Source organism: Lycium ferocissimum, chromosome 6 (genome assembly GCF_029784015.1).
Source record: "Lycium ferocissimum isolate CSIRO_LF1 chromosome 6, AGI_CSIRO_Lferr_CH_V1, whole genome shotgun sequence".
NCBI classification, from domain to species: Eukaryota; Viridiplantae; Streptophyta; class Magnoliopsida; order Solanales; family Solanaceae; genus Lycium; species Lycium ferocissimum.
Genome location: NC_081347.1, coordinates 15,103,210 through 15,175,298, shown reverse-complemented (window position 1 = coordinate 15,175,298; position 72,089 = coordinate 15,103,210). Strand labels below are relative to the sequence as shown.

The following is a 72,089-nucleotide window of genomic DNA, read 5'->3' as shown; positions in this document are numbered from 1 at the left end:
CTTATGAGAGCTTTAGGGTAATCGGGTCTTATTTATACAAGTTCTAGGTGTTTAGGAAGCTTTTCGGCATTTCACACAATTTCTAGTTCAATTCTACCGAATGAATAGTAACGGATTTCAATCTTGGTTTTCTAGGAAAGGAATTATCCCGAGGCCCGTGTTCAAGCCTACTACGTCTAAGACATGCCAAAGAAGGAAAGTGAAGTCTTACATACCTCTTTCCGCTCCTTCCGCTACTCCAAATTCATGTTCCAAATCCATCAAAATCTACAAATTGGTCACATTTACCAAATGTTAACCGAGCATCCAAAAGTGAATTCTTGAAATAACACTTGTCTACCAAAATTTCGGCAACATTTCCCCCGTAAATGCGCCATCCCCGAGATTCTAACTCGGCCCAATTCAACAACAACAACCCGAGAATGGAACTCGGCCACATTATCAACAATAATTACAACAACTTTTCTAACAATCTTACAACATTCAAAATGACCCAATGCCATCCGAAACCCTCAACTTCAACAAAAGTATTGACCACACATTCCTCTTATTCTAGATTCATAAACCATATCAACAACCATGCATTATTAACATTATTCATACAATTACATAAACCATGCTAGTGTTGCACTAACTTCTTCCATAATCCACCAACAATTACAACTTCATTGCTAACCATTAAATCCACGTTTTGCATCATGAAATCTATCATAACAACAATTGAAATGTCACATAGAACCAATTCACCACATCTACTCAACACAACATATATTCGGCCAAACCTCTACATGCACGGCTACAACACTACACACATATTTCCATGAATTTTTATCTTTTTCTATACATTACAACAACAAGCAACATACTACATAAAACTAATTCAATCTTTCCCACACCACAACAAACACACACGGCCACCACCTCCATATTCATGTTCCTCATGAATTTCACTCCTTTTTGTATACTACAACATGCAAAAATATCCATAACATATAAAGAGAATGAATTCTTACCTCCTTCTTTGATTCTCCAACTTGCTTGAATTTCCAACTTATGAAGTTGTGTTTTCCTTGCTCTACAAATCACTCCACCTTACCAAGAACCCTTTATTGAATTGCTTGGCTAGAAAGAACAAGTTGAAAACTCTCTTCTTCTTCTTTTTTTTTTCGGTTTTTCTTCTTTTTTTTTCAAGGTGGCCGAACATGGCCCTTGTTCTTTCTTCTTTCTCTCTTCTCTTCAAATTTCATGAACTTGTGGGAATATATATAAGGTCTTATAATTCTTCCCCTCCACTTATCTATATTTATAAATAAGTCCCTCCAAATAAAATATAAACACATGACTCCCTTCTTTCTTCTTTTCTAGAAATTTCTTCCATTTTCTTGAATTTTCTTTAAATTCCCAAAGATGACTTAATTCCTTTCTTTTTTTTTCTAGAATTTTCTTAAAATACAAATATGGCCCCTTTCATGAACTTTCATGAAACTCATGTGAAATTCCCATTTTACCCTCGACTTTTCTCAATATTACCAGTTTGTCCCTAACCTTCCACCTTATTTTCACGGCCCATTTTGCGAATTTCTCTTCTTGCCCTTAGCCTTTCTCAATATTTCCACAATACCAATATCCATAAATAACATTCCCAACGACTCCGACACTAAATTTATTTTAGAACATGGTCTTGTCCTTAATTTCTTACCATTATCCCACAACGTCCGAACGTACGAAATACGGGCTATAACAAACTTATTCTTATACCTTCCCCTTAAGATAACCTCAAAACTAGTCATATTGCAGCATCCTTTGTTTTCCATTGTAGTCAAATTAATCTTTGTGGTACTTTATCTTTCAACTGGTTTAACACCGAAATTTCTCGCTTGATTCCTCTTTCCTTTAATTGGACTTCTTGCAGTTGGGCTAGTTAATAGAAATTTTTTGTACTTATGTCAAAATATCTCAAATATCTTCCTTGATGATTCCTTTCCTTCAATCAGTCTTAAGGTTTCTAATCCTTAGTCCGACTAATAAATTGGGGTGAATTTGGAGGTTTGCTGAAGATTAACCAAGGTTCCTTGTCATGCAGCGAATGCAAATCGTTTCACTCTTTACTTTGTCTGTAGCCTTTATTCATCCCTTTCCAATAAGAACCATTATTTTGCTTGTCCCACGAGGTTCCATCGTCACTTTGACTTGTCTCGATCAAATGCGATATCCTTTGATTATTCCCTTTGGGGTTTTCCTTTTTCCCTTCACCTTCGACCGACTCTCACTTAATAAGTCTTTTCCATAGTATGACGCACTTACCTGTCATTTCAGTTTGTCAATCAAGTGGATCTCTTAATTTCTTAAATATCCATCTCTTCAATTTATATCCTTGAACTCCTTTCTTGTGGTCTTATCTCCGACTACTTCCATGACTTCCCCTTTTGTTGACTTATCCCAACCTGTTTCGTAGCTCTTTATTCCTCTGCTAGTGGACAACTTTCTTATTTGGTTGCGGTACTTTTCCTTACTTGCTTCTCTGGTGCTATTTTAGATTATCCCTCTTAGTACTAATTGATTTTGTATATACCATATCATGTCCTTTCAGTTTCTTGGCCGAACTCTGTAATTCCTTACAATCTCATCATAGTTCCATCTGTGATAACGCCCAGATGATTTGAATTAGCTTTTTCCTTACTATCGTCTTATTATTCTCGATGCTTACTTTACCTCAGATTTCTCATTTAATGTATATCGAGTAGCCGAGAAATTTATATTCAAATTGGACTCAATCAACCAGACTTCTTTCCATAATCCATCCACAACAACAACAGCAACACAATACCTTATATACTTGTATATGACACTTCCTCATCATTATTATTGTCTCTCATAGCAAGATTACCTTCACATCATACTAACAATCACAACTTATGCCAATTTATGATTCCTTATGCCAATTTATGATTCAAATATCTTCAACTTCGTATTTGGAACTCTTCCTCCAATTTCCTTTCGTTGAATCTTAACATAATTAACTCATAAACGTGGAATTAGAATAAAATCTTATTTAGTCACAACCTTCTATAATTATTCCCCCTAGTTAAATATCTCCTCTTTTACTAGAATTTCCTTTTTAGTGATCCAGGTTGTCCCTTATACTCATCCCTGGTCATCATGCCGCCATTTTTCTTCTTTTATTACCTTGTGGTAGACTTATATTTTCTCCGGCGAGAGCGGACCATAGCTTGGAAACACAGTGTGCTTTATTGACAAGACGTATTCTTTTTTGTTTGTTAATTCTTCTTCATCTTATCATGCTTCTTGTTCCATCTTTGTTTCATATATATATATATATATATATATATATATATATATATATATATATATATATATATATATATATATATATATGTATGTATATGTATATACATACTTTCATTTAGTCCATTCCCACTTTCCGCTAGTAAATCTATACTTCTCAAACTTTGGCTCCTCTTTATGAGCTTAGGAGTATTGTAATTCATCTTGAAACTGAATTTGGCTTCCCCCCTTTAGGGACGTTCTCAAATATTAATAACATTCGAGTTTTAACCGGCTTTGGTAGCCATCTGGCTAACATTAGCGGTCCTTTAACTCCTTTATCCCATACAATATCGAAAATTTCCTTCATTGTCTGGTTTAATTCATTTCCGTTTTACTAGCTGAACATTTGTACTAAGTCAAGGATTTACACATATTGAAGACACCTCAGACTACTTCTTCATTTCATGATTATTAATCCTTTAGTCTAATGAATTAATGGTGACATCAAAGTTTGTCGGGGTCTTTACACGATGCTCCTTCAGCAGTAATCTTCATTCCCGACTACTTTTTTTTTTGTCTAAGATCCGTAAGATTCTGGTTTCTTTTAATTCCTGATTCACATCTATGCTATACTATTCGTTCTCACGATTCATCCTTTCATTAGCTAAACTCATATTGTCTCATCGCCCTTAATAGTTTGCGTCACAGTTTTGCATCATAGTTCTTCAAATTTTCTTACCAATTCTTGTGCTTATCATGAAATGTTCGCAAAGTGTACTCTTTTTGTCTTCTACTTTCATCCAACCCTTACGATATTACAACTTACCCGTATTCATACACATCCCTCGTACATTCTTCCAATTTCCTTTATGTTACACCTCAAAAATTTTCGGATGTGTTGCCTTGCGGATAGGCTATTGTGAGCTTAGGGTGATTATGAAATCCTCACGAGATTAAGGAAAGCATTAGACAGCTTAAGGTGCATACTATGAGATTTCAAAGTCATACGAATATGTGAAGTTTAGTTGTTGAAGGGAGTGAAATGTAAGTCGTGTTCGGAAAGGTTTCCGCTATAATTGAGCTAATGTTTATTTAGAAATATCTTGAGGGGCTACTATAGGGCCTATTGTATAGTTAATGAAGTGTTATATAAGTGTAGAGAAGGTTCCACGAGGATTGGAAGTCAAACGAGTCGACGAGAATGAAAATCGAAATTTTTCAGTTGTACGGCCATTTATACGGATCGTATAAATTATACGGCCCGAATAATAGTCCGTAGGTTTGTTCCAGAGAAGGGTGTATCCTGGTGGTATTATACGGCCTGATTATGCGGACCATATAAATTATACGGACCGTATAAATTATACGGCCCGTATAAATTATACGGCCCGTATAAATCGGGTCGGGCCAGAATTTTATTTTATAAGGATGGACGACCCTCACCTTATTTCATTTCCCACAATTCATCCAAGCTCTCTAAAGCTCCAAAACCCTTCTCCAAACATATTTTACTCAAACGCAAGATATTACAAAGATCAAATAGCAAGAATCAAAGTGTTCATGTGTTAGAAGGCTTCCTAGGGTTGGTAGATTTCAAGAAAACTTGGGCATTGTGGCTAGGGTTTTTGCACAAGTTGATAGCTGCTCCAATGCTTGTTTCTATGGGATAAAAAGGTTAGTTTACATGCTTATTTCATGTTAATGAGAATGTTTGGTTGTAGCAAAACTTGGGTAGAAGAAGAAAGTAGAAAATGAAGTCTAAATGTAGCTTTTATGATGTTTATGAGTAGTGAACTAAATGAAGTCATGATTCTTAGTATGATATGGATATAATCGTGTTATGGAAGGTAATAATGGAGATGAAGAAGCATTACATGAAAATGTGCTAAAATAGGTATGAAGTTGCTAGTATGAGTTGAACATGAGGGTGAATATTGAAGGCTTAATGTAATGTGACTGCTTGATTATGATATTGTGAGTGTATTACGGATGTTTGGGAGTTGTTTTGTGATATGGTGGAAGTTGACGAAATAGGGGAAATGCTGCCCAATTTTTCATTAGATCATGAATTATTCTAGGTTGAATTTAAGAGTATCATTAAGGTTTAACCATGGTATGAATCCTTCTAAATGTAGATTATTCAAGCTTCAACGGTGAACATTAAATAGTTATAAGACAAAGAGGTATGTAAGGCTAACCCATCTTTCATTAAGGCATGGTTCCCTTGCTATATGTATCCTTTCATGAGTTCCATAATGTCTTCCAAATGATTCTATCTCTAAGATTACAAAGGCTTATAACCCTCGATACGTTCACGATTCTATTGCATCCCCTATATGATAGTTGATCCTCCAAGGATAGACGTAATGAAAATGATGATGGCAATGATGTTGATGATACTTATGGGCTCTTATGTATACGTGTCTATGTATGTATGGCTATTATGCAACACCGAGCTTATATGGTCGGGTATGATACCTATTGCGCGCGCACCACTGCAGTTGGGTGCGAATAACACTGAGCCTTGGTAGGGCTAGGTATGTATGCCACCAAGCCTTGTCCTGGCCGGGTATGTGAAACCACCGAACCTTCAGGGTCGGGTATGCTAAGGGTATGAATATGAATATGCATATGAATATGGATACGAATATGGGTATGAATATGGATACAGATATGGATATATGTATATGTATACATGTATGTACACGAGCACGCACTAGAAATAGAAGGTCCCTATGAAAGACAAGTAAGTAATTATGATGATGGCTCTACTATCTCCCGATTCTCCCATCTCATGCTATTTCTTATCTTTGTCTCTTATGCTCCTATTATGATGATGATTATGCTTTACATACTCAGTACATTATTCGTACTGACGTCCTTTTGTTTGTGGACGTTGCGTCATGCCCGCAAGTGGACAGGGAGACAGGCTTGATCCATAGACTTCTTATTTAGGGACTACATAGAGGAGTTCCATTTCATTCGGAGCTACAGTTTTTGGTATTATTCTTTTGTGTACATACCTATGGGCAAGGTGGGGTCTTGTCCTGCCTGTATGATATGACATACTCTTCTTAGAGGCTCGTAGACAGTTGTGTATGGTTAGATGTCTTGTAGCCTTGTCGGCTTATATTTTGTATATTATTTTGATAGCCTCGTCGGCTAGTGTACATGGATATGGGAATTGTGTCGATGATGATATAAATGTATTGCTGCCCAATGAGATTAGCATGAATGATGGATAGAAATTATGACTAAGCTATGTGGCTCACCTAGATGTAAATGTGAATGTACGATAAGAGGTGCCCGGGTGGGTTAGCACCAGGTGCCCATCATGACCCTCCGGCTGGGTCGTGACACTTTATGACCAAATTTCTGTACTTCTTACTAAGACTCTTATCTCTGATTATCAGTGTTTTGCCGCTTACTAGATTTATTAGCTTATTATTATTCCTCTTGTCCTTGATGGTTACATAACTTCTTCTGGCCAATCCATTAGTCCACTTTTCTTACTTTTCCTCCTAGAACCTTGCTTAACTTTCCTCGCTCATAAAGCGCTCTTCTCCACCTTACCATTTTACCGCATTGGCCCCGAAATTCGTAAAATACTCTATTAGAAGTACAAATCCTTTCCATTTCTAAGATCGTCTCTTAGGGTGGGTGTGGTTTGTCTATTTTCTAAGCAAACGTATCAATATGACTTCATATTTATCCTCTCGGATGTACCTTAAGAGTCGAAAATTCTCTTGGCATTTTTCGTAAAATTTGATTTCCTCGTCTCGGATTACATCCATACCCATCGTCATTATACTTCAACCCTGTTTGTCCAGATCTATTTCCAGGATCTTCACATTTGTCTTTTATCACATTTTGCCATTCTCTCTCCTCTCTGCTTACTTACTTTAGAAACTTACCCGAACGGCTTTTCATCTTTACCAACACCTTAATCCTTTTCCTAAGAATTCCACTTAACCCTTACTAGCAATATACTTCCCTTACTCATGCTTCTTCTCTCCTCACGATATCATAATCTTATTACTCTTATATATACATATTCCTCTTTCCCCGGTATCATTATATCATAATTACTTTACTTTAATATCCTGAGAAAGACAATACTGACCTATCTTGTAGCACTTGCTACCTTAACTTCAATACCCAACTTGATCCGCACCTTTCGTGTCTCATAAGATAATCATAAGACTCATATATTTCGGGTTGTCAAATGACCTTCACCACATTAGCTAAAAATATTTAGATACCTTTCCTTAAAGGAATCTCATCCATCCTTTTTATTACAGTCTGGTCTTCGTCACTTATCCTTGAACATCTATTTGAAGTTCTAAAAGAAACTCAAATAAAACTCTGTAATACATTTTTCCCTCAATTGGAAAAGTCCTTAATTCCGTGATTGGGTAAATACTATCATAACCTCTGAAATTTCCCGTCGTCTAGAAAATTGCCGCAGTCATAAATCAACACACGCAACTGCTTTTTCATCCCTACTTCCGAGGTTGCTAGCGATAACAAAATGTCTTAGTCACAATTATCCATAATTACTTTGGTGATCCACTTCTTCAAAATTTTCATTTACCAACAATCAGGTAATATCCCATAATAATCACACATAACATAAAAAGTGTTAATAAAAGGAACCATGTACCTGTAGTGGGCCCGTCCTGATCTCAGTCTGGGGAACTGTGTAGTGAAACATCTCCTTCGTCATCCTCCTGCCATCTACTAATCTACTCCTCCTCATCTTCTTTGTCATAGTCCATAGGATACGAATGCTCAGGCCCTTCCAGATTGACCGAAGGCCAAGACAGAGGACTAGGGCATACTGTAACGCTCACGCTAGTAGCTACTCTAACAAAATGCTCCATCACAGGAGAAACTGGAGGAACCAAATTTGGTAGAACCTCAGGAGCCTCTGGCTCCGCTGAGGTCTCGTACGAACCATCAGACGGGTCCGTCTCATAACTGTCCTCGGATGGATCCTCCTCTACAGGGGTCATAGACTCTGGGGAAGTCGTCTCAATGTCCTCAGAAGGATCAGTCTCCATAGAATAACTAAGGCTCCTCCTATTCTGCCTGGGGGGTGATGCTGGTCCGGAATCTAACCTGGGGGCCTTCCTTGCACCCCCATCATCTAAAATCGTCCTCTTCATCTAAATCAATCTGCACAAAAGAGATTCATAAATGATCTTTCCTAGACTTTGGCTCTATCGCACGATCTAAGATGAGAAGGAAGGTCAATCATTCCTAAATGCCCCGCAGCCTCTTGTTTATAAGTGTGGCGCGCTTTACACCCATAAACAAGACTCTACTGGACACGGTCTGTAGACAACCCTAGGACGGAACTGCTCTGATACCAATTTGTCACACCCCAACAAGAGGCATGACGGGCTCCGACCCATAGGCCGGGAACCACCTGACTTAACAGTTACCTTGAACAACATATAACATAACCCAAAGAATACCTGCACGCAGAAAGGGCCCAACATAAAAATATCCGGTAATCCAACATATATGTGCATACGCGAACCAACAAGGTCGCTACAACATCACGAGTATCATAGAGCCGACAAGGTTACATAACTTGCTAACTACGTACAAATGTCTACAGACCTCTATGGAAATATAAACTGCAGGAAGGACGGGACAAGGCCTCATCATACTCATATGTACAAATCAAAATATCATACCAAGAGACTGCGTCTCTGGATCAAAGCCTACTTACTAGCTGCCTGGTGAAAGAAAATCCGGCTTTGTCGAACTCGCTCCGACTACTTGAACTTGCGGGCATGAACGCAGTGTCTCAAATAAAAGGATGTCAGTACGAATAATGTACTGAGTATGTAAGGCAAGAATAGCAATATAACAAAATAGGAAACTTAATATGAAATTAATGAGAGATAACCTATATGTCTGAATGCCTCTGGAGGCGGATATCATGTGTGGGTATCATAGAAAATTGAGTTGTGTTTTTCTTAAAGGAATAAACCAACCCTCTACCCAAAAAGAGTCCTCCATGATACCATCATGGTATATAAATCTACACGATGGTATCATGGAGGATTGAGAAATGTCATTGAAGGAATGAAGCAGTCTCCATGATACCATCTGTGTAGAGTTATATATAATGATGGTATCATGAAGGACTCTATTTGAATGGCTGAAACAGTCATTCATGATACACTATCTGTATATGGTATATACCATGATGGTATCATGCAAGACTACTGGCACATGTCAAGGACTCAAGAAGTCCTCCATGGTACCATCTCAGCGTATTTTTATGCCATGATGGTACCATGGAGGATTGATGACTGTTGCATTCAAGGACTTCAACAATCCTTCATGATACAATCTGAGTATATGGTATATATCATAATGGTATCATGTAGGGTTGCTGAAGAGTATCTCATTGAAGAAAATATTTTGCGATGATATAAATATACTGTGATGGTAACATGTAGTGGTATATATCAGGATGATATCATAGAGGCCTAAGTGTTTTTCTTCAAGGAATAAACTATCAATCATCTATGATACCTATTAGTATATGATATGTCATGTAGGCATCATAGAGGATTAAGTAGTATTTTTTGAAGGAATGAATCAACCTTCTACGATACCTTCTCAGTATATGATATATACTTTCTAGACAAAATCTGTCACTCTTTAGGCAGGTGTGGACATAAATACAGCAGTCCTCCATGATACCATCTCATTATATTATTATACCATGATGGTATCATGGAGGAATGTTGAAGAGTGTTTCGTTGAAGGACTGCAACAGTCCTGCATGATACCATCTCAGTATATTTTTATGCCAGTATATTTTTATACCATTGTAGTATCATGTAGGACTGGAGACTGTTTTATTCAAGGACTTCAGCTGTCCTTCATGATACCATCATGGTAATATATTCTCACTGTATGCTAGAATAATTATTTTTTTGAGATATAGAAAAAAATAGAATAAATTAAAAAGATAATATATCAGTTATCCTTTTTATTGATATTAAAAAAAATGAAAGAAAAGGAGCCAAAAAGTGTGTAGAATTAGATTATGAAAAAGAACAGAAAATAAAGAAAAAATTCACCAAAAATTAAAAAAGAAGAATAAATAAAAATAGTAATAAACGTGAATGAAATTAGATTATGAAAATAATAATTAAAAAAAAAGAAATAAAAATTGAAAAAGGAACACGAAATTAAAAAAAAAAAAAAAAGTGAAAAGAAAGGAACTAGAATTAAATATGGAATCATATTATGGTGAAAAGAAAAATAAAAAATAGTATGATTTGGGAAAAAAAATGAACAAGAAATTTAAAAAAATAGAAAAAAAAAAAGTGAAAAGAAAGGGGCTAGAATTAAATATGGAATCATATTATGATGAAAAGAAAATAAAAAAAATAGTGTGACTTGGTACAAAAAATAAATGAAAAAAAAAAGGACAAAAAGAATTAAAAAAATGAGAAATTAAAAGAAAAGAAGAAACGAAAGAAAAGGAATAAAGAATAAAAAAAAGAAAAGAAGAAAAAGATACAATTACCTACAAAAGCTACCATGAATAGAAAGGGTAAATAGTTTTGGGGTATGAAAGTAAAAGGGGCGTGAAAGGTTAATTATTTTGTGTGTAGGGGGCATAGGTGTTCTTCCCTATATTAAAAGCACAAAGGGCCTTAGAAATATTATTTTAACATTTTGCCCTCTATTAAAAGACTCCCCAATAGACAACATTGTCATTTACTATTTCCTCAAATTATTTCTCTAATATTTAACAATTGAAAATTCATTAAAATATGGTTATTAAACCTTACCTTATTTGAAATATGTACCTAAAATTAGGCTTTCCTTATTTATCTATTTAAGGAGCGAAACTTGCCTATTAATTAGGTACATTATTTAAGGCTTTAGAACGAACTTTGCCTATTAATTAGGTACTAGTGAATTTATCCGCGCTTCGCGCGGAGTAAAAGAATCTCACTAAATATAGGATTTATTCTTTTTCGAATACTCAAATATTAAAATAAAGTTATATTTTAACAAAACTAATTTTATTTTTAATTATTCCTCCTATCAAAAGTAATCTAAGCAGAAGAAATTATAACTTCAACCAAAAGGTCCTTTTACAAAACTTAAGTTATCAAATGCTAAACCAAAATCACATAAAATCATCTTTGGTATATTTATCATAAGCAATAAGTGAAAAAAAAATATAGAAAAAAATAGCCTCCATGGCAGCAACTAAAATAAAAAATAAATAATTCACAACACATTTTGTAGACGTGGAGTGGTGGAAGTATGTGTAGTTCACAATACCCATCAAGTTTTTCATTTTTATAACTTCTAGTTACAAAAAAAAAAAAAAAAAAAAAAAAAAAAATATATGTTCTTTTATTTATGCGATATGTATTCTTACCAAATCAGATGCTTTACCTTTGAAGTTTGAATAGAAACATTGTCTATTATAGCCAATAATGTAGTAATTTTACAGATCATCATAAGCAATATTCTTTGCAGCCTGCTAGCAGAAGATGGCAGTCCTTTGGCTATGTATATATATATATATATTGACCGAAGTCACCTTTTTATTAGTTTTTACTATTCGAGAGAAATGAGCAACAGAAACCAAAAAAAAATCTTAAGAAATGCACCTCAATGTACCGCCGTCCGAAAATGAATACACTGACAAAAGTCCATCAAGTTTTTACACATACTCACAACCCCAATAGCCTGGGTTCATAACATGATAAGACTAAATGAAAATGTACCATGAAATGCTATATTCGTTTGGTGCTTAGGTCAGGTTAGGGGTGGCAAATGGGTGGGTTTGGTTGGATTTGGTTTGGTTGAAAATGGTTTGAACAAAAATGGGTTGGGTTTCAAACCGCCCATATTTTATGTGGGTAAATATGGGTTGGGTGATAAATGGCTGGGTTGGTTATCGGTTAACCTGTATTATACAAGTGTAATATTATTTTAAGTGTATGTTTATAATTTTTTTCTTTTGTCAAGTTAAATTAATTTTTTCATATAAATTTCAGGGGTGAGGGGTGGGGGTGGTGGAGGGGGTGGGGTGGGGGTAAGAATTTTTTTTTTTCATTTTTTATAATTTTTTTATTAAAGTAAAATATATGAAATTGATTTTTTTTGGGGCGGGGGAGGGGGGAGGGTGGAGTTAGGCGATGGGGTGGGGGACTAGAAATTCTTTTCCATTATTTATAAATTTTTTATAGAAGTAATATATAGGAAAATTGAAATTTGGGGGGAGGGGGGTGGGGCAGGGGTAAGAATTTTTTTTTTCCATTTTTTATAAAAATTTTATAAAATTAAAATATTTGAAATTGATTTTGTTTTTTTTTTTTTGGGGGGGGGGGGGGGGGGGGGGGGGAGAGGCGTAGGGGGTCGGGGGTGGGAGTAAGAATTTTGTTTCCATTTTTTATAAAATTTTATAAAGGTAAAATATATGAAATTGAATTTATTTTTTTTTGGGGGGGGGTATGGTGGGGGTGGGGGTAGGGATCGGAGTCGAAGGTAAGAAAAAAAATTCTCCTTTTTTATAAGCTTTTTATAAAAGAAAAATAAAGTGTATGAAAAAAAAAATGTGTGTGGGTGGAGGGCATGGCGGAGTGGGTGGTGGGGTAAGGGTTGGGGTGGGAGGTAAGAAAAAAAATTCTCCTTTTTTATAAGCTTTTTATAAAAGAAAAATAAAATATATGAAATTAAAAAAAAAGTGGGGTGTGGGGGGGGGCATGGTGGGGTGGGTGGTGGGGTAAGGGTTGGGGTGGGAAGTAAGAAAGAAATTTCTCATTTTCAAAATGAGTTGTTATTGGGTCTAGTGTGTTCTTATATGGATACCGATATTTGCCCATATTTTTATGGGTTAAAGAGATATTTGAAGCTCATATTTACCCACCTGAAATATGAGTAACCTAACTCACTAACATGTGGGTAAAATGAGCTAATTTTCTAAATATGGGCTCAAATTGCCACCTCTAGGTCAGGTGTATATATAGTGGTGCTCAAGTTCTTTGATAAGCTTATGGAGCCTTTTAAGTTTCCAAGACTCATAACCGGACAAAGTAATATTGCAACTGAAAAAATATATTCAGCCTATTGAGGTTTCTCAAGGAAGGCAACGGATAAGGCATAGAGGCTGCATTAACAACCCCACGATTACAAGCATGAATCCCACGAATACAATTATTAACCCTACTTTATTAGAGGGACTTTATAGCCTATTAATTGAATAAGATTAATTGAATTATAATGATAAAAATAATAGGGTAAAAAGCTAAAAAAAAAAAAAGAGAAAAAAGATAAATAGGAATGCTAGTCATAGAGAGGTGTCACATCACCTTGTCTATGCTTAACTTTATCTATATTATATTAAAAGTGTGAAGGGCCTTAGAAATGTTAATTGAACTTTTTGCCCTTCATTAAAAGACTCCGCAGTAGACAAAATCGCCATTTACTAATTGCCTAATATTTAAAATTAAAAAATAATTTAAAAAACGTATTAAATCATTCCTTATTTGTCATGGGTAGGAAGCCCTAATATTTAAGACTTTGTATTCAATTAAACTTACCTTATATACAATTTTCAGCTGCCTATTTCCTTTTATATATGGAGCTGATAGGCACATTCTCACCATTAATTAGAGACGCATGGTTCTAAACTCCTAATGTCTTTTTCCTTTTTGTTTTTGTTTTTGTTTTTGTATTTTTTTTTTTTTTAATTCTAATTAGATTTGCATAGGATGCTTGTCCACTTATATGCATATGATCAAATTGAATGTAATCCTTAGTTTTAGTTTAAATTGTTTCATATAATCTGTGTTGAATTTTATTTAGAAATTTTTTAAAAAGTCGTTGTCACTATTTGTGTTAAATATTGTGTTATTTTAGTTCTTTTTCTAATTCCTAACATGTGTTTGAAATATATACTGGCCATGAATAATTAGGATGAATGCGCCATGTTATATGTTTGGCATGCAATATGCAAAACATCATTGAGGAGGCACACCATTCTCTCTGTGAAGACCTCGATAATCTATCAAAATTTTAACGTGCGCGAGAGAAGGCTCGCTCTATAGATGCAAGAACTATTTTGAGGTATAACTTCTACCGATTTAACTTAAAGAACGGTCATATAATTTTTTTTCTTTTCGTCCCATAAACAATATGCATGCGATCAGAGTCCATTTCAATCTTTTTCATAAAAGAAACAAAAATACGACAATGTACAAACAAATAAAAGAAAATTAAAAACAAAAGTTAAAAAAAAAAATAGAGTTCAATGATATTTTGACCTAGCTAGTGTAGAAGATTTTAGAATTCAATGGCATTTAGGCTTAAAAGGTACACCTAAATTATTTCTTGGGAGACTTCAGAATTTAAAACTAAATCCATTTAATAATGTAAATTTTTAGTTTGTGTTTTATTTTTTTGATTTACTTGAGTTTAGAACTAAATAATTTACAAAACATAACTCTGTGAGTACAAATATTTAATGAAAACCATATATAAATATGTTTCTAGAAGTAAAAAGTAAACACAATAAAATTAAATAAGTACTTCTATGGAGCATAGTTTATTCTTTTATTGAATAAGCTAAATAGGATCTTAAAACTTTACCACTTTGGGTTTCTTTTTAGGATTAGGAGTCTTTATGTTATTAAAAAGAAAAATTCCTGTTAACATATATTCTTTTCCTTTAAGTTTTCTATCTATTGTTAATGATTAAACCAGTTTAATTTACATAAAAAAAATAACGAATTTATAAGCCACCTCAAATTATTTGTGCACGTGTATAAAGTAAAAATTAACACTATTCACGTTTGTGTTGCGGTATATTTCTTAAATTTATAAACAATTTTTTACTAATTTAGTATAAAAATGACCAAATCAGTTCTCACACAAAAAAAAAAGTTAAAATCTAAAAATTGAAGAATAGATTTCAAAATGGACAAGATTTACCCACTTTATGGGATTATACTGGATGTTGTTATTGTTGTTGTCATTTAATAATTTTTTAAATAAAGAAAAATTTGAACCATATAAGAACTCCTAATATTTAGAAATTTAATATTGAGTAAGATTTTACTTATATAAACATAAATTATTTCCTTATTTGAATTATTATTTTTAGAAACTGTTATTTAATATTTATAAAATTTTCCACAACAATAGTAATAGTTAAATGACTCGGTATACAAATCTTCTCGCCCAAAGAGAAATGTTAACCAATAACATACACAAATTAAAGGTCAATAAAAAATAAGTTAAAAGGTTTTCTTAAATATATATATATATATATATATATATATATATATATATATATATATATATATATATATATATATATATATATATAAACATCCAATTCTCATCCGTTTTAAGTTAAAAACAACTAAGTATTATTATTAAATCGTGACGAACCAATAACCTGTTATATATGATAACTTTTACTTCTTTTTTCATTTCTCATCCGTTTTAAGTTAAAAACAACTAAGCATTATTATTAAATCATGACGAACCAATAACCTGTTATATATGATAACTTTTACTTCTTTTTTTGATTTAATTAGTTATAATAAGTTGACATTTATTAATGCCCTAAATTTATTTATTGTTTTAATATTTAGGACTTTGATATCAACGAAAAGTTGCATATTAAATATTACTCCATCTCCCAAAAAGATTGTCCTTTTTTGACTTGATACAAAGTTTAAGAAATAAAGGAAGACTTTTGAAATGTGTGATCCAAAACAAGCCTTAGATATTTGTGTGGCTGTAAAACATCTCATAAAATTAAATTGTTTCTAAATATAGAAAGAGGACAATCTTTTTGGAACAGACTAAAAAGGAAAGGAGGACAATCGTTTTGGGACAGAGGGAGTACCATATAGAAAGCCCTAATATGTAAGACTTTGAAATCAACTAAAATTTGCTTACTTAGATCTTTCTTTACTTGAACTACTTAAAGAAATCCTAATGTTTAGGAATTTAAGATTTAGTAAAATTTTACTCCTAGATTTTACATAAATTTGCGGTGTCACCCACTAAGAAGTGTGAATACATCCTTATTCACGTATAAGTAAAAAAACATGAATCACGTGATTAAGTAAGTTTGTATCCCAAAACGACACTTCCTATGTAAATTTGATTGATTCTTTTTCACATTTAAATTAAATTATAGGACAAAGTATAATTCTCGATATAAATTATTGTACGCGCTTTAATCACGCGTAAAGCGCGTATGCCGGAACTAGTATTATATATAGATTTGAAGTCACCTAAATTTCAATGAGGCATCCGCACTAAAATTCTTTGACAGCAACTATGTCAAATTTATGATGGACTCTAACTCCTCAAACAATCACATATAAATAGGAATGAATTAGAGCTTTTACATTTACGTATTGATATAAATTTTCACGTGTGTCGTCAGAGGCCAACTCATCAAGCATACCGTGGTAAGTTCTTACTGCCTTTAAATTAAATATGATGGGATAAATCAATTAAAGTTTCAAGCAATTTCAAGATGCAAAAGTTGTTTCAACGTGAATGACGTGCTCAATTTTTTTTTTTTTTCAATTCCTATAGGAGCCAAAATTCAGAAAGTTTGAAATTCTATTTGATTAATTTTTTTTTTTTAAAAAAAAAAGCGAAAATAGCCTATGAATTAGCGGTAGAAACTAGACACCTTTATTTATTTCTTTTAGTTAATAGCTTTTAAGATTATGTATGAGTTATACATAATTAAAGATTATTTTTTATTGATTGTTATTAGGGTTAGAACACAAACAAGAACACCTTGAGGCTTAAGATTTGTGTAGATTATAATAGCTCCATATCAATACGTTGAGAACTATTGTTGACATATTGCAATTCATTGTAGAAGTCACAATTTGCGAATTTCGAAACTTTGTGATGTAGTAAGATGATTTGTCTATATCAATTGCTCTATGTCGTTTAAGTGCATAGCTAAAACTCAACAATTGACAATGATTTTGCTCTTTTGATATTTTTTTCTCGTGTTTTTTCTTTTAGTTGCAGATTGAAGCTCCAACACTCTACAATGTCCCGTGATATTGTCCCAAAAGGCCGTATTCCGGTCAACTCAATTTTTGTACTTAAAATTACATAATGTTCATTGTAGAACTCATGATAACGTCCAAATCCACTCCTCAAAGAGAAAGTGTACACGATCGTATGCAATATAATTTATCCAACTATGAGTAGGAGTCAATCCCATAGGGAACAATATACTAGGCGATTTAAACAAGTAAGGAATTATCACCAACTACGTTAAGCCAAATACTTTTTTAATATTTGATTTTTGTTTTAACAACTAACAAAGATAAAACTAACTAGAAAGCGAGTAAAATGATCAATGGCCACAAGTATGGATACAAAGGAAATTACGTTCAAGTAACGATCCAATGTATTTCACGATTTTACAACTATGAGTGAGTTTATGCTAATTAGATAATGATTTCTAAAATCTCACTAGCAAATTGATGAATCTCATTACTAAGCTTTCTCAAGCCTTAAAATGTGAAAAATATGAACAATTAATATAATCTCAATTAACTTTCCTATCTCTAGCTCAAGTTATTAGATGGGTTTTAAAGTGCCAAATTCTTGTAAATTAATCTTTCCCAATCTCACTCTTTCTCTCTAGAGCTCAAATCGAAGTAAATGGGCGGGTCTTAGGATTAGCTAATCCCTTAAGAAACATTAAAGAACAAGATTAATTAAAACCACATTAACTCACTTCATTAGCAATAAAAATCATTCAATACATAAGCAAAACAAGAGTTTCATCCAACACTTTAATCATAGAATATTTTCATAAATAAGATTCAAGTGAAGAAAATAAATACTACGCACTTAGATATTCATTACAAAGCAAGGAATCAAAGAAATGGAGAAAAGTTTAAGAAAGTTCTCAACCCAATTCTTCAAATCTTCAACCCCAAAATGTGGAGGAAAACCCTAGCCTCAAAAACTTGTGTTTTTGTGCCAAAGATGAAAAATAATGCCTTCAAGTCTTGCTTTTGTAGTCCCAAAATTTTCCCACTCAAAATTAGACCAAAATAGCCCCTGATTTTTGTTTTTTGCAAATCTGTCCCGTTTTTGGAAAAGTGTCCAGTTTCTTTCATTTCTTCAATTTGACGTCTTTTTCACTTTATTTTTCACTTGATTTCTTCCAAAGCTCTTTTCAATCATATGAACCTATAAAATAGAAGTAAACGATATTAAATGCACTATTTTCTAAATCAAAACATAGCAACAATCTAAGATTAAAGAAGAAATAAGTTGGTAAAATATCAACTCATCAAACCTCCAAATTTAAACTATTGCTTATCCTCAAGCAAATCAAATCATACAATTTCCTTCAAAGGACTCCACTCAAAAGTGCACCAATATCATATCAAGTCAAAAAATCTATTTTAAGCACAAATACATGACTTTGATTGGTACCACCAATTAATCCAAAACATATGAATCACCAACTTTTTCTCAAAAACTTCATTTTCATTTCTAGTGCTCAAACAGAAGTTAATCAAAGTAGCAATCAAGTCATGACACTAAAGCTTTAAAATTTGCCTCATTATCACAAAACAACTTTTTTTTGTTCATTCCTCTCAATGGAAAATAGAATAAATTCACAACTTAAATTCTCATGTGCCCTCACACTCAAAAGAGAATCCCAACTCGCAAAATGCAATTTAAAACACAAATGGGATATCAAATGGAAAGAATTAACTCTCTCTCACACAAAGATGTTCAAATGCACATAAGTAGTACCATAAACTTTCCCTTCATGTATTTCTCCACTAATGTAGACACACTGGGTTCAAAATCAATTAGGACTTTAAGGGTTGTAATGTAGTCTTTTGGTTAAGGTAGGGCACAATTTGGGTAAAAGTGACTCAAAACCTCCCTAAGCACTACAATTTGCAACAATTAAAGCACACTTCCTTCAACAACTTTTCCAGCCTTTCTTCATTTTTTATTTCACCAACTAGTCTTCCCTTTATTCACAGCTCCTTATTTTTATGCCTTTTTCATCTTTCTTACTTTTTTTCCTTTTTCAAAATAACAAGGAAGTTTCCAAAAAAAAAAAAAAAATCTTTCACGTTTTCACCTTTAAAGTAACTCCCACATAACAACTTTTTCCAACCATCACCCACAAACTTAGACTTTTAGACTATATTTGCACTTTCAATGCACTTAAGGAGGTAGGGTACCAAAAGATGGATCAATGAAGAACGGGGTAAAGCTTGTAACTTGGCTGTCAAAGAAAAAGTTGAAGGCTCAAAAGTTTTGACTAGGGAAAATACTCTTTTTGCGCGGATTGCCCTTCATTTGGGCTGGTCTTTAATTTTTGCCCTTCAAAATGGTGGTCTTTAAGTTATACCCCTCGCCTAACACCCTGAGGTTGTGGTTCGAACCCCAGCTCAATGAAAAGAAAAAAAATTCGCAAGGCAGAATAATTTTGCAAATCTGCCCAGCAAATTCTGCCTTTTGGGTCACACAGGCAGAATTTTTGCCCATGCAAATTCTGCTTGAAGGCGGAATTTCTGCCCGAAGGACAAAATTTAAAGACCACCATTTTGAGGGGTAAAAATTAAAGCCATCACTAATCCTGCAAATTGCCCCTTTTCTGCAAGGGTAGGATATTTAATACTGTCCAAGGAAGACCTAATATCATTTTTCAAACCAAGTGTAGTCGAGGATTTCACCTTGAAACTCATTCCGGGCAAGTTCTAGACCACAAATAATGCAAAAGAACTCACAATAAACCTCACCACACATGGCACATGAAAACTCAAGTAGAATATGTATCCAAGAACCAATTGAAACAAATGAACTCAAAAAGTCACTCAGAGCCTAAGAGCCTATTTGGATGGGCTTAAAAAAAAAAAACAGCTTATAAGCCCAAAAATAAAAAAAATTGGGGTAGCTCAACTTTTTTTTTTTTTTGACTTATAAGCTGTTTTCAACTTATAAGCTGCTTTAGATAAGCTAAACCAAACAGACCCAATTATTTTTTTGCGCTTATTTTAAGCACAAAATGACTTTAAGATGGCCAGCCAAACACTCAAAAAAGCTGAATACAACTTGTAAACTGTTTTCAGCAACTTATAAGACAATCCAAACGGCCTCTAAAGAGACTAATTAGTGAAAGTAAGAGTCAAAATTTGAGTCTAAAAGTCACAACAAAAATCTTTACTTTAATCGTTTTTTCCTTCAAAAATCAAGAATTCATACGACGAGGTCGAATAAGTTGGTACCAAGCAAGCCAAAAGTTAGCCAAGGGGCAAAAAATCACATCCCACCACCATTTTTACTGCTAAACTACCTAACTAAGAACGGAAATAAAATAATAAAAGTGACTAATCCACAACATGCTAAAAGAACGAAATTTCAAAATTTTGAGCAGGTTCCATTTCTAACAACGTCTATCCACGGCCACACCAACAGTCACCAAACAAGCCTAGCAAGGGCACACAATATCTATACATAAGACAAAAGCCCGGGAAGGGCACAAATCAAGCATAACCAAAAATATAATGTGGGGCACAAATCAAGCATAACCAAAAACATAATGTGCTACCACATGCTATCCCCAACTACAAACACTGCAGTGTCCTCACTGCCCATAATCAAAACAAAACATAAAATAGACCACGTGCCATCCCCAACTACAAACACTGCAGTGTCCTCACTGCAGATAATCAAAACAAAACATAAAATAGTTTGAGGGACTCCCTAAAGTCTGCATCAGACTAGCAAAAAAAAAATTCTTTTTTCTTTTTACACAACTGTAAGCATTTGCGAATAGCACCTGCGAGACGCAGGCATGACCTGTGAACCACAGGTGATGTCACCTGAGGATTTTTTTTTTTTTTTTTTTTTTTACTGTCAGTACTTGCAAAATGCAAGCATGACCTGCGAACCACAGGTGATGGCACCTGAGATTTTTGTTTAGGTACCTGGAACCATATTTCAACAACAGCTACTAGTTTGTTGCTGCTTTGAAACCCCGACCAGCTCAAAAAAATTCCAAAAATTCTGAAAATTTGCAGCTTATTCAAAAATAATAAAATAAACTACTCTAAAAAATAAAATTTCAAAAATGACTTAAAAATAGAAAAAAGTCATCTAGGCGTTCCCTGTTGCTCCGATCTCCCTTACGCCTAGGACGTTGTCTGGGCCAAGAGCCATAGTTAGTTGTTGTTTTTAAAACGATGGGTTGCTTCCCACCAAGCGCTTGATTTAATGTCGCGGCATGATATGAGTTAACTTTACCACTTTTCCCTCCAATTGGAGGATATGAATTTATGCCCTAATTTTGAATCAAGATTCCGGTGATGCTCGTGAGGCGGTGGTAGGGAAACAAAGAGGCCAACTTTCGGGTATCACATTTTGTACTTCTTGACCTTTAAGTGAGGCATGTCATTTTGTCTTCTTGGCATGACAAACTCCAAAATGAAAATGTTTTCTTCTTCGTTGTCAAAATTCTCCATAGGCTTGGTTAGTTCAACTTCCATATCATCAACCAAGAACAATGTTGAAAAATGGTTGGAATGTGGTCCAATGCAGTTCAATTTTGAATTCACTCCATTTTTGACATCCTCACCCAAAAATGAACTAGAGTCTTCCAAAACCGTTTCATGAACTTTTTTATGCAACTCTAGTATCATTTCTTTAATCTCGGCATCTTGCATTATTTTTGGGTTGGTCGGTTGGCAATTCACCATTAGCTCTTCAAAATCAATCTTGACCTCTTCTTCATTGAAAACCAACTCACAAATACTATCCATGGCCCTTTGATATTGAGCATCACATGCTTCAATGTTTGCATACAAATCGGTCTCCAATTCTCAGATAGCAATTGCAAGTAGCTCCACTCCTTGACTTTGCTCAACATGCATTTTTAGAAATTCTTTCATCTTCCGTGAAATGCCTTCACGGTGATCCCCATAAACTTTAAGTTGTTGAGCTTGATTCATTAGCCAATCTTGGCTCACCATTTCCATTTTGTCAAGTTTTTCTTCATTGTAAGAGTCATCCAAAGCTTGTAAAAATCCATCCATGGTGAGAGACACATTTTGGATAGTTTCATCATCTCCATGTTGAACTTCTTCCCACAATTTGGTCAAGACTTGCCCATATTTTTCATTCCTCCCCATTATGCTTTTCAAAATTTCCTCAACTTCTTCTTTATTTTCCAAGGTCTCTGAGTGATTAAAAATAATTATAGGAGGTCATAGGTGTCAACACCAGTCACTCCGTACATAGCCCATAGATGACTTCCACAACACTAGCCATTCTGCACACAACCCAGAGATGGCTTCCATATCAGATGTACTCTATAGGATCATCCACGTATCAGCTTTTGGTGAGTCCCATCTTCTTCGGGGTTTAGTCATTATTTACTTTTATGAGTTCCTATCAAACTCAAAAGCACAATTAGCATTTTCGTTAGAACAACTTGGGGGGAGGGAGCAAAATAATTGGGACAATCACCCCAATGTCCACCTTGACCACCATATATATCGCAACTATTCCCATCATAGAATTGAGACGATGCACACATCTCTCTCCCGGTAGCATTTTTACAATCTTGCCAAAAGTGGGCTCCTCCACTATATGGACATGGGTCATCAAAATATGGGTTGCAACCATAAAACCTGTTTTGATTCCAAGATGCCATAGTGACACAAGTAACAAAAATAAATAACACAAAAAAAAAAAAAACTAATACAAAGAAACACGAAAACTCACAAACACATATTCACAAGTCTGGACCAAAGAAAGCAAGCTTAAATCCCAAATACGCCAAATTGTTCCCCGGTAACGGCGCATAAATTGATAACGTCCAAATCCACTCCTCAAAGCGAAAGTGTACATGGTCGAATGTAATATAATTTACCCAACTATGAGTCGGGGTCGATCTCACAGGGAACAATATACTAGGCGATTTAAATAAGTAAGGAATTACACCAACTACGCTAAGCCAAACACTTTTTAAATATTTGATTTTTGTTTTAACAACTAACAAAGATAAAACTAACTAGAAAGCGGGTAAAATGATCAATGGCCACAAGTATGGATACAAAGGAAATTACGTTCAAGTAACGATCCAATGTATTTCACGATTTTACAACTATGAGTGAGTTTATGCTAATTAGATAATGATTTCTAAAATCTCACTAGCAAATTGATGAATCTCATTACTAAGCTTTCTCAAGCCTTAAAATGTGAAAAATATGAACAATTAATATAATCTCAATTAACTTTCCTATCTCTAGCTCAAGTTATTAGATGGGTTTTAAAGTGCCAAATTCTTGTAAATTAATCTTTCCCAATCTCACTCTTTCTCTCTAGAGCTCAAATCGAAGTAAATGGGCGGGTCTTAGGATTAGCTAATCCCTTAAGAAACATTAAAGAACAAGATTAATTAAAACCACATTAACTCACTTCATTAGCAATAAAAATCATTCAATACATAAGCAAAACAAGAGTTTCATCCAACACTTTAATCATAGAATATTTTCATAAATAAGATTCAAGTGAAGAAAATAAATACTACGCACTTAGATATTCATTACAAAGCAAGGAATCAAAGAAATGGAGAAAAGTTTAAGAAAGTTCTCAACCCAATTCTTCAAATCTTCAACCCCAAAATGTGGAGGAAAACCCTAGCCTCAAAAACTTGTGTTTTTGTGCCAAAGATGAAAAATAATGCCTTCAAGTCTTGCTTTTGTAGTCCCAAAATTTTCCCCCTCAAAATTAGACCAAAACAGCCCCTAATTTTTTTGTTTTTTGCAAAACTGTCATTTTTTTGTCATTTCTTCAATTTGGCCTCTTTTTTACTTTATTTTTCACTTGATTTCTTCCAAAGCTCTTCTCAATCATATGAACCTATAAAATGGAAGTAAACGCCATTAAATTAACTATTTTCTCAATCAAAACATAACAATAATCTAAGATTAACGAAGAAATAAGTTGGTAAAATACCAACTTATCAAGTCACAATTTGTGAATTCCGGAACTCTATGATGTAATAAGATGATTTGTCCATATCAGTTGCTCCATGTCGTTTAAGTGCATAGCTAAAATCAACAATTTACAGTGATTCTCCTCTTTTGATATTTTTTTCTCGTGTTTTTTCTCTCGGCTTGCATTGAGATAATATGTTGCGTTGTCTTCCCTTTTTCTTGTTTCAATATCACGGGACATTGTTTCAATATCACGGGACATTGTATAAACTTGGAGCTTCACAGAACTTGCACAAAGCTGGTTTCCAATCATACATAATTCTTTGTTCAGTAAGATTTCCCCTTTCATTTCCGAAGAACACCTTCTCAGGCAGAGGGGAATCCACATCCACCTCAATAAGTAACCTAGCAAAGTTTAGCCCAATTTTCATTTCAGTGTTCCTGTCCGCCATCAATGGTTTCCCAATTAAACTACCTATCTTACTCAGCCCTTTAGGACCCCAGTACTTAAAATCCAGGCCAGGCATCTTTACCCATATTGGAACTGTGTATAACTCTTCCTTTGTGAATTCCATATCCTCATCCCAAGCCTTTACAATGAAAGGTTTGTTATCACAATGGAAAATCCCCCCCTGTAATACTTCATTCTTCCCTTCGGCCGAGTCAAACCTAACCAAGACGATTCCATTCTTCATCATAGACACCTTGTTTATCCCCAGTTTCCCCCATTGTCTGCGAATATAGCTATTCAACACGTAAAAGGAGGGTGTGCCCCTAAAACATAGCAAACTACGTAGTGCCGCCAATACGCTATTTCGTATGTAATATCTTCATACTCTATTTCGCATGTATAGGTTTCTCCTTGCTTGTTGGGGAAACATATTCTAGCTTAAATCCATATATTAGAGATTCTAGATAAATCGAAATTATCCCAAATCGATGGCCGTTTCCTTACCTCGATTCATAACTTCTATTTCCGCCCACGACTTTTTCCGCATCCACTTAACTTTTTCATAGCTTCTTGCCATTCCTGCATGATACGGTGGTTCCCTTTTCTCGATTCCGGATCTTTATTCTTGTTTATCGGTGCAATTTCACTTGCTCCCTCTGTAATTGCTACTTCTATCTCCAATTGGGATGGTAGTTCAACTCTTTCCTCCGATTGTTTCTCTTTCGTCTGGGTTACACTTTCAGTTGATAGTTCTCCACTATGTGTACCTCGTTTTCCCTGATTCCCTTTCTTTGTCATCCGTGCATTCACTTGAATGGAATTCGCCTGAGCTTCTAGGGCTTTCTGCGTAGGGATTCATGCCCTCTTCCCCATGGGTGCGCACGTTAGTTTAACATGCGCTGAGAGAGAAAAATCAGTCATTTGTTATTTGCTGAAAAATCAAAGGTTTATCTCTTTCTTTTTGTGTATTAAATTCTTCTGACTTTTACCCTTTCAAAATAATATTCACATTAGACAAAATATTCATTTAATTATTTTTGCTATTTATTAGGATTTGGAGATGGACTAAAATATTGTGCATCAAATCTTTCCTTATTTTATAGTAGATAGGAAGTCCTAATGGACTTTAAAATCTATAAAAAATTTATTTCAAATAATATTTAGGAGTAATATTTAAGATATTTACTATATTTAAGTTCTAAAATCAATTACTATGTTACTTTGAGTTTAAGTAATTTTTCGGTTCGTTAAATAACACCGCAAACATTCTTCAGCTTTAGTTGACATAAAATCCTACTTTCTTAAGTACTTTTTTTCTTTTTCCGTTTCTGCTTAAAGTTCTTTTATTGCTAAGTATTATCTTATCAGTATTATTTAAACAAAGAAGCGATTTGAATTTTTATTGTTAAAGATTATAACTAATTTTTTAGTTTAAATTAAAATATAAAACATATTTTTCAAAATTTTAGAAGTTTAATCAATAGTAATAAAGTTAAGGAAAAAGATCTAGTCAAGTACAATTGGGTCAAGTAATGTTCAATGGTCTTGTAGATTCATGTCACGTGTTTCATAAAACAATTAGTGGTTGAGATCCATTGCAACTCATATGCTTAACATAAGAATTAAAAATGGCACAATATACGAACGGAAGTTTTTAACCGTAACCCACATTTCTTACCATTTAAAAAAGATTTACTTTCTTAAGTTTTCAGGAAATTACAGCAAAATACACGCATGCTTTTTCCCAAATTCTCAATTATACTTCAAAAAAAAAAAAAAAAAAAAAAAACTTAAAGACGTCATTGAGTTCTGAACAATAATTCAAGCAAAGAAATAATGTGATCATACATTAAAAAAATCACAGTGCAACCTGATCTCGTTTGGAGCTTTTCAGATGAGGTATAAAAATGTATATACTAGATCAATTTTTTTCCCGCCATCTTAATTTTTTTCTTTAGAAAATTGATTATGATGCACTTTGCTTTATTTTGCGGTTTAAAAGGGATAATATGTGGTGTATTTTGTTGTAATTTCCAGTTGAAACGTAAGAAAGTAAATCTTTTTTAAATGGTAAGACATGTGGGTTATAATTAACAGTTTCCGTTAGAATATTTTGCATTTGTTTATTTCTTTTGTTAAGCATATGAGTTGAAATGGATCTCAACCATTAATTATTTTATGGTATATGTGGCATGGATCTACAATACCATTTAACATTACTTGACCCCATTGTATTTGACTGGATCTTTTTCCATAAAGTTAAGCAAAGGCAGTTTAGAATTTACGGTAATCAATTATTTATCTTATACAAGATGATTTAAATTCTATAGTAATATGAAACTGAGAATTAAGCCCCAATATCAAAATATTGAAATACATGCAGAAAATAAATAAGGGATAATTTCAGAGACCTCCCCTCAGATTTCGCTCCGTAACACTCACTTCCCTTGTGGTTTATCATATTACGCATACCTCCCTTATTTTGGTTTTGTAGTGACAATTCTTTTTATCTATTATTATAAATATTAAAAATTTAAAATATGACACCTTTACCTTTGCTAAAATTAAACTCTTTCTTTGACAAACAAATACCTAGGCTCGAACTAATTTTCTCTTCTACGTCCTATTCCTCTTCGGTCTTCCTCACAAGAGCAACAAACCATCTTCTCTGCAAAAGAAACCAAATTAGGCTTTCCAGCAAATCTATTTTCCTTTTCTCTTTTTCAAGGTTGTAATAAGTAACTGACTAAAAGCATTGATGTTTTATGCATATATGAAAAATCAATCAACTTAAATACCAAATCAATGGCAACTACGACGCTATAACTTTTTTCCTATGGAATGAATTTGTATCCGTACAGATATCCCTTATACTTTATAATTATCATCTTATAATAAAAATCTCAAATCTTTCGGATCATAATTTTGAGTTACATATGAGGAATGTGTTATCGGAAAATATTGTGTTATCAGCGCAAAGATTAAGTGCCGGTTGAAATACCGATAAAAACTATAGCGAAGCTCTTGTTGATTTTTGAAAAAATGAATTGCCTTTCTTTTAAACACTTCTACTTTGCTTTACTGAAGAATATGAGCAATTGATAAAAATGATTTACTGAAGAATATGAGCAATTAATAAAAATGAATGGAATAGGTCTTTTAGCACACGTACTCTTGTTGTTGCTGGTATTTAGACATCATAAATTTTTTTATATGTTTATATTGATTTCTAAAGAATTTAGTTTTTTAATTAATTATTGGTGGAGTATATATATTAGCAAGGGTGAATGTGTCATATTGTAATTTTTTAACATTTATAATAATAGATAAAAAGAATCGTTACAACAATATCAAAATAAGAGAGGTATGCGTAATATCGTAAACCACAAGGGAGGTGAGTGTTACGGAGCGAAACCTGAGGGGAGGTCTCTGAAATTATCCCAATAAACAATGTTTAAATTTCACAAGTTACTTAATAATTAAAAGACTAATTATGGTATATGTAACTAAATTTTACTTCTTTTATGGTTAATTTCGCCAAAATCTTGTGCATGTATCAGGTTTTTATTAATGACTTTTATCGCATAATCCTTCCAGATAATTAAATTTATGTGTGAAACAGTAATGATAACAAAAATTATCGCAAACTTGATCAACTTCACATAATAAACTCAAACTCTTTTTTAAAAAAACACATTCTAAATTTTAAAAAATAAAAAAATAATTTTAAACTGACATATATTTTGAGAATCATATTTGAATTCTATAGAAGATAGCTGTCAGTAAACAATTTTCTCCAAATAGGATGTAAATAGACAATGACAAATTTGAAAGGAAAAATAACACAATTTTACGAAATTTATCACAATTCACGCAAGTCACCTAAACACAGCATTTCTAATAATATTTCTTTTAGAATCTTTAGTTTAACAAAGTTTTATTATAAAAAAATGTGACAATTCTTGGGTGTGTTTGGTATGGAGGAAAATATTTTCCAATTTTCTCATGTTCGGCTAGTGAAAATTTTTGAAAAATATTTTCTTTAGAAAAACAAGTTCTTCAAAAATGGAGAAAATGACTTTTCTAATAAAAGTAGGGAAAACAAGTCTACAAGTGTAATCCAACTACATTTCATGGGGGTGGGTGATGTAAAAATTCAAAAAAAAAAAAAGAAACTAACTTTTAAAACTTTTTTTAAGATTTTTTTTTCGGGATTTGGTGGGGGGGGGGTGGTGTTGTCTGTGTAGAAAGCCCAGAAAAGAAAATTTAAAAACTTCAAAAAAAAATTAAGGGGTGGGGTTCTTGTGGTATGGGTCCACCGCGGCGAGGGGGGAATGTGGTGGTGTGGAAAATTCAGAAAAAAAAATTAAAAACTTTAATTTTTTTTTTTTTGGGGTGGGGGTGGGTGGGTTGGGGTTGGTGTACTAAGGGGACGTGGTGTTGGGTGGAGTCGGTGAGGCTTGATGAGTATTTTCTGAAAAATATTTTCTACCAACCAAACGAACATAAGAAAATAAGTAAGAAATTAACTTATTTTTCATTACCCAAACGAACATGAGAAAATAAGTAGAAATTCACTTATTTTCCAAGAACACATTTTTCTCCATACGGAACACACCCCTTATTTTGATAATTTCTCCGACATAAAACATAGTGGTGTAGTGAAGTATACTCAACCGTGGATAAATCGCTATCTCTTAATCCTTGCGAAACTATGGATAATGAGTCAATCGGCGTATATATCCATTGACGCAGTACACACGTACGCTGAACTAGTTAAATGATATGTGTGTTGTGAACTTTTAGGATTTGTTTGAATTGATGTGGTAGACAATCAATGAGTTAATTAACTTTAATTGACTGACTTAATGTATAAGGGAAGAAAGAAATTGGGCTATTTTGCAGATATAGATGTTATTGGGCTGCACTTCATTATTTTTTTTCTATCCAACCCACTTTAAATTTTAGCTGCAGACCAAATGTAAACCCTAGATCAGGTTATTTTATAACGGCGCATTTGTTTACTATGTCGTCGTTTTTGACAATTTCAGTTTGATAAAATAGTAGTGTAAAAATCCAATTTTTCCAATCTTTACACAAATCAGAATGACAATCCAAAAAATGTTCAATTTCCTCTCAAACCACAGATCGAATCCGGAAAATATCTGTTGGTTTATAGGGATGCCGGTTTTTGTTGAATAGGAGTAACTATCCTGTCAGCTGCCTGGGTTGTTTCGATTGACAACTCGATTTTGCAGTGTATGTCAATTTGAGCAACCCAGGGAGGTGAGAGAATGGTTATTTATCTTGCTGTGCTCGTTCCATCTCCGGAAATTGGTTCATAGGTATAAGATTTATCATTTCGGATTATTAATTTATACACATAAAGGTATATTTTAGGTTTTTTTTTTTTTTTTTGGTTGTGTGTTTAAATTAGAGTTTGATCTGTATAGCCTATTCACTTGTATTAGAATTAAAATTGTATAATTTTGATGATTTTTTCAAATATAACATTCCTAGTTTTGTAGTCCTAAGTTACTTCTTAACTCTTTACATTGCATTGATTTTTGTAAACATTCATCAAAAAGAAAAGTTTTATGATATAATTTGAGTTCTACTTTGAATAAATTTCTTTTATCTGACCAAAGCATTCAACATCTTCGCAGCAAAATATGATGTTGAAGAATTAAAGCCAACTAAGCCTTCAATGATAAAGAGAATATTTCCCTATTACTTTTTAAGCAAATGCGTGACATCAGAATTTCTTTTTTCTATATCTAAGTATTTAAGATGAAATTCTTATAAAGCCTAATTTGACATATGCCATATGCGTGGATATCATATGATAACCTAAAAATGGTTGTTACATTAGGTTACTAAACATGTAACATTATTCATGTCAAGTAGGAGTCTGAGTTTAAGTTGGTTAGGTCTAGTTTCTTTTGATTAGCACGTTTCAACGTTGCAGTTATCATGCACTTTAAATAAAAGTTAGATTTCTCTGATTTAAAGTTTAACTTGGATTACTAATTTGATTCTGTTTTTCAATTTTTTTTTTTTTTTTTAAAACCTTATAGTAGTCCTAAGTTCTTTTTCAACTACTATACTCCCTCCGTCACATAATAAGTGTCACCTTAGCAAAAAATACGTATATTAAGAAATCAATAATGCAATGTGAAGTTTACCAAATTACCCCTATATAATAAAAATAAATTACTTTTACCTCTTGATTAGAGCATGCACAAGAAGTACACCTTTTGACATTAGGAATCCAACAATATTAAGTTACTATGTGGCTTTTCTAATCATCACTTAGATATTACTTTATTGTCCAAGGGTAGAATTAAAAAAAAAACCAACCAATTTATGTCTTGGTTTTCTAACGTGACACTTATTATGGGACAAAAAAATTTGACTAAGGTCACACTTATTATGAGATGGAGGGGGTAATATATAAGAGGCTACTGGCCTGTTTGGACAAGCTTCTAAAATCAGCTTATTTTAAAAAGTATTTTTCTCAAAAGTACTTTTCAAAAAAATCTTTTGGCGAAAAGCAGTTTGGGTTTGACCAATTAATTTAAATAACACTTTTGAGCAGCAATCAGTGTTTGGTCAAGCTTTTAAAAAGTGCTTCTAAGTAAGTGTATTTTTCTCAAAAGAATTTTTCCAAAAGTGCTTTTGGGCAAAAGCTAATTTTTTTAGCTTCTGAAAAACTACTTCTGCTATTCCCAAGAAGCACTTATTTTCTTTCAAAAGCTTGGCCAAACACCCCACTTTTTAAAAATAAACAATTAATGAAAATAAGTACTTTTGAGGGAAAAATAAGCTTGGCCAAACAGGCTATACATTGAGTTTAGCGTATAAGAAATATAGTATAACTTAATACTATTTCATTTTTAGGTAAAAAATGGTGATAAAAAAGCATCAGAAATTACACTCTATAAAACGCATATTTGTTGTCATGCATTTTCCTAAACGAAAAGAAATGTAATTCTTTACTCTGTAGAGAAACTAAGTTTGTTTAAAACTATTTTCTCAATGAAAAAAAGCATGTAGTAATATTTGTTATCACGATTTTGAATTGTATAAATACCAAATTAGATACTCCAATTTTAAGTGAGTCAAGCAAATTAAAAAGAGTTTGTGGGGCCATATAGTTAAATCAGTTGGACTATTACCTATTTCCTTTTCTCACAGCTGATTGGCTGGCGGGTAAAGCATTTTCTACAGTCACTTCAATCCATTTGAAAACCCTGGGAATCAGATAACCGAACCCAAGCTCCAGTGAATTGTGTAAGTTTGCTTAACAATTCTCCCTAATTGAATGAATTGTTTTTTCCCTTTGTGTATGAATGTTTAAACAACCATAATTATATAATTAGACGTATGAATGATGATTTCATCAAAGTTCATTTAATTTGCTTAGCTGAAAAATGGACGCAACTTAATAATACTAGATGACATATCTTCAATGTAACATATTCTGTTCTGGAATTCCTTAACAAATCTTCGTAGCTTCATCATTTTGATCATTAACAGCTTGTTTGGTTGGTTGTTACCTATTGTATTGTATTGTGGTGTTAGTTTAAATACAAATTTTGTTTTAATTTATTTTTATTGTATCATATTGTTAAAATCCGTCATTACGTAACGACGAGAAGTCCCATTTTATGTAACAGACGCTTTGGTGTTATCGCGTGGTTACCTTATTTATTTTTTCTCATTTTGTCTTTACTTATTATATAATAATCATATTTTACCCTTTATCATACCTTTTTTATGATAGCTCTACACTATACTCTACTTTACTTGCATGTTTATCCTTCAAATTATTGATGTCTAACATTATGTAACGACGGGAAGCAATACAATCTATCCAAACGCTGTATTCATCAAAACAATATAGTACAATACAACACGATATGCTATGATACGTTATGAACAATAACTAACAACCATCCAAACAAAGTGTAATGGGCAGTATCAGACTATGTATTCTTTTCATGCAAGAAATTGGAGTTTGCATCATCTCCAAGTCATTTTTTGCTCGACCTCTTATGAATCATTATTTATTTCAGGTAAGTACTAAAGAGCCATGGATCCTGACAAACGTCAGTATGATGAGTTTGGGAACTATATAGAGGTTGTCAGTATGATGAGTTTGGGAACTATATAGGTTTTGAAAAAGAATCTGATGATAATGATAGGGAGGAAGAAAATGAAGAGGAGCAATTACCCATACGTGATTTTTTGGGTAAGCGACTTAAGGCATGGAAAACGGTTGAAGATTTGACACGGTTGATGTCAGACCCAACATTGGTGCGCAGTGTTGCTGTACTGGGGCATGTTGGTCACGGAAAGACCACATTTATTGATATGCTACTAAATGGAGCGTCCACCCACCATATATTTAAGCCTAAGGATCTTAAAGACTATGGGCAGTGTTCAGTTACTCGATACTCAAGAATATTTGGTTTTAGGTCTAGAGCTAGACCTGCATCAATTTATATGGTAGACAGCAATGAGCAGGCTTACCTGTTCAACATGATGGACACTTCAGGTCATATGGACTTTTTGGATGAAATGACAGTTGCAGTCAGACTTTCAGATGGTGTAGTTGTGATTGTTGATGCTGTTGAAGGAGTCAGAGTAAGTTCCCTTTAATTACTTCTAATATTAATTAACTTGTAGATGATTGACCATAATTGGCTCTTGATGTAAGCTGCTCAAACTTGTGTATTCTGGGAAGCTGTACAGTTCTAAGGAAATATGCTTATCAAATTTTTGGGGCTCATACCGGGGATGGGTGAGTATTAGTTGGCTTCAGTTAATTTGTTACTTGTGTTATTCGTGCAGGTAAACACGGAAATGGCACTTAAGAATGCGATTCAAGAAGGCATTCCCATTGTACTCGTCATCAACAAGGTTGACATATTACTAACTGAGCTTAGATTGCCTTTGGAGGAGGTTTACGATATATTAGAGCACATTATTGAATCTGTCAACAATCAAATTGCAGCTGCATCATCCAATTCTGTGAATACAACTTTAATTGATCCGACTCGAGGAAATGTCTGTTTTGCAAGTGCAACATCAAAATTTTTATTCACATTGCAGTCATTTGCCAAACTGCATCTAAAGAAAGAAGTTGCATTTGATGCCGACGCGTTTGCTTTGCGGATTTGGGGGGACTTCTACTTTGATCATGACACAAGCAGCTTCAATGAGAAACCACATGCAGATGGGGCCAAACGTTCTTTTGTGGAGTTCTTTCTTGAGCCTCTTAAAGAAATGTGTAGAGGAGACTATGAGCCTGATGTTATTGAGGCTGCCACTGTGTTTACTGACATGTTGGCTCATCACATTCCCTCTGCTAAAGCTGCTGCAGCTAGGAAAGTGGAGCACATATACACAGGTCCAAAGGATTCGACAGTTTATAAAGCAATGGAAGATTGTGATTCTACTGGCCCTTTTATGGTTAATGTAACCAAGCTGTATCATCATTTAGATGGTGATTTTTATGCTTTTGGTAGGGTCTACAGCGGGGAAATTATGAGAGGGCAGACAGTACGTGTTCTGGGAGAGGGCTATTCATCTGATGATAAAGAAGATATGTCTGTAGAAAGAGTCTCAAAATTGTGGGTTTATCAAGCCTGTTGCCGGATATCCATAAGTAAGGCTCCTCCAGGTGCTTGGGTAATGATCAAAGGAGTAGGTGCTTCAATCATGAAGACTGCAACTCTGTGTAATTTGAAGAATGCGTATATATTCCGGCCTCTTCAGTTCAATACTCTTCCTGTACTGAAAAGAACAGTTATGCCCGTGGATCATGTGCACTTGCCTGCAGTCACCAAGAGTTTTCCTCTTGCAATTGCAAAGGTTGGAGGAACTGGTGAATGCTCTATATCAGGCACTGGTGAATTGTACCTAGATTGCATAGTGAAGGAGCTCATGGAGTATTGCACCAATGAGGCGGTGAAACTCAAGGTGCTTTTATAATTCCTTTCTCTTCATGAATTCACCTTTGTCAGTTCTCTGCTTCTTTTAGGACTAATGGAAACTTTATTGACACTAAGGACTCGTCTATCAAACTAAACTGATCTTGAGGCGTTTTTTCATTGAGTGCAATATTCAGGTGGCTGATCCAGTTGTCACGTTCTCCGAAACTGTAGTGGAGTCTTCTTCAGTGAGATCCATTGCTGAAACACCAAATAAAAGAAACAGAATCACGATGATTGCTGAACCACTTGATAGAGTAATTGTTGAGGACATTGAAAACAAGGTGGTAAGGATTGACTGGCCTCCAGAGAAACTTGGTAAGTTTTTCGAAACCAAATATGGCTGGGATCTGCTTGCTGCGCAGTCTATTTGGGCATTTGGACCTGATAAGCAGGTAGGTTGTTAGCAGCCTAGTTGCTTTACCACTTAGAACTTCAATCTTTTGCTAGTGGATTGCTTCTCCCGTTTTAGCTGAACATTAGTTTTCTGTTGTGACTATTTAAATGTACTTGTAGGGACCTAACATATTATTGGATGATACACTCTCAGCTGAAGTGGACAGGAGCTTGCTATATGCTGTAAAAGACTCTATTGTTCAGGGGTAACATGAACTTCTTAGCTTTGTGGTTTTCGTCCTGCCCCAGTTGTTGGACTAACAAAACTTTAACAGGTTTCAATGGGGAGCTCAGGAAGGACCCCTCGGTCGTGAGCCCATTAGAAATGTTATATTCAAATTAGTTGATGCAAAGATTGCACCGGAGCCATTGGATCGTGAAATGGGTCAGATTGTTCAAACCGCACGAGCTGCAGCCTTCTCTGCCTTCCTTGAAGCAACACCCAAGCTCATGGAACCTGTGTTTTATGTTGAGGTATAACGTGTCTATCTTTTTTTTTTTTACGGAAAAGGACCAAAAATGCCCCTATCGTTTGCAAAATTGAACCAATTTGCCCCTTGTTAAAAGGTTGGTCAGTCTATGTCTCTAAAGTTACTTTTTTTGCAAATTCGTGCCCTTATATTTTAACGGACGCTAACAGAATTTAATTAGCGCTTAATATCTAATTAATTAGGCCCTAAATAAAAAAAATAGGACCAAATATGCCCATATACTTTGCGAAATTAAAGTATGTGCCCCTCCTTTCTTATCCACACCCCACTTCCTCCAGGCGGTGGCTATGGGGGGCGGCCAGCAGAGGGAAGTGGGATGTGAAGAAGAAGGGAGGGGCACATATTTTACATTCGCAAAGTATAAGGGTATATGGTCCTATTTTTTATTTATTTAGGGCCTAATTAATTAGATATTAGGGGCTAATTAAATTCTGTTAGGGTCCGTTTAAAAATAAGGGCACAAATTTGCAAAAAAAGTAACGTGAGGGCCATAGACCGACCAACCTGGTTTTTAATGAGGGGCAAATTGGTTCAATTTCACAAACGATAGGGGCAGTTTTGGTCCTTTTCCGTTTTTTTATTGTTTGATTTGTGAATGCCTTTACGAGAAGCTGTTTAATAACTTTAGAACAATATCTCTTCAGATCCTATCGCCTTCCTGACATACGCGAGGCGTTGACTCGCAGGGGTGGCCGTGTTACTTCACAAGTGGCTCTACCTTGGATCCTTTCCAAGATTGTCAAGGTTTGATGTCTATCTTTTTCATCATAGAGTTCCATGCTATCTGTTTTTCTTTCATTCATTTTGTTTCATTATTTGCTTATCCTGCTTTATGATTCACTACTGTTTGACTGGTATAACAACTGGTTTGTCCAGGCATTAGTACCTGCTAGGAAGTCATTTGGTCTAGAAGCAGAATTGAAGAGAGTGACGGGAAAGCAGGGGTCTTTTGCGCATTTTAATCATTGGGAACCGAAGACTGAAGATTGAAGATAAAGAAGGCAGATGATACTTTATGCTTATAAAGCATATGAACAAATCCAAACTCAAAAACTAACCATTTAATTTCCTGCTTAAACAAATTTGAGTTTACTGTAATGTGTATGAAGTACAGCTTGTTTGTTAGGAGATAACTTCACATTTAATGTACTTGTCAAGTACTATGTGCTTTCATTCCTTGGGTTTTTGGAATCGATAGTCCCGCTCTGCTGCCATGAGCAGTTTTGACTTCTCTACTATTGTTCTCTACTATTGTCACTTTTCAAGTTTTCATTACAGTTTGCAGATAGTGTTCTTGATTCTGTTCCATTTCATGCTTCTTGAATTAATGCCAAGAGTCTCACATACTGGCAATATGCCTTTCAGATTTCCAGCTCATAACAAAACATGCAATTTGTAGACCTGTATTAATTTCAAAGAAACTGTTGAAACTGTTATGCTGTTGAAACTTCTCTTTGTTCAAGATTTTTCCAGATTTTTGTCTTCCATTTTATTTACTAGGTGGACAAAGGGGAAAATACAGGCATTCTTTAAACTCCTTGTGTATATATAGATGTCACAATTAATGTCTTAGATAGAGTCCACACAGATGTGTGATGAAATATACTTGTTTTTGTGAGTCCAAATTCTTGGTCAGAGGACATGTTATCCACATTTCTTCTGTTTTTCATGTGCTCAAATGATCTGGACTTTATGAAACTAGAAGCCAGGCCCTACAATAAGTAAGCTGAACACTAACAATTCTTTAGCAGCTTTAATAAGTAATATTAGCAAGAATTATTGCGCATTATACGTCTCAGTCTGCAGAATATATCCACAAAAGGAGATAATCCGAAACCAGAAAAACGTCATATGTACATTGACCCATCGTTGACTAGGGACTGTTCAAATGTACATACATAGATCTATAAAATGAAGGCATATCATTCATTAGGGCGGTATCGTGCAATACTCGAAAGGGCTGTGGCTTGAAGCTTTTTGATTCCACGTGCAGTCACCCCACAGAATTCCAGGTATAGTGAGTGTAAATTCTTAATAGCCTTCAGGTACTGCCAAGCCATCATTTGTGGTCGAAGAATTTGAGACATTTAAAGTAACCATCAACGTCAATCCTGCATTTTCGAAGGACGTGTTAGAATTCAGCGAGCACTATGGCTAGAGCACTCCATGAATATTCGATAACATCCCTTTTAAGACCTCCATACCCCGCGTGACACTCTGATCCACTATCTGTATTTCAGAAATCATTCACGACTGTAATACTTGGTTTATGCTCATTAGCATGGTGCAATCAGTATGTCAGGAGAAACATAGTGTAACATTGTGTTTTAAGTATTCTATCTTCTTCATTAATCTTATGAATCATTGGTTGCCATTGTAGTTCCGGATTGATCATCCATCACAGCAGTTTTGGCAAGCCTTTCAACTGCTGGAAGTGGACTGAAATAGACAAGTTACCTGACAGAAATTCCAAGGACGTATCGGTTAGCTTCAGGTTTTGTGACAGGTTCAACAACCTCAGAGAAGAAAGATCCTTTATATCCTTGATACCAGCATCCGTCAACCGACCACCACAAAGGTCTCGAGATTGGAGATTTTTGAAATCTGACGAGACATGAAAAAACTTGAGAATTTGTAATTGAAAGAAAATTTGGAAACTTAATTTCCCTCTATACAACTGAAGTAGAGCTATTACTATTGGCTTGCCAAAATATATCTCCAATTTGTTAAAGCGACCACAAAAATCAGAAACACCCAGAGGGGAAAGCCACCAAGAACATTGATTTAACGCTTCCTCTCATTAAATCAGTTGCTTCATAGGTCAATATTAGTATGATAATATTACAAATCATCATATTATACTAAAAGTGGGAAGCTCCTACCTTCAAAGTTAGATTACAATTTTGCTCACTGTAAATTAAAATGTGATAAAACATACAACATCTAATATAATAAATATAAATATTAATATTATATTAAATGTTGAGTGACAATTTTATTCTTAAGAAAAAAAACTTTTAGGAATAAACTAAATTAATAAAATCAAATGCATTGAACCTGATAATGGTGGATGATTGGTTCATCTCCCAGTATTAATATATATAGGATATACATATCCATAATTTCTTAATGGCATCTTAGTAGACAACCTTTTCACGTTCCAATCTTTATTGGTTTGGTCCTCTTAGCTTCTACTCGGTTACTATAATATTTATCATAGTCTTTATTAGGAGCTTTATAAAAGTTGATCAAACAAATCACCAAATTAATTCACTTTGCACGTTTTTCCTTCTTCTATCAGAAACAATATTCGTTCTGCTTCTTTTCATCCTTCTCCTTGTATTTCATTCTTCGAATAAATAGATCTCATAATGTTCTACAGATAACTTTTTTTGGAATCTGATAATTGATACTTGCTTTGTTCTTCTGTTTTAATGTTAATTAGATCTGCAAATGTTACTGTTATGTCGGTAAGGGTTTGAAGAATTTTGGGAATTTTGTCGATTGAATTGGGAATTAGGGATTTGGATTGCATTTGGGGGAAATAAGTGAAGTCACGTGCTCATTAAACAACTCACGTGGAGAAGCAAACCAACGGCCCAGATTAGAAGTAGAACTAATAAATCCTACAGTGCAGATTAGATAATAATGACAGCTGGACTACAGCTGTTGGTGGGGTTGTTGTATACATCTGCACATGGCTAAATCAGTGGTACAACTTTCTCTCTCTAAAATTATCGTCTCTTCTCCTTCTCTTTTATTCTCGATCTCTCTCTCTCTCTCTCTCTCATTCTTCTTCTTCTTTCTTACAATTCTCAAGTTAATTCAAGGTCTATTCAAGCTCAATACTGCCATCCTAGTTCATTTTCACCTCCATTGTTGTAATTGAGTCATATGCAGTGTTGATTGTGACAGTGTTGTAATAAACCAGTTTTAACAATAAAATTCCAATTCCGCACCAAATTCTCTATATTTCTGTTAGGAATATTACAATTGGTATCAGAGCTCTATCCTGGCCCACACAAATATGACTATTCCAGAAACTAGGTCTAAATCCATGGAGGAAAACATGAAGAAGTTATAAACGCAGTTGCAAAATCACATAGTGGAGCTCGTTGCAAATCTGAAGCAACCAGATGGCTTAGGTAAAAAGTTGGATATGGTGTTAGAAAGGTTCATGACAGTCCATGATGGAATTTTGGGCAGCCCACCTAGAGGCCATGATCAAACAATTGAAGGGAAAACTAGTGGATCTGGTAATAGTGGAAATGCTGGCAATAGAAATAGTGAGAATCAAATGGTTGCTCCTGCAACAAGAAATCATATCAATCAGTTTAGTCATAAGGTGGATTTTCCATATTTTGAAGATGGTGATTCACAAGCATGATTAAGAAAATGCAAAAGATATTTCCATTACAATAATGTGGTGGATCCTCAGGAGAAGCTAGAAATGGCAGTATTACATTTAAATGGGAAAGCAGAAGCATGGTATTTCTCCTACCCCTTAAGTAAGGGAAATGTAGGTTAGACTGAGTTTACTGAAGAATTGTGCAAAAGGTTTGCTGAAGGATCCAACAGTGTACTTAATCTCTTTGGAGCATACAAAAGGATGGAACAAAAAGGGTTGGTTAATAAGTACTTGGAGAGGGTTGAAGACCTAAAGGCTTGGGTGCTGATGAGGAATCCTACTATTCCTGAGGAATTTTTCCTAGGATTCTTTATAGAAGAATTGAAGGATGACATTAGACCTATGGTGAAAATGCTAGATCCTTACATATTAAGCCAGGCTGTGGATAAGGCAAGACACTATGAGAATGTGATAGAAATAGCTAACAAAAAGAACAAGGTGACTTGGAGTAAAGGAACAGGACATTCTAGTGTTCCATCATACAATGCTACTAACAAGAATGTGCAGACAGGGGGAAGCAATAATAGACTCATGGAGACTAGAAGAAGTCAAGGACTCTGTTATAAATGTGGAGACAAGTATTCCTATGGTCATCAGTGTAAAAATAAGCAACTAAATGCTATTTCTATCCTCAGCAGGAGGAAGATACAACAGGAGAAATTATAGCAGTGGATGAAGAGGAGGCCATAGTCTTCAATGAATCAGAGGTAGTAGAAGAGGCTATTAGTTTACATGCACTGTTAGGAACTGAGGTTCCTAACACTATCAGTCTCATGGGAGAAGTCAAGAAACAGATGATGAGTGTGCTATTAGACTCTAATAGTACACATAGTTTTCTAGATATGAAGACTGCTAAGGAAATGGGGAGTGTGATTAGATAAGTTAAACCCATGAAAGTGACTGTAGCAGATGACAATCAGGTTATGAGTCATCACATATGCCCCAGGTTTAAGTGGAAGATACAAGGGATTGAGTTTGAAGATTATGTCAGGCTTATTAATTTGGGTGCATCTGACATGATTTTGGGTGGGGATTGGATGAAGAAGCACTATCCTGTGTTACTAGACTTTGAAAAATATGAGGCAAAGGGCTAGGTTGAGAGGGATGCACAACCAAGCTAATCTTAAGAGCATGACCTCAAACAGTGTCAAGCAGTTGCTCAAGAAGAGCAAGGTGTTTTGGGGGCACTTATTCACTATCACTGCAGAAAAGATAAAGGAGGAAGAGGAATCATTACCTGCTGATATTAGTGATGCATTGGAGGCATTTGCTGATGTGTTCATTGAGCCAAAATCTCTACCACCCAAGAGACTCCATGATCATTTTATACCACTGAAGCCTGAATTAACACCAGTGAGTATTAGACCATACAGCTATAATTTTTTTTTTCAAAAAAATGAGATTGAAAAGCAAGTTAAGGACATGTTGGAAAGTGACATAATTCAACCTAGTCATTCACCCTTTTCTTCTCCTGTACTATTGGTTAAAAAAAAGGATGGCACTTGGAGGTTTTGTGTAGACTATAGGGAGTTGAATAAGATGACTGTTAAGGATAAAGTCCCAATTCCTCTAGTGGATGATTTACTGGATGAGCTTAATGGAGCATCTATCTTTTCTAAAATAGATTTTAGAGCTGGGTATCATCAAATAAGAATGAATGAAGGGGATATTTACAAGGCTGCTTTTAGAACTCATTTGGTACACTATGAGTTCAAGGTGATGCCATTTGGCTTGACAAATGCTCCAGCCACATTTCAAAGTTTAATGAACCATGTTTTTAGAGACCACATTAGACAGTTTGTTCTTGTGTTCTTTGATGATATACTAGTTACAGTTCATCAGTACAGGATCATGCTATACATTTGAGAGTAGTATTGAACATTCTCAGAATGGAACACTTTATGCCAAAAGATCTAAATGCTCATTCATTCAAAGGAAGGTGGAATATTTGGGTCATATAATCACTGGGGAAGGGGTGTCCACTGACCTAAAGAAAATTAAAGCAATGGTTTCATGGCCTACTCCTAAGTCACTTAAAGCATTGAGAGGATTCTTGGGGTTGACTGGATACTATAGAACGTTTGTCAGGGATTATAGGTGGATAAGTAAACCACTTACAACACTATTGAAAAAGAATTCATTCCAATGGAGTAATAAACCAGAAGCTGCTTTTGAAGAAATGAAGAAAGCTATGTCTACTGCCCCAGTTCTGGCCCTAGCAGACTTTACTAAGCCATTTATAATAGAGACTGATGCCTGCTCAAAGGGAATTGGTGCAGTTTTGATGTAGGAGGGCAAACCTATTGCTTATTTTAGCAAAACTTTGGTTCCTAGGCACTGGGGATTATCTACTTATGAGAAAGAGTACTTAGCAGTTCTATTTGTTGTAGAAAGGTGGAGACATTACTTAATGGTGGGACATTTCATCATAACAACTGATCATCACAGCCTTAAGTATTTGTTAGAGTAGAAGGTAACCACTGCTCTACAATAAAAAGGGCTGACCAAGTTGTTAGGGCTTGATTATGAAGTTCAGTACAAAAAAGGAACTGAAAATAGGGTGGCTGATGCATTATCTAGGAGACATGAGGAGGATCCTATCTTTGTGTGCTGTTTTCACGTCAATGAGCCTAATTGGATGCAGGAAGTAGGTGAAAGTTATGATCATGACCCTTCAGCAATGCAACTAATCACTGAGTTGATGACAAATCCCTCCAACTCAGGCAAATATTCACTGCATCAGGGCATTATTAGGTGTGATCAAAGGATCTATGTGGGTAAGGGTACTATCTCAGGAGCAGAATCTTTGAAAGTTTGCATCATTCACCTATTGGGGGTCACTCAGGCCAGCATACTACTTATAAAAGGATCAAGATGATTATTTATTGGCCTAGCATGAGAAAGGATGTGTTTCAGTGGACAGTGGGTGGCAGAGTGTGATATTTGCCAAAGAATTAAAACTGAAAATATTCATTATCCAGGCTTGTTGCAACATTTACCAATTCCTAATCTACCTTGGCAAGATATTGGTATGGATTTCATTGAAGGATTACCCTTGTCCCATCACAAGAATTCTATCCTAGTAGTTGTTGATAGGTTGACCAAGTATGGTCATTTCTTGGCCTTAAAACACCCCTACTCTGCCAAGGATGTTGCAGAATTGTTTCTCAAAGAGGTCTATAAGCCACATGGATTGCCTAAATCAATAGTCACTGACAGGGATGCCATCTTCACTAGTCACTTTTGGCAGCACCTCTTCAAGTCATTGGGAACTAAGCTAAACATGACTATTGCATACCATCTTCAGTCGGATGGGCAAACTGAAAGGCTTAATAGGTGTTTGGAAACATATTTGAGGTCTATGGAGTTCTTAAAACCCAAACAATGGTTCAAATGGTTGTATTTGGCAGAGTGGTGGTATAACACCAACCACCATAGTCTTTGTTAAAACTACCCCTTTTGAAGCCCTGTATAGGTATCCCTCACCTCACATACCCATGGGATCATTACCTCACCCAGTGAATAACCAGGTGAGTACATGCATTGCTCAGAGACAGCAGATGTTACAGACTCTGAAGGATAATCTACAAGTTGCAAAAGCACGAATGAAGTTTTTTGCCAATAAGACCAGGTCTGAGAGAGTTCTACAACCCGGTGACTTTGTTTACTTAAAACTACAACCCTATAGGCAGAGTTCAGTTGAGGTACGTTGTAACCTCAAGCTCAGTGCCAAATACTATGGGCCCTATAAGATCTTGAGCAAGATAGGGACAGTTGTTTACCGTTTGGAGTTGTCGACCGAGTCGCAGATCTATCCGGTGTTCCACATATCTTAGTTGAAGCATCATGTGGGGCCTGCTATAACACCTCAACCCCAACCTCTAGCTTGTGAAGACGAGGGTAGAGTTGTAGCTAAGCCACTAGCTATTTTATGACGGCATATCGTCAAATCAAACAATGCAGCATCAGTACAGGTTTTGGTTCATTGGGCTAATTTGGGACCTGATGAGGCAACGTGGGAGGATTGGACGGATATGCGGAGTCGTTTTCCTCAGTATGTAGTTCAAACCCAACCTTGAGGACAAGGTTTTTCCGATGGGGGTGGAATTGTTATGTCGGTAAGGGTTTGGAGAATTTTGTCGATTGAATTGGGAATTAGGGATTTGGATTGCATTTAGGGGAAATAAGTGAAGTCATGTGCTCATCAAACAACTCACGTGGAGAAGCAAACCAACGGCCCAGATTAGAAGTAGAACTAATAAATCTTACGGTGCAAATTAGATAACAATGACAGCTGGACTACAGTTGTTGGTAGGGTTGTTATATATCTGCACATGGCTAAATCAGTTAGGAAAAATCTGGTACAACTTTCTCTCTCTAAAAATATATTCTCTTCTCCTTCTTTCTTATTCTCGATCTCTCTCTCATTCTTCTTCTTCTCTCTTGTAATTGAGTCATATATACTGTTGATTGTGACAGTGTTGTAACAAACCAGTTTTAGCAATAAAATTCCAATTCTGCCCAAATTCTCTATATTTCTGCTAGGAATATCACAGTTACTATATTTTAAAATAAATAAATGCGACTTAATTTTTTTGTTTTTTTGTTTTTTGGTGTTGAGATTTTTCGTCAACCAAAATAAACAATGTTGGTGCTACAGGTTTGTCTTGACACAAATGTGATCTCTACTCAACCTTTTTTCAAAACAAAAAACTAAAATAGTAGCATAAAGCAATTCGCGGTAAAGCTATCATCTTTTAAGATCAACAACAAGATAAATTTTTTAATTAAAAAATTGTTAATTAAATATATAAATAAATAAAATAGCCTTTCAAATGAGTCTTTGATAGGGTAATATAACCTTATAACACACAAACAGATGATGGCGGAATAATAGGTATGCAACTACTACACAATATTAATTTTAGGAATATTTGAATTGTATGTTTATTGTTTTGCCGTCACAAATAACAAAAGAATAAATATTTTTGTATGATTTTGTAGGAAAATATAAAAGAAGAATGAAAATCATTAAAAATATAGGATGAGCTGTAAATAAATAAATAAAATATATGTTAAGAGTGCAAAAATCTTCCTACTTTAATTTGTTGTTAATTAGTTAGTATAATATGATCTTCACTATATCTTTGGTATATTTCCGTTTCTTTCTTTCCTGATTTAAAATTTTACAATTAGTTTCTTCTCTTTTCATTTAATATTATATAATTTTTTTGCCTTTCTAATGGATCAAATATAGGATTGTTCAAAAAGAAAAAAGAAAAAAAAGAAAAAAAACTAATAAAAGTTAAAAAAAAGATTAAACTAAGAAAAGACTCAACATGTGCTTGGTTTATGATTGCAAGGAACTAATTTTGAAAAAAACATGCTATACTCCCCCCTCTCTATCCAAATTCTTTTTTTTATTGCTCAATATTTTGCGATATTAATCATCTAAACTTAAATAGCTTTATATGCCATAATTAAACAACAAGAAGATTTGAGATGCGAGCATAATTGAAAACATGAATATAATGTTCTCAATAAAAGTCATAGTCATGATGGAGCAAATAAAACGTCGGGGGTGAACCATACATCAAGAATGTTATCTATAAAGAAGTATTAGATTATGTACAATCATATCATCAGCCGGCACCTAATTACGTCAAAATTTATCTCATCAAACATCGCACCTACCTAACTAAATTAAATTGTTCAACTTTGCAAGTTTGAACAATCCCTAATATTTTATGTTGAACAATAAAGTCATTTGAGTAAGCCAACTATTTATCAAAGTCAGCTTATACTTTTTTTTTTCCAGTCAAATTTACAGTTACTTATCACATATATTTAATATTATCTTATCGTTAAACACACGTGCAACGCATGTGTCCAGAAACTAGTAGTTAGTAAAACCAAGAAGCAAATAATAGCTGAATTACTTTGCATTAGATCAATTGGAGAAAGCACTTAGAGAGAATAAATGGTTGCTTCAACTTACATGACAGATAATTTGTCCCTGAATCTGTGATCTGGGCACCAAAAAGATCCAGGTGAGTCAATCCAATTAAACCTGCTTCCAAATGGAAGTAAAAGTTGGATGTTAAAGGTTCAGGAATACACCAGAAAAGAATGATGTAAATGGGTTTGACTAGTATTGAGCAATCGATACTTCAACAGCGCTACTGAAAACTCATAGTAACCAAACTACCAGGTGCACTAGAAAATATTGTAGAAAAGAAAGATGTAATTAAACAATTCTAGCTTCAACAACAATGTCCAAAAGGAAAGCAACCAAACCAAACAAAACAAATGAATTGAAGGAATCACGCTAGCACCAACCAAAGCGAACGGTAGTCTTATGACTGAGTAGTTCCTCAGAAACTGCATTCGAATCAAAGCAACTAGAGATTTTATGGCTTACCGGTGAGAACTGCCAACCCCGAGTCAGTTACATGATGAGTATCGAGGTTAAGTGACCTAAGCGAAGTCAATCCAGATAACTCTTTCAAACAACTGTCCGTTACTGAGGTGAATGAGAGATTGAGATCTGCCAACTTTGTCAACCCTAAAACATTTGAATCACTCAATTCAGCGCATCATGTTATGTGTTAGATGATAAATCAGTGGCATCAAATTGTTAAGGCTACATTGCTTTTACAAGTCAAAAAGTTGCATCCAGCATACACGCCAATGAAATGCAAAATGCAGATACAATAACATCTAATCATTTCCCCCAAACGCTCCAGCGCCTGATGGCAGAGGAGCAGCAGCAGATATTGCATCACTTTACTGACATTTTCGGCTTTAACTTTCAATTAAAATTGAAGTCTCTGAAGTGTGAAAATCCGTCAAATGTACAGAAATTCTCTGATAATAAAATTGACGCCAAGGAATGTAGATTCATTTCTAGCCAGAAAAATAACAAGAACATAAGAACTCATTAAACATAGATTAAGGGGAAAAGAACCCAAAAATGAACATAACGGAGAAGTTAAGATAATAATTCCCGTTTATCGCATTATTTTGTTGTTTCCTTAATAGTTGTCATGTTTCTCTGCTGTCTTGTCTCCATTTCATAACTGATTTGATTTGGTGCACTTGAGCCGAGGGTCTTTCGGAAAGAGCCTCTCTACCTCCTCGAGGTAGGGGTAAGGTTTGCGTGCACATTACTCTCCCCAGACCCCACTTGTGGGATTACAACCGTTGTTGTTGTTGTTGGAGAAGTTAAGATAATTACAACTTATTTCCAATCAGTCTCAGACAAAGACAAAGACAACAGTAATCACAACAGAGTACCACAACTACAAGACACTTCTCCTTTTACTGCAAAATGAAGCACAGCCTGAAGTTCGATTTAATGATTAGCCAGCGGCATCCACAAGCACAACAGATACTTTTTGGCAGGTGGCACTGGCACATTTAGCTAAACTGGATGACTAATTAAGAATGCCCCTTAAGCAGAATGCCTTTTCGACCATAAGAAAATGAACTGGGAACTTGATTAAAATGAAGAACCTCAAGAAGTCTCAATGCATATAAAAATATGATTTTTCTACAGAAAGAACTTCACCCAACAAATTGCATTTTAAAGATTGATAACATATAAGATCAGTTCCAAAATCAGGTCAAATTAAAAGTTTGACAGGTATTATTAGACAGCCAACCAAAGAGTTGAAGTATTCCACTGCTTCCAACTTCAGTGTCAGACAGATCCAAAGATTTCAAGTTTGCAAGACCTGAAAGAGACAAGGCGTACCTTGATAAGATAAAGAAAGCTCTCTTCCTGGTGGAGGGATAATGATAACCAGATTATATGGCGTTAATACACAGCTTCAAGCCAGCGTGTAAACAATCTCTAAACTAGTCTAACAAATTCAAATCTGGAAACTTGAATCTATCGACTGATACTTTTTTCTTGGTTTCTTTTTCCCGTTTCTAGGTGAATCAATTGGTTGAGAAGGAGAAAAAGAAGATTGAAAAAGAAAAAACGTAAAGGTTCTCTCTAGGCTTTCCAATTTCCGTTTTACATCGAGAGAATTTTTCGCAGAATATAAGGGTTGCCCCCCCAATTTCTTCTCTTCATATTTTTTCACTTCTGAGCAAGAGAAAAGCAATTCCATGAAAGTTTCTCTTTTCCTTCACTAAATTTGTGTCCCACAGTAGGCCTACAAAATGAACGTGGAAATAAGCGCAATGAAAGCAGACCTGAGAGGGACTCCAGGCATGAGGCAATAACATCAGACCCTTCCAAATTTAGCATGACAAGTCTGTTCAAATCTGTAAAACCAACAGGAATAAACTATTATCAAACCAGATTATATCTTGATCATACTTAAAAAAAGTAGAAATACAAACTTTAAGAAAATCAGCCAAAAAGACACATATTTCTATAAATAGTGGGAAGGGATACAGTCAAATTACTATGTCAACTTTCAAGAATCCAACTTTCCATGGTTTACCAACATTGCTAAAGATCTTTAACTGCAATTGCTGACATCACATACATATCCGAAAAGTAAGATGGACCTACTAATTGAGCTTTACTTACTGAAATATTTCCAAATTATCAAAATCAGAAAGCTAAAGGAGGCAGCGTGAACGTAACAGTTCATTGATACAAAAAGATATCATCTAACAAAAGAAAGCACATTTTAAATGTTTTAACACAGATGTCCATTACAGCAAAACCAACGATACTAGAGAAAGTGAATTAAGCTTGCGGATGTGTCTTTCATGACAAACACAAGCAAAGCATCACATGTTTTCAGGAGAAGAGAATCCTTGGCAGGAATATTTTAAAATAATGAAAAAATCACCTAGACCTAGCATTGAACAGTCCTCGTATGACCAATTAATACAATCATGGGACTTTGAGAAGTTTATAACACCACAAATACAACTGATACCTCTCAAATAAGACACTCCAGCATTTGTTATGTCATCACATGAGATTTAAAGTTCCTTCAAACTCACAAGCCCTGAAGTACATTGTGAGAAAATAAACAACATTTAAGTAGAAACTCTATGAAACATGCTAAGCTCAGTAACGTATATGAATATTCTAAAGCACATTCATCCAAGAGAAAAAAAATTGATTCTAAAGCAAATTCATCAAGAGTACATGCAAGAGGCTTTGAGTCTGAATCCGTGATACACTTGCAGCCCTTATAGAGAGTGATTCGAGATTTGTCAAACCTGAAAGTAAAAACACAACAATGAAACCAATTAAAAGCACAATGTCAAAGAAAACAAGTACAAAATTAAATCATAAAAGTCAAAAGAAAACTAACTCGATGTATTGAAAACCAATTAAAAGCATAACAAGTCAAAGAAAACAATCAGAGGCTTGATTCAGAAATAACTGTACCCTCTAAATAGGTTCACTAGCGCTCCTGCATTACCAACGAAAGATTCTCCGTTCCACTTACTTTCTCTTTTTGACAAGGAAACTTTCAGTATCTACCATCTCCAGTTTTAAAGAACTCAATTAGTTTGAATTAAATATTACTACTTGTCAGCCTGTTTGAAGTATAATTTAAGGAATAGTAAATCCTGTCATATACAACAAGGAAGAAGTGATTTCGCTACTCTATCAGCTGATTACCCAAGTTTTTTTTGTAGTAAATTAGAAATAATAACCGCATCAAACCAGTCATTGATGTATCTTCGACGTGTGAAATTAAATATGATTCAACAAGAAAAGAGGACCATGAGAGAGCATGATAAAGCAGCGGTTAACTACCCAAATAGAGAGTGCAATAAATATGTGTAACAAAGCTTGACAAAGAAAAAGTTAACCTTTTCTTGCATTGCAATTCTAATAAGCCGACGATGATTCTTCTCCTAAGCGATTCTTTCACTCTCTCCCAACCCCTCTTTTTGTTTTTTCTTTTGCAATGCTAACTTTAGTTCTTTGAAAGAGCATGATAAATTTGGTGGTATTCTCTTGATAGACCCTCTCATCCCACTCAAGAATTACTATGTCGTAGATAGGACCTTTGCATTACAAGTACAATTAAATAAGTACATCAATAGGTTGGAAGTAGAAGCATAAAAGGTGGCACACAACCAACGAAAAAAGGAGCGTGTCCAGTGCACTCTATCCAGGGACTGAAAATATAACAATGCCCAAACATTAAAGAGATATCGTCTCCTCTACAGGGAGATTATGGAAAATAAACCAACCTTCAAGATGAACAAAACCTCCATGAATTAAAGGGCATTGCTCAAAATCCAACTTGACTAGTTTCACTAAGCTGGAACTTGACTAGTTTCACTAAGCAGGATAAACTTTGCATTGCTTCAGCAGTAAGCCCAGGGCATTTTCTAAAAACCCAAATATGTCAAATTTGAGAAACCTGGAGCACAAATAAAATGATTGTCATCACCATAGATTCCAGCACAGAGTACAGACTAAGCCAGTGAGTCGGGGATAGAGAGAATTAGATCAATTCAATTCTATCAAATTTGGTAGTCTTTCCATGATGAACCGCTTTCTGAAAATCAGTTTCTTAAGCTGGAATTAATTGCAAGAGACAATCCCAGTATGTAATTAATTGCAAGAGAGCAATATGATATATCACCAGAAAGAGTAGCAATAACTACCACTTATGTGTTTTACGCCATGGTAAGAAATTTTATCGAGGCAATCCAAAGATAAAGCTTGGAGGTTTGAGCAATTCCTTAGGAGGCTTAATCCAGAATCTGTAACCTCAGTACTACATATATATACTGACAGTAATGATGATCCCTGTGAAGAGACGACATTGATCCAATTATCTTTTACTCTTTTAAATTCTCCCATGCACATATCCGATCAACAAAAAGAAAACCATCAAATGAAGTAAGCGTTAGCAGATCCTTTACTAAAATAACACATCAGATTCAGGACTTACATGCAGAGCCCAATCTCTGGAAGCCTCAATGCAGTAATCGGAAAGGCTGCATGAGTAAACCAGATGGTTGAATATCAACTGGCTTATGTCCGTTGGGAGCATTGAAAATGAACGATATTTGTCAATGTCCTGTTAATACAGAAATCATATGACTCCCTAAACAAACACAAGTACCAACCATGAACCTCAAAGGGAAGTAGCAGAGAGAATAGGTGACCTTGCATATTTTACGAATGCATAATTCCAAAAAGGACGGACAACTGCTTCGTTGAAATTGATAGCATTCCGCAGGGAGACAAAGGGAGGACTCTAGCCATTTTGAGCCCCAAATTTTGAAGTATCTACCAGAGTAACCTCTTCTAGCTACGTTCTCATCAGCATAGTGGTCTCTTTTACATGAACACGAAATCCCCATCAAGGAATTCCCTTGAGAATACTCGTTCACTGTCGCTAAGTGCCCCAAAAGATGGTAGTATCACTCAGTTAAGAAAAGAGAAATCTATGTCTCGTAGCAACTTTGCATAAGCATTCAAACAAAACATACTTAAAACATGAAGATTCCACGTATTAGTAGTACTTTGTTAAAGGGATGAAATTAACATTGTGCGGAACTGCTCTTTTGAAAACAAAACAAACAAAGATAAATTGGGATGCCAATAAGGCAGAAAAGTTCCATCATTTCAAGACCATCACAAACGTAAAAGTGTAGCAGAAAAATATCAACTAAATGAGAATTTCAAAACCACAACCAAATCCAATGAATTAAGGAGGGGCGGCAGTAGAACACCCGACTACTGTTTTGGCGGAACCAATAGCTTTTACAGCGGCGGAGCCAGGAATCTGGCTAAGGGTTTTCAAAATTATAAAGTAAATATTTTATGAGTGGGTGCACCGAAAAAATTCAAATCGAACTACATCATAATTAGCTTTGTCGTTTTGCATTGTAGTTTGTCTTCAAAGCATAATCCATCACTAAATTCAAAATGAATTTTGGTTTTTGGATGAAATTTTTAGTTGAGCAAAGAAAATCACTCAATAAAGTCCAATAAAGAAAATCACCAGACACAACTAAAATAAAAAAGTTGGATGATAACAAAAGAGAATAAAAAAAGAAACAGAGAGGAACGACACAGGAACCATCTTCGATAGGTGTATAGGTGGAGACAGTGAGATTTTAAACAAACTTTTTGAAGTAATTAAAAAGCAAATGAAACTATTAGTCCCTTGCGTGAGGGAAAAACATTAATAAATTTAGAATTTTTTTTTTTTTTTTTTTATAAATTTAGTTGAGATAATTTCAGGTATATACATAAAACGTAATAGTAATTAATATATTAATGAAATCATGAATATAACCATCTTTATTATAATTATAGCCTGCATTAAACTAAATCACAAATATAAACTTACCTTTGTTATTATACTTTAAGTCTAATATTTTAGAAAATACTTAACAGAAAATGAAGTAAAGAAGGTATTGGCCGTATATATTTGCCTCAATCTGTTTAATGAAATCCAATAGGGCCTCAATCTGTTTCAAATTCAAAATGTGAACGAAAATGCTTCAGTGGTGGATCGAACCCGCGAGATGAGACCAAATTTGAACATTCTTTGCCACTGAGCTGCGCCGTTTGGTTGTGCCAAGGGTGTTCAATATACAATAAATATCGACAAAATACAACTATACACCCGATATAATTTTCGGGCAAAGGGTGTTCATCTGACCACCCTTGCCCCTGAGCTTTTAGTCAAATATTGTATTAGTATTAGAAAATTCATTAAATATTTACAAATACTAAATTTAGAACCCAGTTATTAGCACTGTGAAGTCGTTGCTCTAATTACCAAAAAAGAGAAAGAAGTCGTCGTTCCAAAATTCAAAACCCAGGCTCCACCTTTGGAATTAACAATATATTATCAGACATATACAATAAGAACAGGTAAAAATTAATCTTCCCTTTCTTCACGTGCGCAACGTTTTCATGATTTTCTAGACGTCAACAAAAAAAATAGAATGCATGATACTAAATCCCATTTCATTCTATCAAACAAGAAAACAACCTTAATCTCCACTTCCACAACATCCCCACAAATAGTTTATTATATCAACTAGTCAAGTACACAAAATAAACGTAAAAAGCAGAATAAATAAAGGGATAATAAAAAGAAACTTCGAGAAATTAAACATCATATTTACCAAAATACGAAGGAGAAAAAGAAATTTGCATGCAAAGAGAAATAAAGACACACCTGCAGTCAGTAGCAAACTTTTTTGTGTATTTTCCATTAAATTTTCATACCTTAGGAACCCAAAATACTCCAAAAGTGAAAAGAGCATTATCACAAGGATGAATACAATACAAAGATGATAATTGATCTGAAGAAATCAAAGGAAAGAGCCAAGGAGGTGGCAAGAACAGAGGAACTAACTAATTTAGTGTACGTGTCACTTGTCTAACTAAATCTTTGTTTGGAAGTGTGGCATTTTGGTGGGTCATTTATATGACTTGATTATTTTTTAGTAACAAGAAGATAAAGAGACAACCTTTTCAATTTTTTGCACGTCTTTATTCCTCGTACTGTGTTCCTTGTTTATCCTGGAATCATACGGTTTGTCAGCCTAACATAATAGTACTCGTTTTAGTAAATACTAGTAAACATGTTATAAATTATATTATTATATCTACGAAATAATCATTAAATAAATACTTAATGAATACAAATTTATAGTATTTCTCTTTTCACTGAGAAAGAAAACCTCTATAAGCAGCATACATTTTGAGTTAATTCATATACTAATTCATACATTAGGGTTATTTAAAGCATATGTTTCTATATGATATATAATTAATTATACATTTTGAAATTAAGCTTGTTTAGGTATTACATAGTTAGGAATAGTTTAAGGTGTATTAAAAACAATAAGGTAAATTTAAATTAAAATACATAAATTTCAAAAAATTACTATTAACATACATATAATTGTATATTGAGAAAATAGAATTTTATATGAATGAATTTAAACTTTTGATTAGCAAAAGTCTTCTTAGGCAATAAAATAGGGTTGAAGAGCTTTCCAAATATCTCAATATTCCTTACCGTCGAGAGCATATGCATGAAATAATTTTGTTCTCCTTCTAATCAAATTATACACATAAAATACGATTCAAAACGTAACAAAATGAGTTTTTTCCGAGTAAATTATACGAACACAATTTTCACGCTTTTTCATTGGGGCTAAATCTCAAACACCCAAATTAGACATAATTAAGGTCAATTTTTTTCTCAGTCAATTAATTCTATCCAACTCAAATATAATTTTACCGGTTTATTTTTCAAAAACAAAAACTAAACCTCCAGTATGTAGAAACAACGGAAATGAAAGGATCAACTAATTACATACGATGAGACAATTCCTTCTCAACATTTATATTCTCTAAGAATTTATCAAATCACCGTAATCACCCAGCAATGTGAAAAAACAATTAAATCCTTACATAAAATAATAGATAAAGAAAAAATCAAAGCCTGGAAAATAAAAGGAGCATATAAACTATCAAGTTAAAATAAAATTAAGCCATCTAACTTTCAAAATGATAAATTAGCAGGACACTCACTGTCAAAATGTCTCAAAAATTGCACTCGGGCATGATATTGAAGAAGAGGGGTCCTGTAGGTCAAATGTGGATATAACTTAAAGGTGGTTAGTGAGTCAGTTAGGTAGTTAGCAAGTAGTTAAAGTGACAACTGTAATTAGTTAGTGGAGATTGATCATGATTAAATCAGTGTAGTTAGTATATATAGATGTAAATATCTTGTATTCATCAACACACATACTTGTAACTGAAAATGAGTTGAATGAATGAACTGTGTTCTCTTCTTCTCCATTTTTCTCTAGAACTTTCTCTTCTGAAGCAGTTAAGGCAACTCAAGCAAATGTAAGCTCACAACAGATTGATGAAGTTCATCACAATCATCCTCTCTACATTCATCCATTAGATACACAAGGTTCAATACTCATTTCAATACAACTTCAAGGTACATAAAACTATTCTCTATGGAGTAAATCATGGATGCTTATTTTGCGTGGTAAAAACAAATTAGGATTTGTGTTAGGTACTTGTATGAAAGAGAATTATGAACCAAATTTGCATGATATGTGGGACAGATGCAATGCTATAGTCTTAGCTTGGATTATGAATACAGTGTCCAAAGATCTAATTAGCACTATAATTCATTCTTCCAATGCTCACAAACTTTGGGAAGATTTTAGCATTGCCTGAGTCAAAACAATACAAAGATCATTTTCGTTTGCAAAGACTATGGCAATTCCTAATGGGATTAAATGAATCTTATGACCATACTAAGAGTCAAGTGTTGATGACTGTACCTCTACCAAATGTAAACCAAGCCTATACAATGATTGTTAATGTTGAAAGCCAAAGGAGAAACAGTAGTAGCAACTCTGCTGTTCATTCTGAGCAAAATGATTCAATTGCTCTTATGACTAATAGAAACTAAGCTTCTTCAAGTGGTTATATGAATAACACAGCAGGATTCCTAGCAGTTTGAATACTAGAGGCTATCATATGCCTAACAGATCTCAGAATGGGCCAACTAATGGTGGTTACAGGCCTAGAAAGAACTTGGGAAACCAAAACTATCATAACAATTCTTCACTTATCTGTGACTTTTGCAATTTTAAAGGACATACAAGGAACACATGCTACAAACTACATGGCTATCCAGTTGATTTCAAATACAAGAAGAAAGGTACTACTGCTCACTCTTATGCTAACAATGTGGCAAGTGCAGGCTGCCAATCATCATCATCATCTGATATGTAGGATGGTGCCAGAGATAGATCTTCTACACCAACCATTGCACCATTTTTTACTCAAGATCAGTACAATCAAATCCTGCAGATGCTGAACAAGGGAAAAGGAGTGGATCCTAATGCACATTCAGTTCACTCTGTTTTAGTTGGAGTATCAGGTAATATTGTTGCCTGCTGGTTTAAACTTGTAGACTGTAAGTGGATTGTGGATACTGGTGCTTCAAACCACATTGTACATGGTCTAAACTTACTGAGTACTTGGGAAAAACTATCAGATATGCATAAAAATAAAGTAAACTTGCCAAATGGTGGTCAAGTCTCTATTGCTCACACAAGAGTTGCTTCTATCTTCAAGGACAAATCAATAAAAGATGTCTTATATATCCCAGACTTCAAATTCAACCTCATATCTGTGTCCAAAATACCAAAGAGTTGCAATGTCTTGTGGCATTCCTCCGTAATTTTTGCATTTTCCAGGAACTCTCAAGCGGGAAGGTGATAGGGATTGGTAAGGAAGATCAAGGGTTATACATTCTGAAAGCTGGTTTTGATGCTGATCATGCCGATCATGTGAAGGTTGTTTCTCCACTTGCTATCCCCTCTCTAAATAATAGTACTAGTCTAAATAACAAGACAAATAATAGTTTTAATCTTTGTGGAAACTGAATGTCCTACTGGTGACAATGTGACTTGTAACTCTATTGAAAATAAGTCTTGTAGTGACTTGTCTATATGGCATAGAAGATTAGGACATGCTCCTCTTTCTGTTCTTAAGAAAATTGACAATTTGAAGTGTAATTCCTCTAAAGACCACATATGTACTGTGTGTCCTATTGCTAAGCAGACAAGACTGCCTTTTTTATTAGCTCTTCTTATTCATCTCATGATTTGATCTTATTCATGCTAATGTTTGGGGTCCCTATAGAGTACCATCTCATGATGGTAAAAGATATTTCATGACTCTGGTAGATGACTATTCTAGATATACCTGGATTTTCCTGATGCATACCAAAGCAGATTCAATTGTAGCGTTGAGGAACTTTCTTTCGTTTGTAAAGAATCAGTTTATTTGTGGCATTAAGTACCTCAGGTCTGACAATGGCACTGAGTTTTTCAACGAACAAGTTACTAGATTGCTTATAGACCTAGGAGTAGTTCATCAAAGTTCATGTGTCTACACTCCTCAACAAAATGGAGTAGTTGAGAGGAGGCACAAATATAATCTTGATATGTATAGGGCACTAAGATTTCAAGCATATGCCCTTGAAGTTTTGGAGTGAATGTGTTTCAACTGCTGTATACATTCTTAACAAACTACCTACTGTGTTATTAAAAGGAAAATCACCTTTTGAGAGGTTATTTCATAGAGTTCCTCCTTTACAACACCTAAGAGTTTTTGGGAGTCTTTGTTTTGCTACAAATGTGAAAAAATCTGACAAATTCTGCCCCAGAGCTATTCTAGCTGTCCACTTAGGCTATTCTTCTTCTCAAAAATGGTATGTCCTGTATGATCTTATTTCCAAAGTATTTTTTGGTAGCAGAGATGCTGTTTTCCAAGAGCATGTTTTTCCTTTCAAAGAAAGTTCTTCTGCTTCTTCCTGCTCTCCCTTGTTTCCTATCTTAGAATTCCCTCACTCTGAGTCTTATTCTTCCATGCCATCTCATCCAACTGCAACTTCTTCTACACCCTCATCCTCCACTCCTACATCACCTCATATCTCACTTGACTTAGCTACTTCTGATCAAGCTTCTGATCACTCTATATCTGATCATTCAAGTTCTGATTATCCTATACTTGATCCCTTTATTCCTGCTCCACCTACTACCTTGCCTACTTCCTCTGCTCCTTCTGTTAACCTCAGAAAATCCTCTAAACCATCCAAACCTCCTATTTGGATGGCTGACTACATAGGTCAAACTCCTACTTCTTCCTCCTGTTCTTATCCATTATCTCAGTTTGTTTCTTATGACAAGTTGACTCCTGCATATAGATAATCCCTATCTGCATATTTGATGTGCCAGAAAATTATGGCATATCTAAGGCCTTTTTATGAGAAGTTTTACTTGTTTTTAAGCAAGTTAGTGACAATTTAATGTGTTTTTAGTGTTTTTCAAGTAATGGAGCAATTTTGGGATGAAAACTGTTGAAGTGCAGAATTTGGCCTTGATGACAAAATATTGGCCGTATTCTCTAATACCGGCCGTATTCCTTGGGCGTAATTAAAGATAAGCTGAAATAGAAAGGCATGCTGAGAAGATGTCAAAATACGAACAACTTTTACGGACCGTATTCCACTTTACGGTCCGTATTTCAAAGCGTATTTAACATTAAGATACTTGGCAGAAAGTTGAGATTTTACAAGATGAGATGCGACCAAGCATAATACGGATCGTAAATCAAAATATGGTCCGTAATCTATGATGTTGCAGTTACCCAAATTTTGAAGGAAGACCAAGGCGTAAACTAGTTTACGGTCCGTAATGTGAAATGCGGACCGTATTTTATGTCGTTGGGGACCAAAGTGTAATTCTGTAACTTTTATGTTTCAAAACCTATAAATAGCCCAATGTAGGGTTTTATTTCGGACCAGTTATTATTTTCTTGACTTTTGGCTTAGAACATTAAATACTCTCTTGACTTTGGAGATTCAAAACATCAATTCAAGTATTATCAATTCCTCTTTTCATCAAAAGTAAGCAATTATGAATTCTTCAATTTCTTGTTTTTTATTCTTTGCCATGAGTAGCTAAATTCCCTTACTAGGGTTGTGAACTCAATGATGGGTGTTTTGTGATTGATATACACATAATGGATTATTAGGTTTTATTTATTCTTCATTCAGAATTAATGGTTGCAAACATTGATTAAAGCCATAAACCTTGATTTTTTTGGAAAAATAATTAGTGTTTGGTAAGAATAAATAACAAGAACTCAAAGCTTTAAACTTTGTTTAATAAATTCACTTAGGAATAAGAAGAATTTACTTGGCATAATTAACCATTCTTCAATATTCACCTTCTTATAGTTAGGAAAATCATAGAAAGAAATAATCTTTATTTATTGGAAAATAGCAGAGATTCATATAGAGGTTAAGTGCATTCAAATAACGATCCATTAGAAGTACATCAAAATCATTACCCATGATCATACACTTTATCTAAAGGGGACACAACCTTGGTTTCTTTTATCATAAATTACAATCCAAAGAAATTAGTTAGCCATTAGTCATAAACAACCAACTTTTACCAAAATCATCGGATTAAGACATTAGACCTAAATTAAGCATTCTACAATTGTAGTAACCTTTTCTCACCATATTCCCTATGGGATTCGACCCCAACCTCGTTGGATTACTATATTTGATATCGTCCGCTTTACGCTAATAAAAGATGTAATTTGAGTGTATCAAATTTTGGCGCCGTTGTCGGGGAATACGATTTTGAAATTACTAAATAGTGTCTGCTTTGATTGAAGTTTTTTGCTTATTCCATCACACCTTGTTTGCTATTCCTTGTAAACCAGGTGAACATGAATTAGAATCAGCAAAATCAACGTGCTGGTAACCAGGGTGGTCGATTGAATGATCGCGCAAATGAATCAGATGAAGAGAACGTTTTCGCTGATCTGATTGCTGAGGAGGACTATGCATCTGCTATTGTTCATCCTCGGGTTGGAGCTGCAAGTGTCAAAATTGACTCCTCTCTCTACCAGCTGTTAAAGCTTGAGAGCTACTTTCGGAATTCTACCAAGAAAGACCCTCAATGTCATTTGCAGAACTTTATGGATGTATGTGCTCATCACATCCTAAACAACGTTTCACAGAATGCTATTCGGTTGAGGCTTTTCAAATATTCCTTAGCTGGAGATGCAAGAGCATGGTTCACGAAGCTGCCCCGAAATTCTATTACTTCATGGGTAGAGATTGTAGCAGTCTTTCTCAAGAAGTGGTATCCTCCTAGCAAGAAGGCTGAGATTCATGACAAGATCTATGAATTCAAGCAGCGACCAGGGGAACAATTATATGAAGCTTGAGAGAGATTTAAAGAGTACTTGCAGAAATTTCCAAGTCATGGTTTTCATGAGCACATATTAAATGGAGAAGTTCTACCGAGGAGTGGATCCTGTGTCGCAATCAATTGCAAATAATGCAGCTGATGGTTGTTTCATGGATAAATCTTACCGACGAGTGACCAACATACTTAACAGGCTGACTAGGCACAATCAGGCTTGGCACTCAAACAATGCTAATATTGTGTCCTATGGTAGTTTATGATCCAGAATATGGTAAAAGAGAATCAAGATACCCAGCAAACATTGGCTCAGCTCGCAACGAATATTTCCTTGCTAACCAAGAAGTTTGATGAGACCCAGATTAAGAAGGTGAATGTTTGTGAGGATGAGTTAGGTATGCCAAAGGGGATGTACCAGGTCCAAGAGGGTCCATTTCACCAGGGACCTCCTACGCAGGTTGAAGATGCTAATTATATGAACAATTCTCAAGGGTGTTATCAAAGGTAGAACTACCAAGGTGGTTACCAGAATCAGAATCAATGGAGACCTCAACAGGGCCAAGGTACCTACAACAACAACCCAGGCAACTACAATAATAATTATGGTGGTGTGAACCAAGGGAGCTACAACAACAACAATAATATTGGGAATAAGAGTTCCAATCCTTATATTCCACCGAAAGAGCAAAGTAGTTCGAGGGTTGAAGCAATTCTTGAGAAGGTTCTGGCAAATCTGTCACGACCCAACCCCGTAGGCCGTGACTAATGCCCGAACTGGACATTCGTATACACACCTGTTAACTATAATCGATTCGAAACTGAACATAACATGGAAACTTATAAAAACAAAATGTCGCCTCAGAACTGCTACATGTATATATCAACGCAACCTGTCTCCTGAGGAGTCACAATCATCAACAGATAACATAGTACATAAGCCGACATGGCTGTCACTACGAATGGGAACGTCCCAAAACATAAGTCATGCTAACATAACTGAACATCATCTATATACAACCCACACATATGTCTACAAACCTCTAAGAGTATCAACAGTAACATATGACGGGACAGGGCCCCGCCGTACCCCTGAATAAACATATACATATATCAGAAGATCTGTGTCAAAAGTCTAGACTCCGGAACAACGGAGCACTCCAAGACAGCTGAGTAGAAATCCTAAGCTGAAGGGTCACCAAGACGAGCATCTGTACCTGCGGGCATGAAACGCAGCCCCCCAAAGAAAGGGGGTCAGTACGAGATATGTACTGAGTATATAAAGCATGAAATACAATAAGAAAGATCATAACTGAAGTAAAGATTCCAGGAGACAAGTATGATAATCAAGAAATCACTGTACCTGTGCCTTATAAAGCAAGTCATGCATATCATTATCATATACCGTACCCGGCCCATTATGGGACTCGGTGAATGAAGTCGTGTACACGTATACCGTACCCGGCCCATTATGGGACTCGGTGCCATAATCATATCATCGTATCATCATATCATCATCTCATCATATAACGTACCCGGCCTTCTAGTGAGGGACTCGGTGAATAATGTAGTAAAACTGTGCGTGATAACATACCCGGCCCGGGACTCGGTGAAAGATGTAATAACAGTATGCACGAGCAGAGTAGTGAGTAACCATATGCAATTAAATCACCATCTGAGACTCAATAGATAAGTAGACTAACCAACACTCGAGTATCAAGGCGATAGTCATGTTAAGTATTCTTTGAATGTCACTATGAACTATATCAAATGAGCCTCGTGAATCATAGACATGTATCAAGATAATGCGAAATGCCTTATGAAAGTCAAGGACATTAGTCACTGTAGAGTCTTTAAGAATAGGAACTTTTACATATCAACTACTATCCAAGGTATATAAGACTCGAGGGCAGTAGCTCAACTACTTTAAGAGTTTTAACATCAAGAAGTGAATAAGAATCATGAATCACACTCGGAACTTATGAATGGAATTACCCCAAAGCTCATATCGTACATCACTTACATCTAAGACATGCCAAAAGAAAGAAAGGATAGCTTTACATACCTTTAGCGCTTATCCGTAACACAATACGTATACACTGCCCAAAGTGTCTCAACCTATATTAAGACGTCAAGAATTTGGTTAAGCTACGGGAAGGTTCAAAACGTATTCCAACGTTAATAGTTCCTTTCTAGAAAATTAGACGACGTTTCCCTTATATGCAAACCAACTACATAACAACCAAGCCAACATAAATAACCACACGTTCAAGTACTATATCGAGACTAACCAAGACAAGATTCGAGGACACCCCGAACAGCCCGCACGACATTCCAAACAGCCCACATTTACAACATTCGATAATAATCCATATACGACTATGACATATTCAAGTTATTCTTAATGATCCATAGTCGTAATATTTTCATCTAAACAACCCCATAACAGCCCAACCAATATAATAACATAATGTATAACCTTAGTCATACTTAATATTCCAAGCTCAACAAGAACAACAACAACATATCAAAACAGCCCCTAACTAATAACGTAAAGATGCCCGATAACCTTACGAACACCTACGAATACACCAAGCAAACCACATACGCTTCTTATACGTTATTTCATACAATCTTTTCATCTAATTTAATGAAATATACCAGCAGCCACACGACAATTACATCACTTATTCATAGGCATGAAAACTACATTAATATCATAATAATCCTTACAACATCCCACAAAACCAATTCAACTTCAACTTTAATCACTTAGTTCCTTCATTCTCATCACATAATCCATGACAACAACAACCAAAGTTACTAAAAATCAATTCACCAATTTCCACTAAATGACCCCTACACGGTTTCAACATCAACATACATAATTCCATGGATTCAATTCATGTCTACAAATTACAACACGTCCAAACCATCCCTAAAAACATGTAAAAGAAGATTAAACCTTACCTTAACAACTTGGCTCCTTAATGTGGCTGAAGTTAGTGAACTTAATTATAAATATCCTTGCTGCCTCCAATGATCAATTCCATGTTATTAACCACCTTCAATTGGTTGAAATACCTTAGAAAGATTATTTTTGGACCAGCAACTAAGAGCTCAAGTTCAGCTCAGCCATGGCCGAACCTCTCTCTCTCTCTAGAGTTCACAAAATTGTTGAAAGTGAAATGGATGAAGTGGCTGGCCTTAGTCATCAATTAAGCATTATATATGCTACCTCATAGAGTGACACATGTCCCACTTATAGCATGGGCCAATCAGATTTGGCCATGCTATAGTAGGGTCCATTAATCCCACTAATGACTAATTTAATATTAAAATAATTCCTAATCCCCACTTAATAATCTAATCATGGTTAATTAATCCCTAATCTCCATTAATATTTCTATACCAATTAAAATTTATAAGCAATTCGTGCATTAATAAAAATCGGGGATTAAAAGTCCTTGTCTCATATCCATAAATAATCTTGTCCTTGGACTTATGTCGATTAGCTTATGAATAATCCGTCGTATAAAAATACGGGATATAACAAAATCAATCCAAGTCTAAAAGGACATTATCTAGGCTAACAGAGACAGTGGGTTTCCATACAGCGGCTATTCAGAATCTCGAGTCACAGATGCGTGATATTTCTATAGAGCAGCACCCTCCTAAAAAGGGAGAACTTCCTAGTGACACTATTCCAAATCCGAAGAATGGGGGCGGCGGTGTAGACCGTGTGTTTGCCATTAGTACTTGGAGTGTAAAATACTCCAAGGTGCTGAAAAAAAAGTTGTTGAGCTCGAGCCGATAGATGATGAGGAAAAGGTGCTGTTTGAAGCACCAATTATTGTTGATGAGAATCCTAATGACGAGAAAGTTATTGATATTCCAGAAATTTCAAAGGAGGCTGATGACAAAAGCAAGCAAACTGTGAAAGGGGCTCTCCGCCCTTTGACGCAGCTTTTCAAATCTAAATCTCCCTTTCCTCAGAGGTTGGTAAAGAAGAAAGAAGATGCTAAGTTCGAAAATTTTTATGATCAGCTAAAGCAATTATCTCTGAATTTTCCCTTCTTAGAAGCTGTCAAAGAGATGCCCGATTTTGCTAAGTACTTGAAGGACCTCTTGACCAAGAAGAAGATGGTGCAACATGAAACCGTGAGTTTGACTCACACTGTGAGTTCCATCATTTTAACAACTACCATCCAGAAAAAGAGAGATCCGGGGGCATTCACCATTCCTTATTCTGTGGGGCACCATGATTTTGCTCGTGCTCTGTGTGATAATGGGGCGAGTATAAATTTGATGCCACTTGCTATCTACAAGCAATCAGGTTTGGGGATGCCGGGCCGACTACTATGAGGTTACAGATGGCTGATAGATCTATTAAGAAGCCATTTGGCGTGGTTGATGACATTCTTGTACGGGTTGGTAAATTTATGTTGCCTGCTGATTTTGTGATTCTTGACTATGCTGTTGATCGGGACATTTCTATTATTCTGGGGAGACCTTTCCTTGCTATGGGAAGGGCTCTGATGGATTCAGAGAAGAATGAAATCAAGTTCTGACTCAATGATGAGGAAGTTACTTTTTAGGAAAGCAAGGGGATGAAGTTACCAAGTGCTTATGAGAGCATTTCGATGATTGATTCTTTTGATGTTGTTGATGAAAGGGTGGAGTTCAAAATGGAAAAAGAAATTTGGGAGAAGCTCTTGCTGGTATTCTTGTAAATTTTGATGCTGAAGACATAGAGGGTTATGTGGAGACTATTAATTCACTTGTTGGGTTGGGTTCATAGCAGACATTCAGGGAATTCCTTCTGGGATCTGTGAACATAAAATCCAGTTGAAGGAGGATAGCAAGCCGAGTGTGGAGTATCAAAGGAGACTGAATGAGAACATGCAAGAAGTCGTCCAGAAAGACATCATCAAATGGTTAGATGCTTGAGTGGTTTATCCGATTGCGACGATAAATGAGCGAGCCCGATCAACGTGTGTTAGAAAAAGCCGCATCACAATGGTGCCCAATGCAAAGAATGAGCTGATTCCAACGAGGACTGTAACTGGATGGAGAGTTTGCATAGACTATTGCAAGCTTAACACTGCCACTTGCAAGAATCACTTCCTTATACCTTTTATTGATCAAATGCTTGATCGGCTAGAGGTGCGATCTTATTATTGCTTCCTTGATGGTATTCGGGCTACAATCAGATCAACATGACCCTGGAAGATCAAGAGAAGACGACTTTTACTTGTCCGTATGGGAGATTTGCTTTCAGCAGAATGCCTTTTGGTCTTTGCAATGTACCGGTTACTTTTCAGCGGTGTATGATGTCGATATTCTCTGATATGGTGGAAGACTTTCTCGAGGTCTTTATGGATGATTTCTCGGTTATTGGTGATTCTTTTAAGGACTGTCTTGGCCATCTAGGTCAACTGCTTAAACGCTGAGAGGAGACTAATCAGGTGCTGAATTGGAAGAAGTACCACTTCATGGTGAAGGAAGGGATCGTCCTCGGGCATAAAATCTCTGAAAAAGGGATTAAGGTCGTCAAGCAAAGATTGATGTGATTTCGAAGCTTCCTCCGCCTATCTCAGTTAAGGGTGTCCGGAGTTTTTTTGGACACGTCGGTTTCTATAGGCATTCCATCAAAGATTTCTTAAAAATCGCCAACCCGATGTGTAAGCTTCTTGAAAAAGAGGCTAAGTTCGAAGTTGACGAGAAGTGCCGAAAGGCGTTCGATGAATTGAAGCACAGGTTGATCACCGCCCCTATTATTATTTCTCCCAACTGGTCTCTACTGTTCGAATTGATGTGTGATGCAAATGGTTTTACTATTGGTGTTGTGCTTGGCTAGAGACATAATAAAATCATGCACCCGATCTATTATGCAAGCAACACATTGAATGTTGCTTCGATGAATTACACAGTGACGGATCAAGATCTGCTTGCAATAGTTTTTGCTTTTGAGAAGTTTCGGGCCTATCTGTTGGGGTCCAAAATCATGGTATACACTGATCATGCCGCATTGAGATACCTGATGGCAAAGAAGAAAGCTAAGCCCCGATTGATCCGATAGGTGTTGTTGTTGCAAGAGTTTGACTTCGAGGTAAAGGATTGCAAGGGAACTGAGAATCAGGTTGCTGAACATCTTTCTCAGCTTGAAGAAGCCGAGAGACCTTCGGATGAGCTAGATATCGATGATGCATTTCCAGATGAGAGGGTGTTGGCTATGTCAATGGAGGTGGCACCATGGTATGCAGACATTGCCAACTATTTGGTAACATGCATAATTCCAGAGGAAATCAAGGCATACCAAAAGAAGAAGTTCTTATGGGATTCTCGTCAGTACTATTGAGACTAGCCATAGTTGTTCAGAACATGCGCTGATAACATCATTCGGCATTGTGTTCCCAAAAGTGAAGTGATGGCGATTCTAAAGGCATGTCATAACTCTCTAGTTGAGGGTCATCATAGTGGTAACCGGACTGCTGCTAAAGTTCTTGAATGCGGCTACTACTGGCCGACTATCTTTTATGATGCAAATCTATTAGTGCGGTCTTGTGATCAGTGTCAGAGGCAAGGGAGTATAGGCTGAAGGCAAGAGATGCCTATGAACTTTGTGATGGAAGTAGAGGTGTTTGATGTCTAGGGGATTGATTTTATGGGATCCTTTGTGAGCTCTGGAGGCATGAAGTATATCTTGGTTGCTGTGGACTATGTGTCAAAATGGGTAGAAGCGGTGGCTTTACCTAACAATGAGACCAAGAGTGTCATTGGGTTCCTAAAGAAAAACATATTTAGTCGATTTGGTACTCCGAGGGCTATAATCAGTGATGGTGGTTCCCACTTTTGCAATAGAGCCTTCGCGGGATTGATGGAGAAGTATGGCGTGAAACATAGGGTCCTAACACCCTATCATCCTCAGACAAGTGGGCAAGTTAAAGTCTCCAATCGGGAGATCAAGAGTATTCTAGCTAAAACGATGAATGAAAATAGAACTAATTGGGCCTGCAAGCTTGATGATGCTCTATGGGCTTACCAGACTGCTTTTAAGACTCTGATCGGGACTTCACTCTTTAAGATCATTTTCAGCAAGGCTTGTCACCTGCCGGTTGAACTTGAACATAAGGCTATGTGGGCTTTGAAGAAATTGAACATGGATTAGGAAGAGGCGACCAAGCTCAGGTTGTTTCAACTCAATGAAATGGATGAATTCCGGTACCAGGCGTATGAAAGTGCAGCACTTTATAAAGAGAGGATGAAGCGGTATCATGATAAGAAAATCCTGAAGCGAGAATTCTACAAGGGTGGTCCGATCTTGCTGTTTAACTCTCGGTTGAAGTTGCTACCAGGCAAGCTAAAATCAAGGTAATCTGGTCCGTTTGAGGTGGTAGGTGTTTCATCCCATGGGCCGATTGAACTGAAGTCCGAAGATGGAACTTGGACGTTTAAGGTAAATAGACAGAGGGTGAAGCACTATCATGGAATGGTTGATGGGCATCAAATTGTTGATCGATACCGGTTGAAGCACCTTGAAATGAATGCTGACCCGGTGCATGCCGACCAGGAGTAAATTGGTACCACCGTCGTGTTGCGACGTTAAATTAATCGCTTCTTGGGAGGCAACCCAACTGTAATGTTTATTTTCTTTTGTTCTTACAAAAAAAAAAAAAAAAAAAAAAAGAGCATATAGGGTAATGTTTGTTTTGGTGCAGGACTATATTACAGAAAACTTTGTTGGATAACAGGTAAGTTAAGCATCAGATAGACTGTTTTGCAATATTGCAAAATATGCCTTGGATTTACGGACCGTATTTCACAATATGGGGCGTAAAACAACGCATATTTAATAATGTCACAAAACAGTAGCACTGTGTTGTAACATGAAAAATTACGACCATGGAATATGGACCGTATTTCAAAATATGGCCCGTAAACCTGGTCGTAATCCTTCATGACACAACACAGTGCATTGTCTAAACAAACATCATTAAATACAGGCCGTATGTCACTTTACGGACCGTATTTATGGATTGAAAAAAAAATAATGTGCAGTCACTTAAAAGCACGGGCAGAGAGAGAGAATAAATACCGCCTCTTTTCATATTCCCATCACTTCAAACATAACTGCCACTCCTCATTCGTAAAACCCACGACCTCCCACAACCAAACCCATCATCTTCCACTCCCATCTCCATAAATACACCATTGTACAATCTCAAATTCATCATTTTCACCAAACCAAAGCCGTAATCTCTCTGCCCTAGTTTTAACTGCCTCTTGTTGATTTTCTCTCAAAGTTCTTCAAGGTTGTCATCTAGTATTCCTCATTACAGGTATTATTGACACTCTCCACTCTTAATTTACTCAATTTGGGTATGAAATAGTTTTGGGTGTTGATTACACTAGGGTTTTGTGAAATTTGTCTTGGTTAATGATCTTGTATTGGGGTAATGATGTTATAAGATTGTAATTCTCATGGGAAGTTTGTTACTAGGATCCAAATAGGTTGGAGGGCATTCCAAACCTTGAATTTCAAACTTCAAGTTTTGTTATGCCCACCAATAGCATGAACCATGAGTAATTAAAAAGAATTTGGTATGAAATTGGGTGAATTCTGAGTAACCCAACCCCATAAACAATGTGAAACCATGATAATTAAGGCGATTGATGTTTTCTTGAATAGCCAAAACAAAGTTTGTTTCTGTGACTGTATGAAGCGCAATATGAACTCAGGATACAGACCGTATTTCACTTTACGGCCCGAATTTAGTTGTTATATTGAAAATCCACAAGCAGTGAAGTCAAAAATAAAATATGGCACAATACGACATGAGTTACGGACCGTATTTTGCTTTACGGTTCGTATTTTAACTTTACGGTCACATACAAAACATAGTTTTTGTGTGCAGTTCTTTTGTTTTTGCTTTTGTTTAGTTGTTTCATAGTAACTAATAGGATGTGTCATTTACAGGAATGGGTCAGAAAAGAAATGCTACAAGGAAAGCGGGGCCTCACCGCAAGGGCAAAGCAAAGCAAAGCAAGTGCGCTCGGACTTTAAATTAATGGATGAACCCTCCAATTCTGAAGGAGAAAACTTAGGGTCCGAGTACACATAGTTTATACGTCCTCCGAAGGTCAGAGGGGCCCCCGCTCAAGGCACATCTATGCCCCCAACCGTGACACCCCGTCCGGGTCGTGTACCGAAGCCTCTAGTCTTAAGAGGGGGATTTGATCGAACGCGGCATGCGGGGGCGTCCCAGCAGGCTTGGCAAGAGAGTGCCTGGGAGCCACGTTCTAGTCGGGGAGCTCGGGATTACGATACCACACCAGAGGGTCAAAAATTAGCCATCCGGACCAAACGTTTGGAGGAAGAAAAACTCAGGTTCTCGGTCAAAGGTTCTAAGGAGTTATATGACCAATGGATGGCCGGAAAGGAAAGTAAGGGCAAGCCGTAGAGAAATATATTTGAGGTGCGGCGGTTGATTTTTGAGGGTGTTTCGGAATATCCACAGATTTATGAGACCGGCAGGATGTATCAATTGGGTATTTTCACTCACGAGCCAGGAAAGTATTGTTCGCACGTGGTGAGGGAGCTTTATCTTTGCATATGGGGCTGTGTTGAATGATCTAAAAGGATCAAATTGTGCTTGGAATGAAATTCCTATGTTGGAGATTGTCATCATCCGGAACTCCAAGGTTGATATTTCCTCTAAGGCCATCAACAGAGTTTTATTTGGCAATGATTATGTTGCGCCTACCGACTTGAGCATCTTTCTAGATAAGAGAACAAGGAAAGATAAGAAGTCTATGAGTGAATGGACTACAGCAACAATTACATCTCAGTCAAGCAAGCAGAAATGGACAGATGATGGGAGAGTGAAAATTACTAAAAGTTGTTTAACGACGGAAGCCATGTTTTGGTGAACGTTGCTTAGGTACCGGATCACTCCAACCTTGGATAACAACACCCTTTCGACTAGTCAGGCAGTTACTATTGCCTCTTTTATGTCAAAGTATCCGATGGATATTGGGGAGCTAATTGTTGAGGAGCTGCATGTGAGGGCACATAAGCCCAAGCAATCCATGGTATTCCCGTGTCTTATCACGGAGTTGTGTAAAAAGGCGAAGATATTTGAGCTTCCAGAATGGGGCAACACCACCAAAGCTGTCCATGTAGGAGATTGGAGGAAGAAAAGGCTCCGGTCAAGGGTGATAATGAGGCAGAGTAGTTCGGTGATAACGATGACACTCAGTTCGAGTTGAGTCAGAACCGTGCTTTGGGCCCCGATCCGGTCGAGCCCACTTATTGATACTCTTTGCGCTGCGAGCCTTCTTCTTTGCCACTCTGGGTGTCCTAGAGAGTGTTGCTACGAGCACCGATGCTAGGGCTGAGATGGTAAGCACAAACCTACGGTAGGGACAACCCGTGGTACGGCTACCACGGATGGTCCTCCTCGGGTGCTGCCGCTGCGGTATATCCCGAGCTTTGAAGATCTAGATTTGAAGTTGCTAAATTTTCACCATGATAATTATAGTCAGATTGCATTCAAGGTAGTGAAGGCCGAAAGACAGATAGGGAGAATCCTGTAATAGTTCAAACCAAAGGAGGTGAAGGTAGTTGAGACATTAATTACGGAGGCTACTACAGAGATCCATGAGGAGTTCCAGAAGAAGCACGAGGTATATCAGGCTAGACTAGATCGATTTGAGTCTAAATTGGTGACTCAAGAGCTGACCGCACCCAGTGGGGAGTCTATTTCTTTGAGGAGTGAGTTGGAGAATCTGAAGAAGGAGCTTGAGGGGCTTAAAGCTCAAGGTACAGTAGCCGCACTAGTTCCAGCACCACGTTTCACTTTTCCAAGTATGATTCCAGTGTTGGATCTGATGGAGTCTAAGGAAGAGGAGGAGGATGCTTCGTCTCTTATGCGAGACAAAGGCAAGAGGGCCCGTGAGACATCTGAGGACCCCAAGAAGCTGGCCAAGAGATTGAAGAAGGCGAAGGAAGAGCTGATATAGAGGGCAGTCCATAATTCCTTAGTTGAGCCACAGAGACGATCAGGCAAGTCTAGTAGTAGGCCGCCTGATGAGCAGGCCAGTCTTGAGATGCGCACAGCGCCTAGGGCGCCCAGGTGCAACTCCCTTTTCTTGATCTTATAATTGTCGCACCGAGGACAGTGCTTGATTTTTCTGTTGGGGGTGGGAGTATAAATATGTGTTTAGGAAGCCCCCTCAGCTTTTCTTTGCCAGAGTTCTTTTCCTGAGGGGTGTTTGTTGTCAAAACTGGCATGTTTAGGTTGTTTAGGTAGAATAGAGTAATTTTGACTTATATGGTAGTACTTTAGTAACTTACGAAATGTTAATTTTTTTATTAGGAAAGATGTTTTATGAAAAAAAAAACAGAAAAAAATGGAACCCCTCAATTTTTTGATGAATACTTAGGAATAACTATAAATTGACGTGATTGGTTGTTTTCATGACATGATAATTATGAGAGTATTAAGTACGATGAATGATTTCTCGGGACGTTGTGCTGAATTCCGTTTCCATTGTGTGTTGTGAGTTCTCGTTTCGTTCACTTATTGTGCTTGCACTCTAGAACTTGCCCGAGTGGTCGTGTTTGTATTCTAAGGATGTATTGGTTGTGAATGATTCTAGGCCGTCTTTGTGTAATTGAAAACCCTTTCTAAACGCTTTTGTCCATACATAAATGAGCAATGATCCCTAGTTACCCATTTTGAGCCTATGTGACCTATTTTCTTTGACTAGCTGTTAACGAGCCTTACCCTTTCTTTGAATAATCCCAATTTGCACCAAAATCCCTCCGTGACATTAGGAATGTGAAAAATGAATCAGTTGGGGGTTGTTGGGTGAACTCTGTGGAGAATGAGGCTGAAAGCCTAAGTTGAGGGTGGAAGCGAAGTTATATGGTGTAGGGTTCGGTGTTGATAAGCATAGTATATAAAAAGAAAAAGAGAAAAAAAGAAAAAAGAAAAGAGAAAATCTGGAAAATCTGAAGAAAAAAAAAGAAGAAGAAGTTATTAGTGCTAGTCCAATAAAGTCACACTGACCCTACAGGATAAAGTAAAGAAGCGAAGTAAGAAGGCTGAATAAAATAGGAAAAAAAATAAGTGTAGTGTTCGAGGAGGGTGAGCCTCTATTGACCAAATGTGTATCCTACCTGTCTTGAAGCCTACATTACAACCCTACAAAGTCCTAGAGTGATCATAACTAAGATGTCCAAAGATGAGAATGTTAAAAACGCGGGCAAGCCTA

General features: G+C 35.7%; 1 protein-coding gene, 1 non-coding gene and 1 pseudogene across 2 annotated transcripts; 1 reads left to right on the top strand and 2 right to left on the bottom strand.

Moving 5' to 3' along the window:
- The first annotated feature begins 29,882 nt into the window (after nucleotides 1–29,882).
- On the top strand, nucleotides 29,883–35,870 carry LOC132059404 (110 kDa U5 small nuclear ribonucleoprotein component CLO-like). The gene is made up of 6 exons (XM_059452014.1): nucleotides 29,883–30,119; nucleotides 32,853–33,423; nucleotides 33,631–34,761; nucleotides 34,910–35,167; nucleotides 35,289–35,374; nucleotides 35,444–35,870. The coding sequence occupies exons 2-6, from the start codon at nucleotides 33,076–33,078 to the stop codon at nucleotides 35,646–35,648; spliced, it is 2,028 nt and encodes a 675-aa protein (XP_059307997.1). The 5' UTR covers nucleotides 29,883–30,119; nucleotides 32,853–33,075; the 3' UTR covers nucleotides 35,649–35,870.
- A 1,563-nt stretch (nucleotides 35,871–37,433) lies between these two features.
- On the bottom strand, nucleotides 37,434–55,844 carry LOC132061148 (uncharacterized; annotated as a pseudogene).
- A 3,926-nt stretch (nucleotides 55,845–59,770) lies between these two features.
- LOC132061695 (small nucleolar RNA R71) lies at nucleotides 59,771–59,876 on the bottom strand. Its single transcript, XR_009416117.1, has one exon. It is a non-coding gene; the product is annotated as a small nucleolar RNA R71 (small nucleolar RNA).
- Between the last annotated feature and the right edge of the window lie 12,213 nt (nucleotides 59,877–72,089).

What these genes read in the sequence shown, in the direction of transcription:
- LOC132059404 (XM_059452014.1), top strand. Translation starts at nt 33,076, where the DNA reads ATGTCAGACCCAACATTGGTGCGCAGTGTTGCTGTACTGGGGCATGTT. An exon ending in ATGCTGTTGAAGGAGTCAGA is followed by an intron (nt 33,424 to 33,630) that starts GTAAGTTCCCTT and finishes TTATTCGTGCAG; the next exon opens with GTAAACACGGAAATGGCACT. An exon ending in ATGAGGCGGTGAAACTCAAG is followed by an intron (nt 34,762 to 34,909) that starts GTGCTTTTATAA and finishes TGCAATATTCAG; the next exon opens with GTGGCTGATCCAGTTGTCAC.